Raw genomic sequence first — 72089 nt, 5'->3', positions numbered from 1 at the left:
TGTTATTTTCTCCATTTTAAGTATTGCTGGTTCTCTGGTAAGAATTGTAGGTAGGTAAGAAACACAAAACCTGCAATCCTCCCGCTTTGAGGAACTGTGCATAAGTTGATCATGGGATGTCCAAATTCTTTTTATTGTCATGAGCTATATGTAAAATTTTGAGATGTCCAAGTTTCCTTATCTTTGCAACTGGAACCGCATCTTTCTATATGTTAGATAGGTCAGGTTTTCTGGATCCAGGGCACTGCAATCCACGGCCTAATCCAAGCTCAGCTCCATCTGGGGTTGACTTCAGAATTTCAGGCAACAGCAGCATATTTCATATTTTGAAATCAAGACCCAAACCGAGCCGAGCATGATCCATTGGACTGTGTGGTTGGATTAATTCTTTACACTTTGCACTCGTATAATATAAGCAGTAACAAGAAGGGTTTAAGGTTCCAACTTTAACGTAGTTTCTGCGTTCACCTCAAACTACGTTTACCTCAGTAACCATCAAAAGTGGATGCAACGTACAGACAGAAGGAAGTATCTTTAAGAAGCAACATGATATGCAAATACCAGATTTAACCAACTGATAAAGCAATGAACATGGAAAGTGCACGCCCTTGGCGGCTTTGAATCCTTCTCAATGCAGTTGTAAAAGGGCTTATATTTCAGTTTTATTGTACTATTTGTAAAGTATATGATTTTTTCTTGGTTTTATAGTGATTTATCCTTGTGACTCATCTGTTTATTAGCCTTTCTAAGAAGTATGTGTTTAATGAGCATTGTAATTCTTCTTCCCCCCCTCCCCCCCCCCCCTTCCTGAAAGACTCTTCTGCTCGTTCTGAAAAAAAAATATCTTTTAAAGCAGTACATTGACATACAGCAAGACTCTTAAAACTTCTCAGTTCTGAAAGATAAGAATGATCTATTAGATCAAAGGAATATCAACTCTGACATGGAAACCAAACCCCCATAAATCTTCAGATGACAAACGTGTCGACGCATTGCATCAAAACTCTAGATTTAATATTCAAAACTGAAAGAAAGAAAAAAAGTGTTGCATTCCCTGTCTAGAGACTCCAGACAGTGGGTTGTGTTTTGGGTTGGAGAATTCGGGAGGACATGGATTTCAAATCCGCTGTTTGGATGTAATAATTTTCTAATCTTTTAAGAATTGTAATACCACTAAAACCGAACTTAGATTTCGACTCCTCCATTCAAATTCATTTGTCCCCTAATTTCAATCAATGAAGATCAATCTCTGTTGATCTTAAATCCTGTTTTGCGCTTCTGAGAAGGCAAATACTTGATGGTGAAAATCTCAATCCAGTTTTCTTCCTTTTTTAGGCTCTGCTGCAATTTCGCCAAAAACTGATTTTTGGCAATCATATCCGCTGATGTTATAACAGCATAACCGGCGCATCCAGCTAAGTTGGAAGAGGCAGTTCGGTGATTTTGATCTAGCAGAAATGTTGCTAGGATAGATGCATTACAACATGCTTCCTAAATTTCAACAAAAGCCTACGTAATTGATTAGCTAAACTCCTGTCCAATATAGAAACTCACCACCGTAAGCAGAATTCATCCAGAAATGAGTGCATATTCAATTCGTCTAGAATTTTCACGTTGCAGGGCTATTAGGGATTTAGGGCAGTATTTCATATCAGTGCAAAAGGCAAGTACTGATCATGAAAACCCAAAAGATTCTATTCCACTGGCTACGCAGCTACTCAAGTCTGTTCTGTCCACAATTTTCTTTTGTAAGATCTGGGCACCAGATTTGGCTAACCACGGCAAAGAGGAGCACCAGCAGCATCTCAATTATATCTCAGTTCTCAATTCTGATATTCAACTCGAACAAATTCATGAACAAAGTAACACTTAACAATTTGCAACATAAAATACATGATAAAGAAATGATACGAACTCTTAGTAAAAGAAGAACAAGAAAACTAGTTTAAGAAGGCATTTAACTCCGCAAACTAAAATAACCCGAACACTAGAAAATCCAACCACCCCGAAGTTTGATGGACATTAACTAAGCGGCTCATTGAATTCATACACTGGCAATAAGCAATATGACTATCTTGTTAAAATTTGATTCAAACAGCACAAAAGTAAAGATGAAACGGTTCATGGGCACAACAGCCAATACATCAGGGTGTTATGACATGAATGTGCTATATAAAACATGGTAGGGGCAAAAATCCCAGTGTAGCAAATGTCATAGACAAACCCCATACTTCGGTTTACACTTTTCATCATTTTTCAAATGCTCCTTTCCTGGGTTTCAACTTACAGAACCTGAATCACAACAACACATGGGCATACAAGATACTCTAAGCCTACATATAGTACCCTATTGCTCTATCTAGCCTAGAAAGGGTGATGACCTGAAATGATTTCAGAAGAACAACCAAAACAAATCTCACAAAATTAAACGCAGGTCAAGCAGATTTGAATATCCCTTGTGATATACCGAAACTGCACAAAAGACGGGCACAGCAGAAGAGTTCACGTACCACAGCAATAGATGCCTGTGTTTCTACAAGGGAAAAGTAACCTCTACAAAGTGGATGCTCAAAGAATCATGCTTCTTGAGATAGGAAAGCTCCTTCTATATTCCGGTTTGATAGCTGCTGAGTTATTCACTCGTTATTTCCCAAATCAGTTAATGTTGCTCGCCAATGATAGCTCATGAAGCTCACCGAGCATCCACTCCTCCCCAGTTTGACCCCCAAGGACTATGGCCCTAGTGCCTCCAACAACACAGGTACTATGTCCCCATGCAAATCTAGGTGGTCTACCAGGTACATTCAGAATCCTCCATGTAGGCTTTTCCTCTGTAGGGTCAAGAATATAGAGCTGGGAAGCTGAGTGAAGACCAGCAACTGAACCCCCAAAGACCAAGATTCTGCCCCCAGGGAGGCTCACTGCAACGTGATCAAGTCTTGGAGGCGGAGCAATTCCACCAGGATTTCCAGCACCAGGCATCCCACTGCCTGTTACACATCTCCAACATGGTTCGTCCTCACTCAAATCCATGGTGAACACATCACTTGATCTAAAACGCAAAGGACCACTTTTGGCAAGACCCCCAAACATCAAAATTTTCCTCCCACCATAAACAGAGAGAGTATGGCCCAAACGAGATGGTGGAGTCCATGTGACTGGTATCTCTCGCCAGATAGGCTTCTCCATTGAGAGATCAAGGAGAAAAGTGTCACTCAGGAGTACTCCAGAATCTGCACAACCACCAGACACTATCAACTTGGTCCCATCAAGAGTGCAGGAGCTATGCCAAGACCTTGGCAGGGGAGGAGCTAAACTGGATATCTCACGCCATGTCAGATGCTTGGCGTCCAAATCCAACACAAATACATCATTAAGCAAACCCTGAGTCCCACAGCCCCCAAAAAGAACTAGATGAGATCCATTCACACAAGAAAGCGTGTGACCCCAGCGTCCAGGAGGCGGAGAGCTTACTTTCACATGTTGCCACTCGGGGCTGCTTGAATTCAAATCCAAGACAAAAGTATCGTTCATAGGTTGCATGTTAACCCCTTCTCCACCAAAAAGAACCACACGGTTCCCAACTGCACATGCACTGAAGTTACAACGAGAAGGTTCAACTGCACCTTTAACAGTTAGTTTCCTCCAGGCTGCTGCTTCAAGAGTGGTAAGTTCCCTTGCCAATCTACCCCATCCAAGTCGCTTAGCCCCAGGTACTGCCTCCAACAATCGAGTTGTTTCACTGCCCCATGCATTTTGACAGACCCTTCGCCAAAGATCTTCATTCTTTGTCAACTCATAAAACCTCATACAGACGGAGCCAACGGATGCAATATCTCTTGGAGTTAACCGTGCAAGAATTTTGAGAGATATAACTTCATCGCTCAACTGAAAAATCCCACACAGGCCTCGATTTATATTGTATTTCCCATCTGAAACTGGTCCAAAAGTAGAAAGGCTAGAGCGGAATTTATCGCATGATCTTGCAGACTCCCTTACTGATCCAGGAAGTGGACCCAGATCAAGATTTACTTCTGTAAAGAACTGTATACCAATAATATGTGTTATTGCCTCATCATCTCCATATATTGGTGTCATACGCAATCTATTCATCAAGGGAGATCCATCTTTCCTAAAATTTAACAATTCCCCTTGAAACTCAACTCCTTCCTCAAGGCATCTTCTAATATCAGCAACAACACTAGAATCCACCAGCGGATGCCTTCGCTTAGCGAAAGGGCCTCTGCATTGCAAGAAACGACTGCAGGAAAGCCAATGACAGTAAGGGACGTGGTAACTATTGCATGTCACAGAATACAATAGAAACCCTTTGGATAAGCAAAAAGGTGAGAGATAACAATGTCAAATAGTAAACGAGCAATAAAATCCCAAAAGAGACTTCTGTGACAGTTGGAACTTTATCACTGGAAAAGATAGTAGTCAGAGCAAGCATGTTGTGAAAAAATCAGGCATAAAAGGAAAAACTTGTGAGGAGCTAAAAAGGGTGAACAACCCCCCCAGTTCCCCTTTAACACTCCATTCTCCCACCACCCTCCCCCCCCAAAAAAAAATTAAAGAGAGAGAGAGAGAGAGAGAGGGAGAGAGAGGAGTAGGAGAGAGAAGACTGGCAAAGAATGAAACATCAAATTTCTAGTGAATATAAAGAATAACATCGAGCGCACTCAAGTACTCTAATGCACAAGGAAGGGCATCAGACATTACTTTCTTCCTACTCAAATTGCCATTAACTGCAACACAGGGGAACATATTAAGGATTCAAGCAAAATAGCAGACTTCACACCCAACAGTAAGTCAAGACCTTCATATGCAATGAAAGTTATATTCTTCACATTTGAGTAGTTGTAAGATGATATTAAGATAACAAAAATACAATTTACATCCAAATGAAATGCAAATAGTAAATATCAATAACCACCGATGTTAATAGTTAAATGACAAAATATGAACAGATAGCATAAAGTAGCAGACGGATATTATCCTACATTGTGCAGACAATAAAAGATATGAAGTAGACCACAAATTAATTAACCCAACTCATCATATTTCACCATCAATTAGTAGCAGCGGAAGAAATCCAGTCTCCAGGCATCAAACAATCAATTATTCAACATTGCCTTTAAAAACAAATCAATTATTATTAGGCATCTATTCCTAATTTACAACCACAGTAATCAACCTTTACACAGTTCCTAAACCAGTTTCCTTGGTAACAATATGAAGACAAAAGTATAAAGAACTAAGTTGAATCTACATCGAAGTGACAATATCTGAATGCACATGAGCATAGAGATTAATCCTATATGACTGACAGTGTAAAAATTTTTTACACGAGGGTGCAGATGCATGCCCATAGTCCATATGAAGATTTGGAGAAATTCCTCATGTACACATGGCATGCATCTAACTATACTTGTGTAGAGAAAAAATGTTGTAATGTCAGTCCATATAAAACTGGTAGAAAAGTAAATTTAGAACTCCAAGCCACCTTGAAACAATTTACCATAATGTTTAAATTGCCGGAAACCAATCTTTTGTCCCTCAGCTCGCTTGGATGAGTACAGATTCCAAATAAACAAGTACACACCTTTTTTCGTCTGAATAGATTGAGTTTATAGCAATCCAGTACTTTGGTGTGTATGGACAATTTTACATTTAAATTACTTGGATATGACTCCGCAGAAAAGACAAATATAATGTACAAGACAACCAACTGTTATGACATACTTCTTGTCCAGGTCTAGGTTTTTTATCCCGTTCACTTTTTCCCTAGCCATTCGGAGAAGGTTATTTCATATTGCTTGAGAACATGCCGAAGTTTCTTATGTCCTCCTTCCCTGGCTTGTGCCCAAAACATTTCCAGAGTCAAAGTCAAAGTACTGAGGGTCTTGCTCATGCAAAACCTCAACCTTATAAACAGAACTCCATTACCCAAGTTTCATCACTTTTTGCTTCTAAAACCAACTCTAGCACATATCTTTAAATGGCTAAAAAAATCTTCATCAGATCTAGGATGAGTATGAGCTAATAGAACAACCAAGACAAACTGATTCCAATCCAGTTGACGGGTCGTAAAATCAAGGAGTAGTAGCAACATCTACTGACTATCCAGCAACAACAATACACTTCTACATAACCAAATAACATAACCATGATTTCTTTCCTCTTCTGACTAACTAAATGGTTCAATATCTTCCTTAACAGATAGTCAAGAAAAATCTGACACCAACAATTGAGGAGTCAAGCATATAGAAGATAAAAGTTGAAAAGAAAAAAATACAGGTCAACCAAGACCCCTTGATCACCATATAACTTGTAAAGTAGCATGCTAGTTGTTACTATATGGACATTTTACATCACAATATCAAAGCCCCATCAACCACAGTGAACCATACATGACCTACTGCAAAGGAGTGCTCTCTCTCCACTTCATTTCAGAGTTCTACCTGGCAAGACCTCTAAATCTAAATCTTTCCCGACTATACTTTGAACAGCAGAACAACATAGACAAAGGCCTCCAGCACAGCTTTTCATCCATCCCTCAAGCACAGAATCTAAAAATGCTACATGAAAGAAGTCAGAGCCCAAGGTTTTCAGGCCTCAGAGTGTGGAAGAAGCATTTTCCCTATTTTACAGCCCATCGCTAAAATCATTTCACTTACAAGGTAGAACAGCTCGGTAAAATCCACCTCGGTGAGATTTTCAAACACTCTCAGCCATTTTTAGCCTCTTGAAAGCTGTTTACACTAATTTATTATTTTCTTGCCCTTGGGATCTAGTCATTCCCCGAAAATTACATGCAGAACTCATTTTTCAAACATCTGAGAATGGAAAAGTATTGCTACAAAATTATACCTCTCTTGCAGGATGCACAAAGAATGAAGTAATGCGTAACAATAGAAACAGTGATAAGAACTATATATCATTCACAGATTAACATCTAGATTTTTTCCCGTCTAAAAGTTGAAGCCCCTATACAAATTCAGCCATAATAGTTCCAGTCTAACATTGCTAATAATAAGTTATGATGAAGACTAGAAACCATACTTCTCCTAACTAACTGTAGGATTTTTTCGATAATGCATCTCTGCAGTGATGGGCAAAATTCTAGTAACCCAATTTGGCTACAAATCACCAGATTCCTTCCTGCTGTCAACTCATGGACTGAGGAGATAACATATATTTGCTTTGACCTAATCATTCTGTGTAGTTTACAAAATGAAGAACACAAAATATCATCACTTTGCAGGAACTAGCTATATCTCTTTTAGGTAATGGAATATGTCAATCAAGACTTCCCTTCTTAACCATAAGCAGGGTTTCCCCTTTTAAACATTGTAACTGTTTCCTCAATACTAGCCATTTCATAAATCATGAAGAATAAGCTACGACTAAAAAAAAAAATCAACCACAAACCGATAGCTAAGCAAGCAAAATAATCAGAATTTGTTTTATTCGAAGTAAGGTACATTTGACCTTGTCCTATAGCAAATGACATCCCAAAAAGCAAGGAACTTGGCAATAATAAGTAACTCTAACTAGGTTAACAGCAAAAAAGCCCAAAACCGAAACAAAGAACATAATTACATTAGAACAGCAAAATTATGCAAAATTAACAAGTAAATGTCCCAATTAAAGCTAAAAATTTTGCAATCAAAGAAAGTAATATATATATAAGCTGACAATTCTCCTCGAACTCTAACCCCCAAATTTTTTCATGATTCGGTAAACAATAACAAAATTTCTTCCTTTTTACCATATTTTCCCTCCAAATTCTCCAAACCACGAGAAATCAACATGGAAAATCAGAAGACACAAGTTCCGAAAGCATTTCAAGAAAACCCAAATAAGAATAACCACAGCAAACCACAAAAAAGGTGGAAATTGCAAAGAATGAGGAGAAGAGGGAACTGACCAGTTGCGGCCGAGGACCTCTTCGGCCCGGTAACCGGTGACCATCTCGAACACAGAATTGACATAAATAATGGGGTGGTCGGGCTCTAAAGCATCAGTAACCACAAAGCCACAAGGGGCAGGCTGGAGCAATGAGTCCACAGGAAACGGCAAAGGGCCACTACCACCATTTCCACCACCACTGAACAAAAAACCATTCGACCCAAATCCAACCTCTACTTCATCTTCCTCCTCCTCCTCGTATTCCACAAATTCATCATCTCCACTTGCATCAGAATTACTGTCCCACTCCATCATCAACCCATAATACTGATGATATCAACAATTACCAGTAATGATTGCTTGACGGGTTCAAAAGGGGTGAGAAATAAGGGTGAATTGAGTTGGGAGAGTTCGAGTTATTTAGGGTTGGGTTTGTTTCTGGTGAGGGGGTTTGGGAGAGGGGCTTCTGTTATGTGGGTTGAGGAAAATGAATGAGTGGTAGGGAAGATGGGGCAAATATTAGCAAGGGTAGAAAACAAAAGAAAAGACCGATCCGGAGAGGAGTGGCAAAGTCGGAGCAGAAATTCGGTGTGAATTGGGCGCTGAGTCTACGGTTGGTTTAATTGCCGGTCTTAATTCACGTAGGTGGTGTGGGAACAACAAGCGTGCGTGCTGCCACCGCCTGCTGTCTTCTGGATAGGAAGTTTGGCTTTGGCCCCCAAAAAACAAAAAATCTGGCCTTCTTTTTCTTTTTTTTCTTTCCGTGTAAATGGATGAAAAACAATAACAATTAGCATAGGTATTACTTATATAATGATTGATAAAATGAAAATTAAATGTATTAAAGTTTCAAAAATACCATGCAAGTGATTTGTTCTACTTACACATGCATTTTTAGTCATAAGAAAAGATTTTTTAGTCAAAATTAAATTTTTTGGTTACAATATAAAGCAACTTTTGTATTTTTTTCTCATTTTGATTCAAACAAATAAGCCTCAATATTTCATCAATAATTTTTTATTCACAAATTATACGATAATATGTTTAAAATCTTAACACCATATGTAAAGAAAGTCCATTTTAAAAGAAGACATGGATATAAAAATAAGAAACAAGAGATAAAACTATTATAAATTAGTGAATTTAATGTATAAAAAAATTCTTAAAAAAATACTATGCAAATCGGATCGAATATTTGCTGGATCACAAAAAAGTGATATTTGAATCTGATCTGCATAACTTCTTGATCTGGATGTGATTGATTCGCATATGATCCGATGGATAGGATCACAAGTTTTCCAGATTAGCACACTCTTAACATAATGTAATGTGAGATAAAAAATTTTGATTGAAAAGATAAATAACTGATTGAAAAATGCGTTCATAATTCAATCACATAATTTTTTTAAACAAATGATGCAATGAAATAATACATTTCCATAAAAGTAATTTTTTAAAACAAGTATTACATTCCCATAAAAGTTTGTCTTTTGTAACACATTAAGCCTTAAGCCGTTGATGACTTCACTTTGTAAATAGCTTAGTTTATTAGGTTGCACATATCAGCCTGATCATCTTTTGTATTTTTTTTTTAAATTATCGATTGTATTTGACAATACGTAATTTTGAAATCCTTGGCATATATTTATGCATACATTCAGCTCGGAATTATATGATAAAATGATCAAACTTAGCTTGGCATTTTTGAAACATAAAGTTACCATATAAGCATCAACTTTGAGCTTGTCTTAGAAATAAATTTTGAGATAGAAAATCTCTTCTCCTAAATTTAGATAATGATGATTATAAAAAAAATTTAGATAATGATGATGCTTATTAAATATCTTAAAAGTGTGTTATCACAGCAAAACATATGGAATCCAAAACAAACATCACCTAGAATTGATGTTTATGGAGGTTAGGCAACTGATATTGTACAGCGTGGAAGGGATGTTGTACCCAGATTTGATATTTTCACGGGATGGCACTAGCACTGAAAATTGAAAGAAATATCTGGAGTTTTACATTATCCGTTTCCTTTTTCGATTTTTATTTTGGACTTGGAATTTAAGGAGGAGGAAAGATCTTTTGCACTTTTTCTTTGCCAAGTGGACAAACGGTCAGCGGACTTTTGGGCCACTCTGGGCTTCCGTGATTCTGGGTATGGGCAATTGCAAGTGGGTAATAAGCCAACTTTGGCATGCATCATTGAGATCTCAGATTGGGTATGGGTATTTCACATCAGGAGGAACACTACTTAGTGAAACTGAGAAAAGTTATACGAGTATGATTAATCGCCCGGGGGCTTTGGTCTGATTGTAGTAGCCTAGTTATGTAAGTACTACTACAAAAGATCGAATCCCTGACGAAACAATCCACATGGCTTGGGCAGGTTGGTGTGGAACATGTGTGGATTAGTCTGGTGATTCAGGATACCACACCTGATAACTGACAAAAAAAAATATATATATACTAGTATGATTAATCCTAGGATATCAGCATTTTAGTTGCAAAGATCTAAGTGTGCTATATGTGATTACTTACTAATTGCACATGAAAAACTTAGGTCCCGTTTTTGAATTGTTGTTTTTGGATTTTTTTTCTTATAGAACAATCTAATGTAATAATCTGATGTATGTGAGGTACAAAAAAAAAAAAATGTATGTGTTCACGTAACATGTAACAAATTTTTTAATAGAAAATTGGAATCCAATCTTGCACCAACTAGTATGTTTTGCATCTATCGACTGTACGGTATAATGACAAATGACAAATGAACTAAAAAGAATAAATGAGTAGAAAGAAATTATGAGCTAATTTCATATTCTCAATGCTTGAAATCGGTTTAAAATACTAAGGCTCCGTTTGGATTTAACATTTTTTTAAAAAACTATTTGTCATTCACATCAACAGTATTAAACTCCAAAAACAACTTCAAAAACAATTTAAAAAAATTACAACACATCTCAAATACTTGAAAAAAATTCTCTCTTTCTTCTTCCACACACTACCTATCACCAACACTATCATTACCACCGCCCATTACTCTCCACTGTCATCACCATCACCCTTACACCAACAACCCTCCCTCCTCTCTCTCTCTCTCTCTCTCTCTCTCTCTCTCCCCTTCCCCCTCTCTCCTCCCTTCCCTCTTGTTCTCTTCATCCGTACTTTTCTTCTCTCCCAATACCCCCTCCTCTTCACTGACCGCGACCAACAAGGTTGCGGCTAGAGTGGTGGCTGGAGTCGCGGCTAGAGTGGTGGCTGCAATCCACCTATGAATAGGAGAGGGGTTTGGGGAGCGGATGGAAAGAAGAGGAGACGGGAAAAGGAAGAAGAAAGAAGGAGGAAAGGGAGGAAAGAGTGGGAAGGAGGAGAGGGAGAGTGAGAGTGAGAGAGGAGAGAGGGGAGAGGGGAGAGGGGAGAAGAAGGGAGGGGTGGTGGTGTAAAATTTTTTTAAAAAATACCTCAAAAGTGATAAATTGTAAAAATATCCCAAAAAATATTTTAAAAACCCCTAAAAATACTTCTAAAAACACCCCAAAAATATTTGCAGAAAAAGTTTTTCACACATACAGTTATAGTAAAGTTTTTCAAAAACAACCTCTAAAAACAATTAATCCAAACAGAGCTTAAGGTATGCATAACAAAGAGTACTTGTTTGCGTACTACATTAATATTGCAACATCAATATTTTTATGGCTTTAAGCAAGAATAAGTATTTGTGTTGTGGAAGACGTCTAATATGATTTGTACCTAAAGTGCATAACTTTTGACGATCTCTTGTTTCATTGTTATTCTTTTTGCAAGCTCTAGATGGCCACAATTGTCACCTTACACAACAGCCAATAAATTGTCAAATACACATGAGAAAAGCCCCCCCAAAAAAAAATGGAACAGCTCAAGTGTTCCTCGTGTCCAATTTTGATTTTTGAGGCCTTGTTATGTTGGGAATGGTAACTGGTAAGTGCACCCTTAGACATGGATTAGGAGCATCTGCATTACCAGTCACAATTGCACCGTACAACATAAGCACCAGGGCAGTAAATATAAATATTAGAACAATGAAATTAGATATTAACATAACAATATGTAAGAACACAACAAATTTCAATGATAGAGAAATTTTATTGTACTTTTACTGTTATTGTGTACTAAGTTAATGTCCATTTTTGTTATTTTAGCTGAATTTGTTCTAATAGTGTTTGTAGGGCACCATGCAATTGCTATTGATAATGATAAAGACCCTTAATCCCTTAGACACACACACACACGCAGACACTGTTGACAGATTAAAAGTTGTAGAAAGTAAATAATTCAACATTACATCTAGATGAGTAAATAAGAAATGAATTGCATTGATTTCGATTTTATTTTTTTTCCCCAAAGGAATTCGTTGTTTCATATGTTTAAATATGCAGCCAACCGGGCCAACTTAAGAAATAATCTTATTCATGTACGTTTTATATGTTTCTCAAAATTAATTAACGATAATGCATAACATTCGACCCACCGGGAATCTAAAAGCCTTGCCAAATTTCCAGTCTGTCACCCTTTCGTCTTCGACAGTGCTTTTTTTTTATTTTTATTTTTTATTATCAATTGTTACTTTTTATGTATAGTATTATACACTATTCTAATCTAAGAAGAGATTCATCTGGATCTAGAGGGAGTTGATGGGAATTGAACCACCATCGAACCCGTTTGAATTTTTTAAGAAATTATTTAATGTGACAATTGGTGGGAGGCATCAAGTGCTAACGACTTAGTGGTGATCACCAACCCAAAAAGCTGATAGTTATCTTCTACAGTGCTTCTAGTAGGGATCTTTTATTTATTTAATTATTTTACTATCTAATTAATTAGCCTATGATTGTAGGCAGCCACTATAGAGGGATAGGTAATCAGAAAATGACAGAAAATGAAAATTGACAACGTGACAAAAATATGGGCATCTTGGAGAATGGTTCAAGTTAATTGGGTGCATTTTTTATCGTAGTCGTTATTTGTCTTCCACTGTCCAAATGGTCCTTTCAATTTGACCCTCGTACAACTTTTATCATAATTTATGAATAATATTCATCAGAATATTGTAACCTTTAACATGATAATGCCATTAAGTCATTTAGTGTATAGTCTGTCACATGCAGAAGCACTAGTGAAGTAGAGCGAGTGACATAAAGATTTTTGCTTCTCAAAAACAAATCACTGATTGAATCATTAGCCATGGAAGGAGGAGGAGGCTATTCTGTCCCTGATGGGCTTCAACTCTCTCCATTCTCTTCTGTCTCGCAATTGTCTGCTGCCGAGGCAGGGGCCAATCCTGCAAATGAAGATTCAAGATCCGAAGAGGAAAAGCGAATGGAGAGAGGAGAGAAGGTAATTCGACAAACATTGAAGGACATTTTTCAGCTTGCAAATTACTACTTGGTCTTCCAAGGTGTCATTTTCACATCCATCTTTGGTAATCCCTCACCCCTCAAATGCCAATACCGTTGGCTCCCCGTTACCCTCTCTTCAATTGCGGGCATACTTAATCTATCAATTTTGACAAAATTGGCTCGGAAGTATGATCGATTAACGCGCGAAAGAGAACTGGATCTTGCCGGAGTTGGTGGTCGACCAGTGCCACCTTTTCTGAAAGAGAAACACGAATGGGAACGAATTATTTCTATGATTTGCTTGTTTCTGTTTTTTGTGTTTCTAGTCATTTTGGTGTTTGGTTCGTGGGTGATTCTTTGCTACAAAAGTGACAATTGTCAGAGTTACGACTTCAGGAACTGCATTGAGCTGTGCAACAACGACAACGGAAGATGCACCTCAATCTTTCTTCGTACTTCATAGTAAGTGCAGAGGTTCGAGGGCTTTGCTGAATTTGATTGAAACTCAAAGATTTCTTTCATTAATCGAGGTACTCCGCCTTCATTCTGTGACTTAAGGTCTTTTGCCAAAATGTAGTACCCAATAAAACATAAGAGTACTTTTTTTTTTTTAACAAGGTTTTTAATTAGTAATTCGCACCTAGCTAATAATTGCATGCCAGTCCATGTGTTCCTTTTGTTTTATTTTTTAATTTCAAGTTTTTATAGGCAGAGGAGGAGAGGAAGGAAGAAGCAGGGAGGACAAGGAAGTTTGAGAATCAAATGGCTACAAAATTACATATTTTTAAAGCATAACAGTGGATACATGTTAAATATATCAAATTTAAAATTTAAATTCAAATTATGACTAGTAATTATCGTGCATTCAGATCATATATTAGAAAATATCAATCATATGTTTGACTTGTGTAGATTGGTGTTTGTATGCGGAGGGTGGGCGCAAGTGTTTATGCAGAAGATGTACATAGTTGGGCAAATGGGTCAATATGGATATAACTTAACTTATTGGTTCTTTTTTATTTTTTGTCTTTTCCTTTCATTTGTTTTCTGAAATTGACTGCTCCGTACCCAAGAAAAGATAAAAATAAGGTATGCTTCGCAAAGAGTAATTAACTCACCATAAACCAACTTCTGATATTCTAGTGGTAAGTTTAATGCACGGGAGGATTTAAGGTGGGGGCACTCGGGCCACGAGCCCCCAGTGTTCCCCTTAAATTCCTACAATATGTATAGAATTTTGATATTATCTTAAGTGCGTCCCCAAAATTTTTTTATGAAATAAGTGAAAGATTATGTGATCTTTTAAATTGATTTATGAACTAATATTTTAAAAGAATATGTAGGTCATAAAATTCCATTTGAAATAAGTTCAAAAAATCTTTTTCATTTTAACTTGTTGGTGAATATTTTTTTTACTTAAAAACTAACAAAAGAATAGGAAAAAAATTTTAGTATTACTTTTATCCCCACTGAAAATTTTTTCTGGCCCGCCACTGGTTTAATGCTACTTGACTCCACAGTCAAGGGAAAGCTTATACAGAAAGTGATGATATGCAAATGATTCTCCCTTCCGTTTTGGATAAATTTTGTTTAACACAATCATTGTAAAATTAGAATTTGTATTCTTATATGATTTGGTATATGCATCCAAGTTTGCTAATGTAAAAAATTTTCTGACAAAAAAGAGAACTCTACTTTCTTTTTTTTTGGTTACTGCCCATGCAAGTTTTATTTCTTTTCAAGTCGAGTTAGCAGATCAACCACAAGTTTCTGAAGAAAGAAGTTTAAAACAACTGCCACTCAAGTTTCCCAAGTAAATCAAGCATTCGTCACATAAGCCTCGTCGGATTTGATCTATCCGATGTCCCCGAAGGGACCGTCCGGTTTGGTTTAGTTTCCAACATAAACATAAAACTATGAAATGGAAAACTGCCTCTGCAACATAACGCATGCGCAATGCCATATTTGTCCTATATTAAGAATACTTTCGAAGAACAGCACAGTTCTGAAGAATCACGATTCTGGAACTTGGAACCACAATTTTCGAGTTCGAGAAGATTTTTGTAGCCTTAAAAAGAGGGGAAAATGAAAAATTTTCAGAATCTAATCAAAGAACTCATCGTTATTAAAAAAATAACAATAGCATGGTCTAATTTGTTTTATTTCCAAATTCTATTATCTAAATATTGGAGGTAGGGAGAATGGAGTATAAGATAGAGGTTTTAAGTTCAAATTCTCCCACTTATACTATTTTTTTTTTGTGAGTAACTGTAAAATTTGAACAATTTTGGAGGTAGCAGAAACGCTTCAAAATTCAAGGAGAGCCAGGGGAAGGGGGAAGCGCGGGGAGGGGGGCAATGGCCTGAGATCGCTTGTTAGTTTTTAGGAGCGTTGAAGCGTTCGAAGTTAGCAGTTGATCATACGAATTAATTTATTCAATTCTTATCTTGTTTCTGGGCAATTGGATCGTAAACTACATAATTTGTGTCAAAATTACAGTTGTCCACAATACCGAAATAGTCAACTTCTTGAGTTATTTAGGGTTGGGTTTGTTTCTGGTGAGGCAGTTTGGGAGAGGGGCTGCAGTTGTGTGGGTTGAGGAAAATGAATGAGTGGTAGGGAAGATAGGGGAAATATTAGCAAGGGTCAAAAACGAAAGAAAAGATTGATCCAGAGAGGAGTGGCAAAATCAGAGGAGAAATCTATATGTATATGTATATCTATATCTATATAAATTTGAGAAGATATTTTTAACAACAAGCCTTCACAACCCTTCCCACTCTCAACTCTATTTTTCTAGTATTTTACATTTAATTTATTTCGTAAAAAATATTATGGACACATTACACCCCCACGTTTCCCTCAATCAAGAAGTTAACTCCAACTAACACTCCCACATTTCCCTCAAACAAGAAGTTAACCCCCACTTACATTAAAACTCTTCCAATTCCATGATAAGAAGAGATATAAGACTGCTACAACAATTAAAACTGCCATAAGACCATAACAAGAGATAATAAATATGGCATCCTTTCATGTTTTCTTATTAATTTAAATAAGTAAGATTATTTACACTCCATTTTTGTTATTCACACTTCAATAATCATTTTGATCATATAATTTTCATTAATTAGACTATATGATTAAAAAAATGGTGGAATTGCAAATAATAAAAAAATGGAGTGCAAATAACATTTTTTTAAGTAAGAATTGGCTTCCATGCCTTTCTAATTTAAAAAAGTAGTAACTCCGCTTATATAGGAATTTGGTTCGAAATTTATTAGTGGAAGGGTAAATAAAAAGAAAGCATTGCCAAACTTAGTAAAAGTAGAAAAGTAAATGATAATATTTTATCTTTTAACTTAGTAATCATAAGTAAAAGGGCAAAATTAAATAGAAAACAAAAAGGAAATAATATCGTGGATTTAAAAAATCAAGAACGGTATTATTCATGAAATCCAAATTATGAAATCACAAAATCAAAAACAAAGTACTACTAGCCTTTTAACGTGATTTTTTTTGAAATATTCATTTTTGATAAAAAAATAATGATAATAACAACACCAATTCTATCAAAAAATTTTAAAAAAGTAACATTGTAATTTTAGAGAAAGATATAGAACATTCAACCCTAAAATACTACTTAATTTGTATATATCTGACCCAAATTTGACATTAGATTTGAATAAGAGTGCAAATCCCAAACACTAAGGATAAGTTTTGGTATCATTAATTATTTTATGTATGTTAAACTAATTAAGTAATTAACTAACTAACTAGGGGCCTGTCTAAACGTTAGCTTCAGTTGGAGTTTTGTGCTCAACTGTTGGAAGACTTGATATTCATTCAACATCCTAGTTCTGTTTGCAGTTTGGTGTAGCTGTTGTGATTACCAACAAGTTGTTGCCCAAGTGGATGGTTCTGCCATTTTTGCTGGGCCACAAATCAAACCTATTGGTGGCAACATCATGGCCCATGCTACAACAACAAGGTATGCATATGCTTCTAGTGATTTTTTTTTGCTGATACACCGCTGAAGAATTAAAAACGTTTCGGTATCCTACTGACAGGCTTGCTCTTAGAAAGGGAAGGGCTGAGGAGCGCATTTGTAAAGTAATTAGCTCTTCATGCTTAGCTGAAGCTGAAGCTAGGTTTCAAATTTCTCCTGAGGGCGTAACTGATGTCAAGGACTGATCCTCTTCATTGAACGTTGCCAAAGATCTTACCCCCCCCTTTTTTTTGCTTTTCAGTTTAGCTTTGTGCATTCTATTGTAAAAGGTATAGTTTCTGTCACTTTTTAAGATTTTTTTTTCTGGGTAAAGAGGATCTGTTTTTGTATCATTTCAGTTTGTGAATCAGTTTACAAGAAGGGATACAGGAAGAACAATTCAGCCCTTGAGAAGAGCATATCACATCTTGGTGCTGATTTTTACTTGTAACTACAAGAAGGCAAATTGAAAATCTTGCAGATTTGTCCTTGTAAATGCTATTTGCTGTTCTTCATTACTTGTCGGTCTTCTGTAACACAAGTTTCTTCTGCTACTAAATGCTCGAGATTCAGTAATAGTAGTATTGTATGTATCAAGATAAAAAGATCTGGTATTTTGCCTGAAAATAAGAAAGACAGAAACATAGTACAACAAGACTTTTAAGGAGGAGGGGATTCTGAAATTTTAGTCCATTATCGTTAGATCCACAGCCATTCAAGAGTCTCGATAAGACACCAATGGCCATTCAAGAAAAACAACTCTTGCACCCTATCCTCATAGCATAAATAAACTCCGTCAGCAATCAGTTTCCTTTCTCAATATCCATAACTATCATCCTGGAAAAAAGTGCTACAATTCTTAATCTCTAAGCATTTTAAATTATGTCCAACCAAAGCTTGCCTTCATATGGTGTCTCATTCATTAACAAACATGTGCAATTTTATTTTTGAATTAACTCTGTGGAATATAAGAGCAAACTCAACCCATATGCAGAAAACATAAGAGTCTAAGGTTTATTTGGACTGATTATTACGATTTGAAGAATATGTATATGAAAGATATCAAGACTAGCAATCTTTTAGAGTGAGTAATGCATAAAAAATTTCAGGTTCCACAGACGAGTATTCCTCGTCCATAAGCATTTGCAGTAATGGAAAGCAAAGTTGACCAAACCAACTTCATTGCCATCCACAATTGCCCAATAGATACTCAGTAACACATCAAGTAAAAATCAAGTAAGCAAGAGAGGTCAAAAAAAGGAAAAATAGATCATTACGAAGAGTCTGAAGTGTTTAACAGTGCATTCATTTACAGCCATAGCATTACCATTTCTCAGAGATAACATCAGCAAACAGATACCAACACGAATTTTAACACTGGACTTGCAACTTATGGATTAGTTCGCTCGCCTTAAAAAAACACATAATACCTGCATGAACACATTAAAAAACAGGAATCAGCCTTCCCAGCAGAATTTACAACAGAATTACAGTACCTTGTACTTTGTGTACCAGTGGCACCACCAGGGAAGCCATCCCAGCCACTGTCTCGGTGTCAGCAACCCTTTCCCCAGCAGAGGGTCCTGGACTCGACAGCGGCAACAACAGCAGGTTCCACGTATGGAATGATAGCGGAAGAAGGATCCACGAATACTATTTCAGATCCGCCCAACTCCCGGATTTGTTCACTAAGCACCGTGAGCAGCTAATGCCTACGGTTCAGCCTCTGCATCAAGTCCGCCAATTCAGAATCCAAAGATTCCGGAACAGCATCATTGCCATCCAGAAGAAGCGCCTTTTGGTTCAACTCTTCAATAACTTCATCGGTCTCCGACAGAAGTCGGACGACCTGATTCCTCGTATTCATGGTTGACTGCACTCTACCAGCGATTGCATCCATCTTCCATTTTCTTTCCATTCGATCATGAAATACAGTGAATTTTCTTATCAGAACGCAGGACCCTAAGCCCTTCCATCATTATCTCTCTGCTCTGCCGGACGTCTCCGGGCAATTCGTACGCCTGAAATCGGGGTATGAAAGTATCGATTTGTTCAATTAAAGAATCAATTGCAGAAAAAAACCCCAGCGATGATAGTCGGTCCTTTCTCGTGAATTGTGACTACTAGTGTCGACCCTATTAATGATTCCGACTATGATTAGAGACTGTTTGAAGTGGAGATCTGCACTTGGTTCTTTAATTGAACAAATCGATACTTTCATACCCCGATTTCAGGTGTACGAACTGCCCGGAGACGTCCGGCAGAGCAGAGAGATAATGATGGAAGGGCTTAGGATCCTGCGTTCTGATCCTGAGGATCTGTTAAGAAAATTCCCTGTACTTCATGATCGAATGGAAAGAAAACGGAAGATGAATGCAATCGCTGTTAGAGTGCAGTCAACCATGAATACGCGGAATCAGGTCGTCCGACTTCTGTCGGAGACCGATGAAGTTATTGAAGAGTTGAACCAAAAGGCGCTTCTTCTGGATGGCAATGATGCCGTTCCGGAATCTTTGGATTCTGAATTGGCGGACTTGATGCAGAGGCTGAACCCTAGGCATCAGCAGCTCACGGTGCTTAGTGAACAAATCCGGGAGTTGGACGGATCTGAAATAGTATTCGTGGATTCTTCTTCCGCTATCATTCCATACGTGGAACCTGCTGCTGATGTGGCCGCTGTCGAGTCCAGGACCCTCTGCTGGGGAGAGGGTTGCTGACACCGAGATTGCTGCTGGGATGGCTTCCCTGGTGGTGCCACTGGTACACAAAGTACAAAGTACTGTAATTCTGTTGTAAATTCTGCTGGGATGGCTGATTCCTGTTTTTTAATGTGTTCATGCAGGTATTATGTGTTTTTTTGAAGGCGAGCGAGCTAATCCATAAGTTGCAGGTCCAGTGTTAAAATTCGTGCTGGTATCTGTTTGCCGATGTTATCTCTGAGAAATGGTAATGCTATGGCTGTAAATGAATGCACTGTTAAACTCGTCAGACTCTTCGTAATGATATATTTTTCCTTTTTTTGACCTCTCTTGCTTACTTGATTTTTACTTGATGTGTTACTGAGTATCTATTGGGCAATTGTGGATGGCAATGAAGTTGGTTTGGTCAACTTTGCTTTCCATTACTGCAAATGCTTATGCACGAGGAATACTCGTCTGTGGAACCAGAAGTTCTTTATGCATTACTCACTCTAAAAGATTGCTAGTCTTGATATCTTTCATATACATATTTTTCAAATGGTAATAATCAGTCCAAATAAACCTTAGACTCTTGTGTTTTCTGCATATGGGTTGAGTTTGCTCTTATATTCCACAGAGTTAATTCAAAAATAAAATTGCACATGTTTGTTAATGAATGAGACACCATATGAAGGCAAGTTTTGGTTGGACATAATTTAAATTGCTTGGAGGTTAAGAATTATAGCACTTTTTTCAAGGATGATAGTTGCGGATATTGAGAAAGGAAACTGATTGCTGACGGAGTGAGGTCAAAAAAAGGAAAAATAAATCATTACGAAGAGTCTGACGAGTTTAACTGTGCATTCATTTACAGCAATAGCATTACCATTTCTCAGAGATAACATCAGCAAACAGATACCAACACGAATTTTAACACTGGACCTGCAACTTATGGATTAGCTCGCTCGCCTTCAAAAAAACACATAATACATGCATGAACATATTAAAAAACAGGAATCAGCCATCCCAGCAGAATTTACAACAGAATTACAGTACCTTGTACTTTGTGTTCTAGTGGCACCACCAGGGAAGCCATACCAGCAGCTGTCTCGGTGTCAGCAACCCTCTCCCCAGCAGAGGGTCCTGGACTCGACAGCGGCCACATCAGCAGCAGGTTCCGCGTATGGAATGATATCGGAAGAAGGATCCACGAATACTATTTCAGATCCGTCCAACTCCCGGATTTGTTTACTAAGCACCGTGAGCAGCTGATGCCTAGGGTTCAGCCTCTGCATCAAGTCCGCCAATTCAGAATCCAAAGATTCCGGAACGGCATCATTGCCATCCAGAAGAAGCGCCTTTTGGTTCAACTCTTTAATAACTTCATCGGTCTCCGACAGAAGTCGGACGACCTGATTCCTCGTATTCATGGTTGACTGCACTCTACCAGCGATTGCATCCATCTTCCATTTTCTTTCTATTCGATCATGAAGTACAGTGAATTTTCTTAACAGATCCTCAGCATCAGAACGCATGACCCTAAGCCCTTCCATCATTATCTCTCTGCTCTGCCGGACGTCTCCGGGCAGTTCGTACACCTGAAATCGGGGTACGAAAGTATCGATTTGTTCAAATTAAAGAACCAAGTGCAGAAAAAAACCCCAGCGATGATAGTCGGTCCTTTCTCGTGAATTGTGACTACTAGTGTCGACCCTATTAATGATTCCGACTATGATTAGAGACTGTTTGAAGTGGAGATCTGCACTTGGTTCTTTAATTGAACAAATCGATACTTTCATACCCCGATTTCAGGCGTACGAACTGCCCGGAGACGTCCGACAGAGCAGAGAGATAATGATGGAAGGGCTTAGGATCCTGCGTTCTGATGCTGAGGATCTGTTAAGAAAATTCACTGTACTTCATGATCGAATGGAAAGAAAACGGAAGATGGATGCAATCACTGGTAGAGTGCAGTCAACCATGAATACGAGGAATCAGGTCGTCCGACTTCTGTCGGAGACCGATGAAGTTATTGAAGAGTTGAACCAAAAGGCGCTTCTTCTGGATGGCAATGATGCCGTTCCGGAATCTTTGGATTCTGAATTGGCGGACTTGATGCAGAGGCTGAACCCTAGGCATCAGCAGCTCACGGTGCTTAGTGAACAAATCCGAGAGTTGGGCGGATCTGAAATAGTATTCGTGGATCCTTCTTCCGCTATCATTCCATACGTGGAACCTGCTGCTGATGTGGCCGCTGTCGAGTCCCGGGCCCTCTGCTGGGGAGAGGGTTGCTGACACCGAGACAGCTGCTGGGATGGTTTCCCTGGTGGTGCCACTGGTACACAAAGTACAAGGTACTGTAATTCTGTTGTAAATTCTGCTGGGATGGCTGATTCCTGTTTTTTAATGTGTTCATGCAGGTATTATGTGTTTTTTTGAAGGCGAACGAGCTAATCCATAAGTTGCAGGTTCAGTGTTAAAATTCGTGTTGGTATCTGTTTGCTGATGTTATCTCTGAGAAATGGTAATGCTATGGCTGTAAATGAATGCACTGTTAAACTCGTCAGACTCTTCGTAATGATCTATTTTTCCTTTTTTTGACCTCTCTTGCTTACTTGATTTTTACTTGATGTGTTACTGAGTATCTATTGGGCAATTGTGGATGGCAATGAAGTTGGTTTGGTCAACTTTACTTTCCATTACTGCAAATGCTTATGCACGAGGAATACTCGTCTGTGGAACCTGAAGTTCTTTATGCCTTACTCACTTTAAAAGATTGCTAGTCTTGATATCTTTCATATACATATTCTTCAAATGGTAATAATCAGTCCAAATAAACCTTAGACTCTTATGTTTTCAGCATATGGGTTGAGTTTGCTCTTATATTTCACAGAGTTAATTCAAAAATAAAATTGCACGTGTTTGTTAATGAATGAGACACCATATGAAGGCAAGCTTTGGTTGGACATAATTTAAAATGCTTGGAGATTAAGAATTGTAGCACTTTTTTTCAGGATGATAGTTGCGGATATTGAGCAAGAAAACTGATTGCTGACGGAGTGAGGTCAAAAAAAGGAAAAATAGATCATTAAGAAGAGTTTGACGAGTTTAACAGTGCATTCATTTACAGTCATAGCATTACCATTTCTCAGAGATAACATCAGCAAACAGATACCAACACGAATTTTAACACTGGACCTGCAACTTATGGATTAGCTCGCTCGCCTTCAAAAAAACCCATAATACCTGCATGAACACATTAAAAAACAGGAATCAGCCATCCCAGCAGAATTTACAATAGAATTACAGTACCTTGTACTTTGTGTACCAGTGGCACCACCAGGGAAGCCATCCCAGCAGCTAGAAGTGGCAAAATGGATTCATATCCACTAATCCATCCATATAAACCAACCTTAAATGGATTTGGATGATCCATATAAATTCAATGGTTTTAAATGGATAACCATTTAAATCCAATTATGTTAGTGGATTTAAATGGATTATCCATCTTATCCATATACATCCATTTAATTTAAAAAATAGAAAACACATTTATAAAAATGTGAGATAAAATCTTGTGGGACCATCTATTCTTTTCTTCATAACTTCCTCATATGTCAAATTAATTTTGTGGGACCACCTATTCTTTTCTTCATAACTTTCTCACATGCCAAGTTGCCAATAACATTAATTGCATTTTATTTGTTTCTAGTTCCTAGACTTCTTCCATCCTTTTCAAAATTATATTTTAGTCTCTACTCTTGTTTTTTTTAAATTATACTCACATGTAGTAATGATTGCAAACATTTATATTCTTAAGTAAAGAAAAAGCGAGAATGCATCATGCAGTGTCAAAATAATTTTTATTTTTTTAATTCTTTTATTTATAAAAAAAAATTTTCTAACGAGTGTCCCCGCAACATTGGTTAAAATATGTAAATGACACCTTTTTTTTTTTTTTTTCCAAATCCTCATACTTGCAATCCCTCTCCCCTTATCACCCAACTCAACTATCCAAAAAACAAAAGACACCTAATTTACTAAGTAATATAAGGTAGCTGGTATATCAATGGTATAATAAGGAGTTTCATACATTTTTAGGTACTACGTGCACATGTGATGCAAATATTTTACTTGTCAAATAACATAAGATTTCTTATTAGAACTCCACTTTTATTCAAGACATCACTCTTGAACAGGAGTGCAAAAAATTGGAAACGTAAACTTTTTTTCACTGTAAAGCCGTATTCAATTCATTCAAAAGTTATAAAAATATAGTCAAGTTCTTAATTGTTCATTACTTTACAAAATGATACTTAAAGTAATGACGAAAGGTTAAATTGACTACAACAGTTAAATTTTCTTGGAATTAAACTAATTTTATGAAGAACTGAAATAGAGTAGTAGTACAAGCATTTGTTATTACCAAAAGGTTTTAGGTGATTTAAGGATAGAACTTTGGGGATCTGTATTTTTTGAAAAAAAATATTTTGATCTTAAATTTAGGATTTGGGAGAGTAAATGGATAAATGGATGGATCATGGTTTACACTATCCATTTAAATGACATCCATTTATAACCATTTATTAAATGGTTTTAATTGGATTGGATCAATTTGATCCACAATCCATTTAACTAAAACCATTTATCAACCATATATCCATTTTGCCACTTCTACCAGCAGCTGTCTCGGTGTCAGCAACCCTTTCCGCAGCAGAGGGTCCTGGACTCGACAGCGGCCATAACAGCAGCAACAGCAGCAGGTTCCACGTATGGAATGATAGCGGAAGAAGGATCCACGAATACAATTTCAGATCCGCCCAACTCCCGGATTTGTTCACTAAGCACCGTGAGCAGCTGATGCCTAGGGTTCAGCCTCTGCATCAAGTCCGCCAATTCAGAATCCAAAGATTCCGGAACGCCATCATTGCCATCCGGAAGAAGCGCCTTTTGGTTCAACTCTTCAATAATTTCATCGGTCTCCGACAGAAGTCGGACGACCTGATTCCTCCTATTCATGGTTGACTGCACTCTACCAGCGATTGCATCCATCTTCCGTTTTCTTTCGATTCGATCATGAAGTACAGTGAATTTTCTTAACAGATCCTCAGCATCAGAACGCATGACCCTAAGCCCTTCCATCATTATCTCTTTGCTCTGCCGGACGTCTCCGGGCAGTTCGTACACCTGAAATCGGGGTACGAAAGTATCGATTTGTTCAAATTAAAGAACCAAGTGCAGAAAAAAACCCCAGCGATGATAGTCGGTCCTTTCTCGTGAATTGTGACTACTAGTGTCGACCCTATTAGGGGTGTGCATCGAATTCGAATTCGGTAATTCGGAAGTTTGAATTCGGAATTTTTCGAAAATTTGGCTTCAATTTTACCGACCGAATTCGAATTCGAAATGACGAATTCCGAATTCGAATTCGATACCGAATTGAATTCGGAATTCGGTAAATTCCGAATTCCGATTTTTTTTTTTTTTTTGCCCTCTCCTTTCTTGCAAGAAACATAATTTCGCTTCTATTTAATAGAAGATTTGAAAGCTGTTCCTCCTCCAAACCAAAACAGGTTGTTAACCAGAATAAAGTCATAGAACACCTTCAGCACATATTCCACGACTAATCAACTTAAAAATAGGCCAAACAATCAAAAAGCCAAATAAAGCTTAGGATATGCTTTGAACAAAGCAACTCAAAGCATTTGTAGATACTATAAACCACAAATCAAGGAAACAACAGACCATCTACCAAAAAAGTTCTTCAATCAAATTAAAGTTTCAATTTTGTGACTTGGAATGAAATGAAATTCGTTCAAGACCCACAATGAAACAATCATAAGGATAATAACAAATCAAAAACAGAAAATCTGTTCAAAGTAAATGCAGTCCCCTTGGATTCCACATTCCACAGGTCAGTTGTCTCAAATTCAAGAGGAAAGGATGAAGCTGAATAACAATTCCACATTCAACTCCACATTCCAGAGTGCCTATTCAATACCATAAATCACAAGAACTCTACCACTTCATACGAGAATACTTATACAACCATTCCAGTCCAAATTTCAAATACAAAACAATTCCAGTAAATAATACAAATAAACTATTATCAAACAATTCCAGTCTTTCATACGAGAATACTTATACTGTTATACAAATGTAACCAAAGTGCCTTTCAAACAAATAAGACAACATTTCAGTTTGACAACATTTCAAACTTGAATTTCTATGAGCACCAAATCAGAATCACCATTAGAAAATTCAAACATCAACAATTGTGGCTTCTGCACCTCCTTTGATCAAACCTATTATTCAAGAAAGAAAAAAATAATGAAGTAGCTTAATTGCATTTATGAATAGAAAAAATATTTCAAGTTTGTCAATAAAAAAGAAGATAATTTACCAGATTCAAATTCCTCAAGATCCTCCAATTTTTCTTCTACATTCAACTCATTTTCGGATGCCCGAAACCAGTCTTGAGCACAAATCAAGGCTTGCACAATCCTTGGAGTTAAAGAGCTTCTGAATGGGTCAAGAACACGTCCTCCGGTACTAAAGGCAGATTCGGAAGCAACCGTAGAGACCGGGACAGCCAACACATCACGAGCCATTTGCGAAAGTATTGGCAACCGAAGACTATTACCTTTCCACCAATTCAAGATATCGAACTCGGGATCCTCATCCTCACAATCCTCACTCAAATATTTGTCAAGTTCAGATTTAGCATTCTTTCCTCCAAGTTCAACTTTTCTTTTCTTGAACTCAATTCTGTATCTATCATTTATTTTTTTGGAGACTTCTCCATCAAAGGAAGAGATGCTATTTTCAGATCCACTAGAAAGTGAAGAAATAGAGGATTGAGAAGATCCAGCAGGAGTATTGAGTCTCTTGTAATCATTAAACAATTCATACATTGCATCCTTGGCTACATGAGCCACAACAGCACCTTCGGTATCACCATACATTTTACAAGCAATGAATTCAAAGTACTCAAACTTTGTCCTAGGATCAAGCATGTAAGCAATGAAAATCAACATGTTCATTTTCTCCAATCTTCCCCAATACTTGTCATACTTCTCTTTCATTATTTTTGCCATTCCACACAAGTCGGGATTAGCACTTTCTGCCATTTCCTTTAGGATGCCATTAATGTGACTAAGCTCATTGATAAGATTATTAGATGTCACATATTTGGAACCAGAAACCTTTACTGTGAGATCATAAAAGTTCTCCAAAAATAAAGTTAAGAATCTTGCCTTTTCCCAATCACTTTTTGTTGGCAAGTGCTCTAGCTCATGCAGCATATATGGATCTTGCTCCTCAAACCTCTCAAATGCCCTCTCAAACCTATGAGCACTGTCTAACATTAAGTAGGTTGAGTTCCACCTAGTTGCCACATCTAAACTTAGTAACCTTTTACTGTCAATTTTTTCAATTTCAGCACATTCCTTGAATTTTTTCAAACGAGAAGGTGATTGCGTAATGTATCTCACAGCTGTTCGGATAGAATCAACGGACCCCCCAAATTTTTTTAGGCCATCACTCACAATCAAATTGATTATGTGAGCTACACATCTTATATGAATCCACTTTCCTCCTAATAGAGATTTACCCCAATTTTGCAATTTTTCAACCAAATATTGCACAGCCGTGTCATTTGAAGCAGCATTGTCAACTGTTACTGTGAAAATATCATCAATCCCCCACTCTAATAAGCATTTCTCAATACTCTTCCCAATTTCAGTCCCTTTATGACTACTAATTGGACAAAAATTTAAAATTCTTTTGTTCAATTGCCAATCACAGTCAATAAAGTGAGCTGTCAAACACATATAATTTATTCGCTGGATAGATGTCCAACAATCAGTGGTAAGACAAACTCTAACAGCTCTACGCCTCAGCATATTCTTCAACTTAATTTTTTCATCTAAATAAAGTTGATAGCAATCTCTAGTAATTGTCCACCTTGAAGGAATTTGAAAAGAAGGACAAGCAGTTCTCATGACATGCTGAAATCCTTTACCTTCTACATGTTTGAATGGCAATTCATCAACAATCAACATATAAGCAATGCTTTTTCTAATTGCATCAGCGTCATACTTCCAACTAATAAGTGCACTCTTAACATCCCCCCCAAAACCACCAACCTCACCCAAGCATAATGTACCTTGCCCCTTAGACTTATTTGTAGGATTCATTTCACATGATTTAACATGGGATAAGAGAGGACTAGTACCATTAGACTTCGGATCAGCAGCTATCATTTTCGTACAGTAATTACATATGCCATGACGAACACCTTGGACATAGTGAGGCTGAAAATGATCCCAAGCTGGTGACCTTTTCTTGTACTCGCCTCTCTTTTTCTTAACACCAAGGCCAGATTCTTCACAGCTGCCGGAAATAGGAGCTGGACTTGAAGATGGTGTTGAATCACTTGAACCTTCTATCTCAAAAGTGGACATGTTTACTGATATGCAAAAGAAAATGGAAATAAAATGAAGATATGTTTCCCAATATATGCAATAGATTAGACAATAAAATGAAGAAATATTGAGAGTTTGAATCACATAATGCAGTTTCCTGGAGAACTTGTTTCCAATTTAGCATAGAAAGTAAGAAGATGGAGCCAAACATAGCAGCAAATATAAAGTTTTGCGATTTATAAATTCAGTATACAACTAAAATATCTTCAGCTGAACCTCATCAAAATAGTGAAATCAATGCAGTTAAATGATTTTCAAGAAAAAAAGTTATTTTATATAAAGGATTTATAGTCATAGAGGATGTTTTTACATTTTTTAACTAACACACTCTCTCCCGTTTCTTTTTGCCAAGCACCTCTTATAAGTGTATGGTACCATAACTACCAGATACAAGATGTGCCATGGTCAACAGGATAAACAAAACCCCCAAAAAAAAAGAAAAAAAAAAGGAATCCTTTGCACCCAGTCATGTTTGTACTTTTGCCTTTGCATTTATATTACAACAAGCATAAAAAACTTGGCAAATTAATCAACACCACACCGTGTGACAAATTGCTTCTTGGTGCAAAAAGTATGTTGATAAGATTTTCACAGCTGACAACTTAAAGAAACAGCAAGGTGTCGAAATGAAGCTTCAATCATATCTGGACCATACTTCTTGTATAATACAACTTTTACCAACACTACACTACAGGACACTTATACCTTCCAAGTCTCAATTCTCCTCGGACCTCCGCTACCTTAGTTAACCTCCCAACACTCCCAAATCATATGTGGGCACACTTTGCAGGTATCGTGTCCAGATTACCTACTTTCAAGAACTTATTTAAGTTTTTTTAAGAGCTAAATTTCTGCATATTCAAAAGAATAATTCGAACTAGTGAAAAAAAATCTTAGGTGTAAACCATTTCACTTAACATTAGTCAAACGGCCACCAAATTAATTTGTGGGCTCATCAATTTTCTACAGCATAAATTTGATTTACCACTTTCGTTTTTTTGGGTTTTACTTTTACCTAAAAATAATGAATAATGTTACAGTGAATTGGACTAGAATCAGAATGATTGAGCAAGTGAACTTACTTTGTTGGAATTGGATACTTTGGAAAGAGTTTGGCCAAGATTTCAACCACTTCACCACGATGAAGAACGCTCTCGGCAGTCGGTGCAGAGGTATCTTCCAGAATCCAGATGCCGAGGGAGTCTCGTAGAGAAGAACGTGTGCCAACACTTTATGTCTCTGTCGGGCTTGAAGAAGGGGAGAAATATGAAGGCGAAACCGAGAGAGTGAGAGAGTAAGCTGAGTCGGAGGAAGAGGCGATGAGGAAGAGGGCGGCGGAAGAGCTAAGGTGACTGGCGTGAGTAAGTGAAAACTGAAAAGAGTAGGGTTTTTGGGTTTCAATTTTAATTTCAGTTATTAACTTATTTTATGTTATATAATATATATGTATATATATAATTCGAATATAATATATTAATTATATTAATTCGAATTCGATATCGAATTTCCTATTTCGAATTCCTATTTCGAATTCGGTAATTCCGATTTCAAATTTCTTATTTTCGAATTCGATCCGATTTCGACATATTCGAAATCGGAATTACCGAATTCACTTCCGAATTACCGAACTTCCGAATTCGAACTTCCGAATTCAATTCGAAATCGATTTCGAAATCGAAATTTTTCGACTTTGCACACCCCTAGACCCTATTAATGATTCCGACTATGATTAGAGACTGTTTGAAGTGGAGATCTGCACTTGGTTCTTTAATTGAACAAATCGATACTTTCATACCCCGATTTCAGGCGTACGAACTGCCCGGAGACGTCCGGCAGAGCAGAGAGATAATGATGGAAGGGCTTAGGATCCTGCGTTCTGATGCTGAGGATCTGTTAAGAAAATTCCCTGTACTTCATGATCGAATGGAAAGAAAACGGAAGACGAATGCAATCGCTGGTAGAGTGAAGTCAACCATGAATACGAGGAATCAGGTCGTCCGACTTCTGTCGGAGACCGATGAAGTTATTGAAGAGTTGAACCAAAAGGCGCTTCTTCTGGATGGCAATGATGCCGTTCCGGAATCTTTGGATTCTGAATTGGCGGACTTGATGCAGAGGCTGAACCCTAGGCATCAGCAGCTCACGGTGCTTAGTGAACAAATCCGGAAGTTGGGCGGATCTGAAATAGTATTCGTGGATCCTTCTTCCGCTATCATTCCATACGTGGAACCTGCTGCTGATGTGGCCGCTGTCGAGTCCCGGGCCCTCTGCTGGGGAGAGGGTTGCTGACACCGAGACAGCTGCTGGGATGGCTTCCCTGGTGGTGCCACTGGTACAAAAAGTACAAGTTACTGTAATTCTGTTGTAAATTCTGCTGGGATGGCTGATTCCTGTTTTTTAATGTGTTCATGCAGGTATTATGTGTTTTTTTGAAGGCGAACGAGCTAATCCATAAGTTACAGGTTCAGTGTTAAAATTCGTGTTGGTATCTGTTTGCTGATGTTATCTCTGAGAAATGGTAATGCTATGGCTGTAAATGAATGCACTGTTAAACTCGTCAGACTCTTCGTAATGATCTATTTTTCCTTTTTTTGACCTCTCTTGCTTACTTGATTTTTATTTGATGTGTTACTGAGTATCTATTGGGCAATTGTGGATGGCAATGAAGTTGGTTTGGTCAACTTTACTTTCCATTACTGCAAATGCTTATGCACGGGGAATACTCGTCTGTGGAACCTGAAGTTCATTATGCATTACTCACTTTAAAAGATTGCTAGTCTTGATATCTTTCATATACATATTCTTCAAATGGTAAGAATCAGTCCAAATAAATCTTAGACTCTTATGTTTTCTGCATATGGGTTGAGTTTGCTCTTATATTTCACAGAGTTAATTCAAAAATAAAATTGCACGTGTTTGTTAATGAATGAGACACCATATGAAGGCAAGCTTTGGTTGGACATAATTTAAAATGCTTGGAGATTAAGAATTGTAGCACTTTTTTTCAGGATGATAGTTGCGGATATTGAGAAAGGAAACTGATTGCTGACGGAGTGATGTCAAAAAAAGGAAAAATAAATCATTACGAAGAGTCTGACGAGTTTAACAGTGCATTCATTTACAGCCATAGCATTACCATTTCTCAGAGATAACATCAGCAAACAGATACCAACACGAATTTTAACACTGGACCTGCAACTTATGGATTAGCTCGCTCGCCTTCAAAAAAACCCATAATACCTGCATGAACACATTAAAAAACAGGAATCAGCCATCCCAGCAGAATTTACAATAGAATTACAGTACCTTGTACTTTGTGTACCAGTGGCACCACCAGGGAAGCCATCCCAGCAGCTGTCTCGGTGTCAGCAACCCTTTCCGCAGCAGAGGGTCCTGGACTCGACAGCGGCCATAACAGCAGCAACAGCAGCAGGTTCCACGTATGGAATGATAGCGGAAGAAGGATCCACGAATACAATTTCAGATCCGCCCAACTCCCGGATTTGTTCACTAAGCACCGTGAGCAGCTGATGCCTAGGGTTCAGCCTCTGCATCAAGTCCGCCAATTCAGAATCCAAAGATTCCGGAACGGCATCATTGCCATCCGGAAGAAGCGCCTTTTGGTTCAACTCTTCAATAATTTCATCGGTCTCCGACAGAAGTCGGACGACCTGATTCCTCCTATTCATGGTTGACTGCACTCTACCAGCGATTGCATCCATCTTCCGTTTTCTTTCGATTCGATCATGAAGTACAGTGAATTTTCTTAACAGATCCTCAGCATCAGAACGCATGACCCTAAGCCCTTCCATCATTATCTCTCTGCTCTGACGGACGTCTCCGGGCAGTTCGTACGCCTGAAATCGGGGTACGAAAGTATCGATTTGTTCAATTAAAGAACCAAGTGCAGAAAAAAACCCCAACGATGATAGTCGGTCCTTTCTCGGGAGTTGTGACTGCTAGTGTCGACCCTATTATTGATTTCGACTATGATTATAGACTGTTTGAAGTGGAGATCTGCACTTGGTTCTTTAATTGAACAAATCGATACTTTCATACCCCGATTTCAGGCATACGAACTGCCCGGAGACGTCCGGCAGAGCAGAGAGATAATGATGGAAGGGCTTATGGTCCTGCGTTCTGATGCTGAGGATCTATTAAGAAAATTCACTGTATTTCATGATCGAATGGAAAGAAAACGGAAGATGGATGCAATCGCTGGTAGAGTGCAGTCAACCATGAATACGAGGAATCAGGTTGTCCGACTTTTGTCGGAGACCGATGAAGTTATTGAAGAGTTGAACCAAAAGGCGCTTCTTCTACAAGGCAATGACGCCGTTCCGGAATCTTTGGATTCTGAATTGGCGGACTTGATGCAGAGGCTGAACCCTAGGCATCAGCAGCTCACGATGTTTGGTGAACAAATCCGGGAGTTGGACGGATCTGAAATAGTATTCGTGGATTCTTCTTCCGCTATCATTCCATACGTGGAACCTGCTGCTGATGTGGCCGCTGTCGAGTCCAGGACCCTCTGCTGGGGAGAGGGTTGCTGACACCGAGACAGCTGCTGGGATGGCTTCCCTGGTGGTGCCACTGGTACACAAAGTACAAGGTACTGTAATTCTGTTGTAAATTCTGCTGGGATGGCTGATTCCTGTTTTTTAATGTGTTCATGCAGGTATTATGTGTTTTTTTGAAGGCGAGCGAGCTAATCCATAAGTTGCAGGTCCAGTGTTAAAATTCGTGCTGGTATCTGTTTGCCGATGTTATCTTTGAGAAATGGTAATGCTATGGCTGTAAATGAATGCACTGTTAAACTCGTCAGACTCTTCGTAATGATATATTTTTCCTTTTTTTGACCTCTCTTGCTTACTTGATTTTTACTTGATGTGTTACTGAGTATCTATTGGCCAATTGTGGATGGCAATGAAGTTGGTTTGGTCAACGTTGCTTTCCATTACTGCAAATGCTTATGCACGAGGAATACTCGTCGGTGGAACCTGAAGTTCTTTATGCATTACTCACTCTAAAAGATTGCTAGTCTAGATATCTTTCATATACATATTCTTCAAATGGTAATAATCAGTCCAAATAAACCTTAGACTCTTATGTTTTCTGCATATGGGTTGAGTTTGCTCTTATATTCCACAGAATTAATTCAAAAATAAAATTGCACATGTTTGTTAATGAATGAGACACCATATGAAGGCAAGCTTTGGTTGGACATAATTTAAAATGCTTGGAGATTAAGAATTGTAGCACTTTTTTTCAGGATGATAGTTGCGGATATTGAGAAAGAAAACTGATTGCTGACGGAGTGAGGTCAAAAAAAGGAAAAATAGATCATTACGAATAGTCTGACGAGTTTAACAGTGCATTCATTTACAGCCATAGCATTACCATTTCTCAGAGATAACATCAGCAAACAGATACAAACACGAATTTTAACACTGGACCTGCAACTTATGGATTAGCTCGCTCGCCTTAAAAAAAACACATAATACCTGCATGAACACATTAAAAAACAGGAATCAGCCATCCCAGCAGAATTTACAATAGAATTACAGTACCTTGTACTTTGTGTACCAGTGGCACCACCAGGGAAGCCATCCCAGCATCTGTCTCGGTGTCAGCAACCCTCTCCCCGGCAGAGGGTCCTGGACTCGACAGCGGCCACAACAGCCGCAACAGCAGCAGGTTCCACGTATGCAATGATAGCGGAAGAAGGATCCACGAATTCTATTTCAGATCCGCCCAACTCCCGGATTTGTTCACTAAGCACCGTGAGCAGCTAATGCCTACGGTTCAGCCTCTGCATCAAGTCCGCCAATTCATAATCCAAAGATTCCGGAACAGCATAATTGCCATCCAGAAGAAGCGCCTTTTGGTTCAACTCTTTAATAACTTCATCGGTCTCCGACAGAAGTCGGACGACCTGATTCCTCGTATTCATGGTTGACTGCACTCTACCAGCGATTGCATCCATCTTCCATTTTCTTTCCATTCGATTATGAAGTACAGTGAATTTTCTTGTCAGAACGCAGGACCCTAAGCCCTTCCATCATTATCTCTCTGCTCTGCCGGACGTCTCGGGGCAGTTCGTACGCCTGAAATCAGGGTATGAAAGTATCGATTTGTTCAATTAAAGAACCAATTGCAGAAAAAAACCCCAGCGATGATAGTCGGTCCTTTCTCGTGAATTGTGACTACTAGTGTCGACCCTATTAATGATTCCGACTATGATTAGAGACTGTTTGAAGTGGAGATCTGCACTTGGTTCTTTAATTGAACAAATCGATACTTTCCTACCCCGATTTCAGGCGTACGAATTGCCCGGAGACGTCCGACAGAGCAGAGAGATAATGATGGAAGGGCTTAGGGTCCTGCGTTCTGATGCTGAGGATCTGTTAAGAAAATTCACTGTACTTCATGATCGAATGGAAAGAAAACGGAAGATGGATGCAATCGCTGGTAGAGTGCAGTCAACCATGAATACGAGGAATCAGGTCGTCCGACTTCTATCGGAGACCGATGAAGTTATTGAAGAGTTGAACCAAAAGGCGCTTCTTCTGGATGGCAATGATGCCGTTCCGGAATCTTTGGATTCTGAATTGGCGGACTTGATGCAGAGGCTGAACCCTAGGCATCAGCAGCTCACGGTGCTTAGTGAACAAATTCGGGAGTTGGGCGGATCTGAAATAGTATTCGTGGATCCTTCTTCCGCTATCATTCCATACGTGGAACCTGCTGCTGATGTGGCCGCTGTCGAGTCCCGGGCCCTCTGCTGGGGAGAGGGTTGCTGACACCGAGACAGCTGCTGGGATGGCTTCCCTGGTGGTGCCACTGGTACACAAAGTACAAGGTACTGTAATTCTGTTGTAAATTCTGCTGGGATGGCTGATTCCTGTTTTTTAATGTGTTCATGCAGGTATTATGTGTTTTTTTGAAGGCGAGCGAGCTAATCCATAAGTTGCAGGTTCAGTGTTAAAATTCGTGTTGGTATCTGTTTGCTGATGTTATCTCTGAGAAATGGTAATGCTATGGCTGTAAATGAATGCACTGTTAAACTCGTCAGACTCTTCGTAATGATCTATTTTTTCTTTTTTTGACCTCTCTTGCTTACTTGATTTTTACTTGATGTGTTACTGAGTATCTATTGGGCAATTGTGGATGGCAATGAAGTTGGTTTGGTCAACTTTACTTTCCATTACTGCAAATGCTTATGCACGAGGAATACTCGTCTGTGGAACCTGAAGTTCTTTATGCATTACTCACTCTAAAAGATTGCTAGTCTTGATATCTTTCATGTACATATTCTTCAAATGGTAATAATCAGTCCAAATAAACCTTAGACTCTTATGTTTTCTGCATATGGGTTGAGTTTGCTCTTATATTTCACAGAGTTAATTCAAAAATAAAATTGCACGTGTTTGTTAATGAATGAGACACCATATGAAGGCAAGCTTTGGTTGGACATAATTTAAAATGCTTGGAGGTTAAGAATTGTAGCACTTTTTTCCAGGATGATAGTTGTGGATATTGAGAAAGGAAACTGATTGCTGACGGAGTGAGGTCAAAAAAAGGAAAAATAGATTATTACGAAGAAACTGACGAGTTTAACAGTGTATTCATTTACAGCCATAACATTACCATTTCTCAGAGATAACATCAGCAAACAGATACCAATACGAATTTTAACACTGGACCTGCATCTTATGGATTAGCTTGCTCGCCTTCAAAAAAACACATAATACCTGCATGAACACATTAAAAAACAGGAATCAGCCATCCCAGCAGAATTTACAACAGAATTAGAGTACCTTGTACTTTGTGTACCAGTGGCACCACCAGGGAAGCCATTCCAGCAGCTGTCTCGGTGTCAGCAACCCTCTCCACAGCAGAGGGTCCTGGACTCGACAGCGGCCACAACAGCAGCAATAGCAGCAGGTTCCACGTATGGAATGATAGCGGAAGAATGATCCACGAATACTATTTCAGATCTGCCCAACTCCCGGATTTGTTCACTAAGCACCGTAAGCAGCTGATGCCTAGGGTTCAACCTCTGCATCAAGTCCGCCAATTCAGAATCCAAAGATTCCGAAACTGCATCATTGCCATCCAGAAGAAGCGCCTTTTGGTTCAACTCTTCAATAATTTCATCGGTCTCCGACAGAAGTCGAACGACCTGATTCCTCGTATTCATGGTTGACTGCACTCTACCTGCGATTGCATCCATCTTCCGTTTTCTTTCCATTCAATCATGAAGTACAGTGAATTTTTTTAACAGATCCTCAGCATCAGAACGCAGGACCCTAAGCCCTTCCATTATTATCTCTCTGCTCTGTCGGACGTCTCCGGGCAGTTCGTACTCCTGAAATCGGGGTATGAAAGTATCGATTTGTTCAATTGAAGAATCAAGTGCAGATTTTCACTTCAAACAGTCTCTAATCATAGTCGGAATCATTAATAGGGTCGACACTAGTAGTCACAACTCATGAGAAAGGACCGACTATCATCGCTGTGATTTTTTTCTGCACTCGGTTCTTTAATTGAACAAATCGATACTTTCATACCCCGATTTCAGGCGTACGAACTACCCGGAGAAGTCCGGCAGAGCAGAGAGATAATGATGGAAGGGCTTAGGGTCCTGCGTTCTGATGCTGAGGATCTGTTAAGAAAATTCACTGTACTTCATGATCAAATGGAAAGAAAACGGAAGATGGATGCAATCGCTGGTAGAGTGCAGTCAACCATGAATACGAGGAATTAGGTCGTCCGACTTCTGTCGGAGACCGATGAAGTTATTGAAGAGTTGAACCAAAAGGCACTTCTTCTGGATGGCAATGATGCCGTTCCGGAATCTTTGGTTTCTGAATTGGCGGACTTGATGCAGAGGCTGAACCCTAGGCATCAGCAGCTCACGGTGCTTAGTGAACAAATCCGGGAGTTGGGCGGATCTAAAATTGTATTCATGGATCCTTCTTCCGCTATCATTCCATACGTGGAACCTGCTGCTGTTGCTGCTGTTATGGCCGCTGTCGAGTCCAGGACCCTCTGCTGCGGAAAGGGTTGCTGACACCGAGACAGCTGCTGGGATGGCTTCCCTGGTGGTGCCACTGGTACACAAAGTACAAGGTACTGTAATTCTGTTGTAAATTCTGCTGGGATGGCTGATTCCTGTTTTTTAATGTGTTCATGCAGGTATTATGTGTTTTTTTGAAGGCGAGCGAGCTAATCCATAAGTTGCAGGTCCAGTGTTAAAATTCGTGTTGGTATCTGTTTGCTGATGTTATCTCTGAGAAATGGTAATGCTATGGCTGTAAATGAATGCACTGTTAAACTCGTCAGACTCTTCGTAATGATATATTTTTCCTTTTTTTGACCTCTCTTGCTTACTTGATTTTTACTTGATGTGTTACTGAGTATCTATTGGGCAATTATGGATGGCAATGAAGTTGGTTTGGTCAATTTTGCTTTCCATTACTGCAAATGCTTATGCACGAGGAATACTCGTCTGTGGAACCTGAAGTTCTTTATGCATTACTCACTCTAAAAGATTGCTAGTCTAGATATCTTTCATATACATATTCTTCAAATGGTAATAATCAGTCCAAATAAACCTTAGACTCTTATATTTTCTGCATATGGGTTGAGTTTGCTCTTATATTCCACAGAGTTAATTCAAAAATAAAATTGCACATGTTTGTTAATGAATGAGACACCATATGAAGGCAAGCTTTGGTTGGACATAATTTAAAATGTTTGGAGGTTAAGAATTGTAGCACTTTTTTCCAAGATGATAGTTGTGGATATTGAGAAAGGAAACTGATTGCTGACGGAGTTTATTTATGCTTTGAGGATAGGGTGCAAGAGTTGTTTTTCTTGAATGGCCATTGGTGTCTTATCGAGACTCTTGAATGGCTGTGGATCTAACGATAATGGACTAAAATTTCAGAATCCCCTCCTCCTTAAAAGTCTTGTTGTACTCTGTTTCTGTCTTTCTTATTTTCAAGCAAAATACCAGATCTTTTTATCTTGATACATACAATACTACTATTACTGAATCTCGAGCATTTAGTAGTAGAAGAAACTTGTGTTACAGAAGACCGACAAGTAATGAAGAACAGCAAATAGCATTTACAAGGACAAATCTACAAGATTTTCAATTTGCCTTCTTGTAGTTACAAGTAAAAATCAGCACCAAGATGTAATATGCTCAATGATACAAAAACAGATCCTCTTTACCCAGAAAAAAAAATCTTAAAAAGTGACAGAAACTGTACCTTTTACAATAGAATGCACAAAGCTAAACTGATTTCAGGCGTACGAACTACCCGGAGAAGTCCGGCAGAGCAGAGAGATAATGATGGAAGGGCTTAGGGTCCTGCGTTCTGATGCTGAGGATCTGTTAAGAAAATTCACTGTACTTCATGATCAAATGGAAAGAAAACGGAAGATGGATGCAATCGCTGGTAGAGTGCAGTCAACCATGAATACGAGGAATTAGGTCGTCCGACTTCTGTCGGAGACCGATGAAGTTATTGAAGAGTTGAACCAAAAGGCACTTCTTCTGGATGGCAATGATGCCGTTCCGGAATCTTTGGTTTCTGAATTGGCGGACTTGATGCAGAGGCTGAACCCTAGGCATCAGCAGCTCACGGTGCTTAGTGAACAAATCCGGGAGTTGGGCGGATCTAAAATTGTATTCATGGATCCTTCTTCCGCTATCATTCCATACGTGGAACCTGCTGCTATTGCTGCTGTTGTGGCCGCTGTCGAGTCCAGGACCCTCTGCTGCGGAAAGGGTTGCTGACACCGAGACAGCTGCTGGGATGGCTTCCCTGGTGGTGCCACTGGTACACAAAGTACAAGGTACTGTAATTCTGTTGTAAATTCTGCTGGGATGGCTGATTCCTGTTTTTTAATGTGTTCATGCAGGTATTATGTGTTTTTTTGAAGGCGAGCGAGCTAATCCATAAGTTGCAGGTCCAGTGTTAAAATTCGTGTTGGTATCTGTTTGCTGATGTTATCTCTGAGAAATGGTAATGTTATGGCTGTAAATGAATGCACTGTTAAACTCGTCAGACTCTTCGTAATGATATATTTTTCCTTTTTTTGACCTCTCTTGCTTACTTGATTTTTACTTGATGTGTTACTGAGTATCTATTGGGCAATTATGGATGGCAATGAAGTTGGTTTGGTCAATTTTGCTTTCCATTACTGCAAATGCTTATGCACGAGGAATACTCGTCTGTGGAACCTGAAGTTCTTTATGCATTACTCACTCTAAAAGATTGCTAGTCTAGATATCTTTCATATACATATTCTTCAAATGGTAATAATCAGTCCAAATAAACCTTAGACTCTTATATTTTCTGCATATGGGTTGAGTTTGCTCTTATATTCCACAGAGTTAATTCAAAAATAAAATTGCACATGTTTGTTAATGAATGAGACACCATATGAAGGCAAGCTTTGGTTGGACATAATTTAAAATGTTTGGAGGTTAAGAATTGTAGCACTTTTTTCCAAGATGATAGTTGTGGATATTGAGAAAGGAAACTGATTGCTGACGGAGTTTATTTATGCTTTGAGGATAGGGTGCAAGAGTTGTTTTTCTTGAATGGCCATTGGTGTCTTATCGAGACTCTTGAATGGCTGTGGATCTAACGATAATGGACTAAAATTTCAGAATCCCCTCCTCCTTAAAAGTCTTGTTGTACTCTGTTTCTGTCTTTCTTATTTTCAAGCAAAATACCAGATCTTTTTATCTTGATACATACAATACTACTATTACTGAATCTCGAGCATTTAGTAGTAGAAGAAACTTGTGTTACAGAAGACCGACAAGTAATGAAGAACAGCAAATAGCATTTACAAGGACAAATCTACAAGATTTTCAATTTGCCTTCTTGTAGTTACAAGTAAAAATCAGCACCAAGATGTAATATGCTCAATGATACAAAAACAGATCCTCTTTACCCAGAAAAAAAAATCTTAAAAAGTGACAGAAACTGTACCTTTTACAATAGAATGCACAAAGCTAAACTGAAAAGCAAAAAAAAAGGGGGGGGGGGTAAGATCTTTGGCAACGTTCAATAAAGAGGATTAGTCCTTGACATCAGTTACGCCCTCAGGAGAAATTTGAAACCTAGCTTTAGCTTCAGCTAAGCATGGAGAGCTAATTACTTTACAAATGCGCTCCTCAGCCCTTCCCTTTCTAAGAGCAAGCCTGTCAGTAGGATACCGAAACGTTTTTAATTCTTCAGCGGTGTATCAGCAAAAAAAAATCACTAGAAGCATATGCATACCTTGTTGTTGTAGCATGGGCCATGATGTTGCCACCAATAGGTTTGATTTGTGGCCCAGCAAAAATGGCAGAACCATCCACTTGGGCAACAACTTGTTGGTAATCACAACAGCCACGCCAAACTGCAAACAGAACTAGGATGTTGAATGAATATCAAGTCTTCCAACAGTTGAGCACAAAACTCCAATTGAAGCTAACGTTTAGACAGGCCCCTAGTATGAATTCTAAAGTCAAAAGTGGATAAAGAACTGTACCTCATCTGCTAATTTCTGAAGGCTCCTCAAGAACTTTGCTAAATGCATTTGCCTGGCTGACAACTCTCCCCTCCCAGAAAAATCTGTCCTATAGAGAGCTGTAGCACTATCCACAATCGTAAGAGCAAATTTCTGATATTCTAGTGGTAAGTTTTATGCTGCTTGACTCCATAGTCAAGGGAAAGCTTATACAGAAAGCGATGGCATGAATATGATTCTCCCTTCCGTTTAGGATCAATTTTGTTTAACACAATCGTTGTAAAATTAGAATTTGTATTCTCATATGATTTGGCATATGCACCCAAGTTTGCTAATGTAAAAAATTTTCTAACAAAAAAGGAAACTCTTCTTTCTTCTTTTTGTTACTGCCCGTGCAAGTTTTATTTCTTTTCAAGTCGAGTTAGCAGACCAACCACAAGTTTCTGAAGAAAGAAGTTTAAAACAACTCCCACTCAAGTTTCCTAAGTAAATCAAGCATTCGTCACGGGGTCAATCAATTGAAGCTTCTAAGTCTCGTCGGATTTGGTCTATCCGATGTCCCCGAATGACCGTCCGGTTTGGTTTAGTTTCCAACATAAACATAAAACTATGAAACGGAAAACTGCCTTTGCAACATAATGCATGCGCAATGCCATATTTGTCCTACATTAAGAATACTTTCGAAGAGCAGCACAATGCTGAAGAATCACAATTCTGGAACATGGAACCACAATTTTCGTGTTTGTGAAGATTTTTTTCTTTCATTTTTATAGCCTTGAAAAGGGAAAAAAATGAAAAAAAATTCAGAATCTAATCAAAGAACTCATGATTATTGTCTTAACGTTTCCACTGACTAAAAGTCAGGTGCTAAAGACTGAATGTACACAAATTGAAGTGTAACCAACGCATTGTTTGCCTGATCACAATTTAGTTAATATAAAAGTAGCTAATAACCATGGTTCAAAGACTCGGCCGAGTCTGAGTCGTCACCATTTTGAGCCCTTTCGATACGATATCGGGACCATACGATTCCGAGATACTTGACTCACCGAAACATTACCGTAAAAGGTTGAAACGACCGTGTCACACCGAATGACTTCGAGTCATCCCAAGTCAACTTGAATTTTTATTATTTTTACTAATTTTTAAATTATCTTTGTTTATCATATTTTTTACAATTTTTAGAATATTAAATATTTTAAAAATTCGCGTCTCGCCGAGACCGCGACCGATATGGAACGGTTTGGCCCATGACCGCAACCGCGACCATGACTTTGAATCACGCTAATAACACATACGTTTTTCTCCATTCATGCATGCAACCGTTCAAAATCAACTACAAATTTTAAGTTGCAGTGCATCCTTTCCTCTGTGATGTCGTATTCGTGCTATCAGCACCTACGCTGTGCAAATTAACCAGGTCTATATGGCTGCAGACCTGGTCTCAAATAGCCCTTGAGTTTTTCCTTATTCTGTCAAAAAATATATAGAAAGAATTGAAAAAAAAATCCTTCGCTCATCTTCCAGAAAATCGTAATAGGAAACATTGGGATATATGGAATTGGAATGAATTGATAGTTAAATAGTTTGGTCATCCTCAAAATACATTTGCAGAAATCTTTCTGGCATTCGTTCTTTTCAGTGTTAATTAAGCTATGAGAGGAATGAAAAAAAAAATTAAGGAATTAGAGTATTAGGGTAAATAACACTGGTCTGGGCTTTGAAGCTGCCTTCCAAATATATACATATTAATCTTTCTATGGGTAACAAAATTTCTACGTGTATCCTTTTAGTTCACATATATTATATTTTCAGGTATCAACCTTGCATATATTTCCTGTCATCTTCCATACGTTCTGCATGCACATGATGCAAGTATGGTGAAGCTAATTGATGATGCTATGTATATGACCTTTCTCCATTAAAAAATCCAGCTGAATGTCAGTGTCATAATTCATTATGTATAGAAATTTTGTTTTGGTTATGACGAAAATCAGCTGCTCCTTGCAGTGCCCGTGCATAGCTTTTGCTCTTATACGTCCCCCACACAAACACACAAGCATGGTTACCTTTCTGACTTTCTCTGCTCTCCAAAGTTACCCGGTGAAAATACTAAGGCAACTGATATTGTACACCGTGGAAGGGGTGTTGTACCCAGATTTGATATTTTCACGGGATGGCACTCGCACATGAAAATTGAAAGAAATATCCGTTTCCTTTTTCGATTTTTATTTTGGACTTGGAATTTAAGGAGGAGGAAAGATCTTCTGCACTTTTTCTTTGCCAAGTGGACAAACGGTCAGCGGACTTTTGGGCCACTGTGGGCTTCCGTGATTCTGGGTATGGGCAATTGCAAGTGGGCAATAAGCCAACTTTGGCATGCATCAATGAGATCTCAGATTGGGCATGGGTATATCACATCCGAGGAACACTCCTTAGTAAAACTGAGAAAAGTTATACGAGTCTGATTAATCGCCCTGGGGCTTTGGTCTGGTGGTAGTAGCCTAGTTAGGTGAGTATTACTACAAAAAATCGAATCTGCGGTGAAACAACCCACACGACTTGGGCAGGTTGGTGTGAGACACGTGTGGATTAATCTGGTGATTCAGAATACCACACGTGATCACTGACAAAAAAAAAAAAAACACTAGTATGATTAATCCTAGGATATCAGCATTTTAGTTGCAAAGATCTAAGTGTGCTATATGTGATTACTTACTAATTGCACATGAAAAACTTAGGTCCCGTTTTTCAATTGTTGTTTTTGGATTTTTTTCTTATAGAAAAATCTAATGTAACAATTTGATGTATGTGAGGTAAAAAAAAAAGAAAAAGAAAATGTGTTCACGTAATATGTAACAAATTTTTTAATAGAAAATTGGAATCCAATCTTGCACCAACTAGTATGTTTTGCATCTATCGACTGTACGGTATAATGACAAATGGCAAATGAACTAAAAAGAATAAATGAGTAGAAAGAAATTATGAGCTAATTTCATATTCTCAATGCTTGAAATCGGTTTAAAATACTAAGGCTCCGTTTGGATTTAACATTTTTTTGAAGAACTATTTGTCTTTCACATCAACAGTATTAAACTCTAAAAACAACTTCAAAAACAATTTAAAAAAATTACACCACATCTCAAATACTTGAAAAAAATTCTCTCTTTCTTCTTCCACACACTACCTACCACCAGCACTATCATTACCACCGCCTATCACTCTCCACTGTCATCGCCATCACCCTTACACCAACAACCCTCCCTCCTCTCTCTCTCTCTCTCTCTCCCCTTCTCCCTCTCTCCTCCCTTCCCTCTCGTTCTCCTTCCTCCGTTCTCCCTTCATTTTCTTCTCTCCCAATACCCCCTCCTCTCCATTAACCGCGACCAATAAGGTCGCGGCTAGAGTGGTGGCTGCAATCCACCTATGAATAGGAGAGGGGTTTGGAAGCGGATGGAAAGAAGAGGAGATGGGAGAAGGAAGAGGAAAGAAGGAGGAAAGGGAGAGTGAGAGAGGAAAGAGGGGAGAGGAAGGAAGGGGTGGTGGTGTAAAATTTTTTTAAAAAATACCCCAAAAGTGATAAATTGTAAAATATCCCAAAAAATATTTTAAAAACCCCTAAAAATACTTCTAAAAACATCCTAAAAATATTTGCAGAAAAAGTTTTTCACATATACAGTTATAGTAAAGTTTTTCAAAAACAACCCCTAAAAACAACTAATCCAAACAGAACTTAAGGTATGCATAACAAAGAGTACTTGTTTGCGTGCTACATTAATATTGCAACATCAATATTTTTATGGCTTTAAGCAAGAATAAGTATTTGTGTTGTGGAAGACGTCTAATATTATTTGTACCTAAAGTGCATAACTTTTGACGATCTCTTGTTTCATTGTTATTCTTTTTGCAAGCTCTAGATGGCCACAATTCGCACCTTACACAACAGCCAATAAATTGTCAAATACACATGAGAAAAGCCCCTCCAAAAAAAATGGAACAGCTCAAGTGTTCCTCGTGTCCAATTTTGATTTTTGAGGCCTTGTTATGTTGGGAATGGTAACTGGTAAGTGCACCCTTAGACATGGATTAGGAGCATCTGCATTACCAGTGACAATTGCACCGTACAACATAAGCACCAGGGCAGTAAATATAAATATTAGAACAATGAAATTAGATATTAACATAACAATATGTAAGAACACAACAAATTTCAATGATAGAGAAATTTATTGTACTTTTACTGTTATTTTATGCCATGTCAATGTCCATTTTTGTTATTTTTATGCTAAATTTGTTCTAATAGTGTTTGTAGGGCACCATGCAATTGCTATTGATAATTGTAATGACCCTTAATCCCTTAGACACACACACGCAGACACTGTTGACAGATTAAAAGTTGTAGAAAGTAAATAATTCGACATTACATCTAGGTGAGTAAATAAGAAATGAATTGCATTGATTTCGATTTTATTTTTTTTCCCTGAAGGAATTCATTGTTTCATATGTTTAAATATGCAGCCAGGCCAACTAAGAAATGATCTTATTCATGTACGTTTTATATGTTTCTCAAAATTAATTAACGATAATGCATAACATTCGACCTACCGGGAATCCAAAAGCCCTGCCAAATTTCCAATCCGTCACCCCTTACGTCTTCGACAGTGTTTTTTTTTTTTTTTGGTTAATTGTCATTTTTTATTTATAGTATTCTACACTATCTTAATTTAAGGGAGAGATTCAATTGGATCTAAGGGGAGTTAGTGGGGCCTGAACCACTACCAGACCGGTCTGAATTTTTTAAGAAACCACTTAATGTGATAATTGTGAAACCTTGTCTCCCACTTCATCAAATCTTAAATGGCTTAGTGGTGACCATAGGATGGTGGTTATCTTCGATAGTGCTTCTAGTAGGGATCTTTTATTTATTTAATTATTTTACTGTCTAAATAATTAGCCTATGATTATAGGCAGCCACTATAGAGGGGCAGGTAATCAGAAAACGACAGAATATGAAAATTGACAACGTCACAAAAATATGGGCATCTTGGAGAATGGTTCAAGTTAATTGGGTGCATTTTTTTTATCGTAGTCGTTATTTGTCTTCCACTGTCCAAATGGTGCTTTCAATTTGACCCTCGTACAACTTTTATCATAATTTATGAACAATATTCATCAGAATATTGTAACCTTTAACATGATTATGCCATTAAGTCATTTAGTGTATAGTCTGTCACATGCAGAAGCACTAGTGAAGTAGAGTGAGTGACATAAAGATTTTTGGTTCTCAAAAACAAATCATTGATTGAATCATTAGCCATGGAAGAAGGAGGAGGAGGCTATTCTGTCCCTGATGGGCTACAACTCTCTCCGTTCTCTTCTGTCTCGCGATTGTCTGCTGCCGATGCAGGGACCAATCCTGCAAATGAAGATTCAAGAGTCGAAGAGAAAAAGAGAATGGAGAGAGGAGAGAAGGAAATTCGACAATTATTGAAGGACATTTTCCAGCATGCAAATTACTACTTAGTCTTCCAAGGTGTCATTTTCAAATCCATCTCTGGTAATCCCTCACCCCTCAAATGCCAATACCTTTGGCTCCCCATTTCCCTCTCTTTAATTGCGGGCTTACTTAATCTATCAATTTTGATAAAATTGACTCGGAAGTATGATCGATTAACGCGCGAAAGAGAACTGGATCTTGCCGGAGTTGGTGGTCGACCAGTGCCACCTTTTCTGAAAGAGAAACACGAAAGGGGACGAATTTTTTCTATGTTCATCTTGGTTGTGTTTGTTGTGTTTCTAGTCATTTTGGTGTCTGGTTCGTTGGTGATTCTTTGCGACAAATGTGACGATTGTCAGAGTTACGACTTCAGGAACTGCATTGAGCTGTGCAACAACGACAACGGAAGATGCACCTCGATCTGTCTTCGTACTTCATAGTAAGTGCAGAGGTTCGAGGGCTTTGCTGAATTTGATTGAAGCTCAAAGATTTCTTTCATTAGTAGAGGTACTCCGCCTTCATTCTGTGACTTGAGGTTTTTGCTAAAATGTAGCACCGAATAGAACATAAGAGTACTTTCTTTTTTAACAAGGTTTTTAATTAGTAATTCGCACCTAGCTAATAATTGCATGCCAGTCCATGTGTTCCTTTTGTTTTATTTTTTAATTTACAGTTTTTATAGGCAGAGGAGGAGAGGAAGGAAGAAGCAGGGAGGACAAGGAAGTTTGAGAATCAAATGGCTACAAAATTACATATTTTTAAAGCATAACAGTGGATACATGTTAAATATATCAAATTTAAAATTTAAATTCAAATTATGAAATTGACTGCTCCGTACCCAAGAAAAGATAAAAATAAGGTGTGCTTCGCAAAGAGTAATTAACTCACCATAAACCCAACTTCTGATATTCTAGTGGTAAGTTTTGTGCTACTTGACTCCACAGTCAAGGGAAAGCTTAATTATACAGAAAGTGATGACATGTATATGATTCTCCCTTCCGTTTTGGATAAATTTTGTTTAACACAATCATTGTAAAATTAGAATTTGTATTCTTGTATGATTTGACATATGCACCCAGGTTTGCCCATGTAAAAAATTTTCTGGCAAAAAAGGAAACTCTACTTTCTTTTTTTTGGTTACTGCCCATGCAAGTTTTATTTCTTTTCAAGTCGAGTTAGTAGACCAACCATAAGTTTCTGAAGAAAGAAGTTTAAAACAACTGCCACCCAAGTTTCCTTATAAGTAAATCAAGCATTCGTCACGGGGTCAATCAATTGAAGCTCCCAAGTCTCGTCGGATTTGGTCTATCCGATGTCCCCGAAGGGACCGTCCGGTTTGGTTTAGTTTCCAACATAAACATAAAACTATGAAACGGAAAGCTGCCTCTGCAACATAACGCATGCGCAATGCCTTATTTGTCCTACATTAAGAATACTTTCGAAGAGCAGCACAATTCTGGAACATGGAACCACAATTTTCGAGTTTGTGAAGATTTTTTTCTTTCATTTTTATAGCCTTAAAAAGGAAAAAAAAATGAAAAAAAATTTCAGAATCTAATCAAAGAACTCATGATTATTGTCTTAATGTTTCCACTGACTAAAAGTCAGTCAGGTGCTAGAGACTGAATGTACACAAATTGAAGTGTAACCAATGCATCGTTTGTCTGATCACAATTTGGTTAATATAAAAGTACCTAACACGTACGTTTTTCTCCGTTCATACATGCGACTGCTCAAAATCAACTACAAATTTTAAGTTGCAGTGCATCCTTTCCTCTGTGATGTCGCATTCGTGCTATCAGCATCTACGCGGTGCAAACCACGTCTATATGGCTGCAGACCAGGTCTCAAAGAACACTAACAGCCCTTGAGTTTTTCCTTATTCTGTCAAAAAATATATATAAAGAATTGAAAAGAAAATATCCTTCTCTCGTCTTCCAAAAAATCGTAAAAGTAGGAAACATTGGGTTTTAGGGAATTGGAATGAATTGATAGTTAAATAGTTTGGTCATCCTTAAAATACATTCACAGAAAATCTTTCTGGCGTTCGTTCTTTTCAGTGTTAATTAAGCCATGAGAGGAATGAAAAAAAAAAAATTAAGGAATTTAGAGTATTAGGGTAAATAACACTGGTCTGGGCTTTGAAGATGCCTTCCAAAATATATACATATTAATCTTTCTATGGGTAACAAAATTTCTACGTTTATCCTTTTAAGTTCACATATATTATATTTTCAGGCATCAACCTTGCATATATTTCCCGTCATCTTCCATACGTTCTGCATGCACATGATGCAAGTATGGTGACGCTAACTGATGATGCTATGTATATGACCTTTCTCCATTAAAAAATCCAGCTGAATGTCAGTGTCAAAATTCATTATGTATAGAAATTTTGTTTTGGTTATGACGAAAATCAGCTGCTCCTTGCAGTGCCCGTGCATAGCTTTTGCTCTTATACGTCCCCCACACAAACACACAAGCATGGTTACCTTTCTCTGCACTCCGAAGTTACCCGGTGAAAATTAAAGTCAAGTCAAGTCCAGTTAAGCCAAGTATATTGCTAATGGATTTCCGAGCATGTCCAAAATTCAAAGTCTAGCCAAAGTACTCACCCACACCCACACACACACCCACACATGCACACACACATTACTATCACTACGTACCGTCTAAATTTTTTTTTCTGATGGTCAATTTAGCTTCGACTAGTTGGTTAGCAATGGCAATGAAATTGCTGATGGTTTTCCAAGCAAGTTTAAAATTGAATATCTGGCTGAACACGGAACAGCGTGACTGGGGTTTTCTTTCAGGTTTGGATGACCTGACTCGAAGCTCTATAAAAGTTGACAGCACCCGAGAAAACCAGCTTCAATCAAATTAAGTCTAGCTCATCAGTCGTGAGGAAACCTGGCTCAAAATCTCGCCGGCCCTTGAATATTTGTCTCGATTTCCCACCTTAAAAATTGGAAAAATGAGCCCTCAAAAGACATTACTTGCTTGTATAACAGGCCAATGTGTCTCTCTAGAAGCACCCAAATCTGCCGCCGATCTGGAGGGAAGGATAGCTAGGGCTTCCCGAAATTACTCTCCGTATCCGGGAATCAATGTACTGAGGGTTGATCGAAACCGGCTTCTTGATCTTGCAGAGTATTTAAATTCTTCTCTAACATTCAAGATCAAGGTGGATGGCGAACCAACAGAATTAGAGGTCGAGGGATATAACCTTATCAGCTACCATCTCATTATTGTGAAAGTGGAGGGTCAAAAAATAATGCTGCATGGCATAAAGGAGGGTAGAGAACCGTGGTGAGTTCGTTTATGCTGGCTATATATGCTTTCGAAATACCACTAGTCCATAACTAGTACACAAAATCATTCTATTTCCGGGTTCATATAATACTTAAAAGTGGTACTTGACTGATTTCTTGAAGGGATGGCGATGACCTGGATTGGGAGAACATAATGGAAGCCAATGATTATGGATGGAATTTGGGCACGGGGACCATCTAGGTGAGATTTCTCCTTTTACTTATATTTCTGTTAGTAGAGTATTTGCTCAGAAGACACTGGACGCTGAAAAATTTTTGAACCACGATTACATATGACACCACAGACTACAGAACGAGTAAATTTATGAACATCCTATGCCAACAGGAATTAATGTTAAACATTATGGGCATATTTTGTTTTGATTATTCCATCTACTTTAAGATTTTGATTACCACATATCATTTTTTATATCCTTTTTTTAGCTTGTTAATTAAATTTTGAAACTTTTAATAGAAAAAAATCTAAAATTAAAAATTTACCCTAGAATATTCTTGTTGATTCTGGATAAACCTCTCTTGAGGTTTACAAACCTTTCACTTGGCTCCCCTAAAGTTTTGAATATTACACCTAGCTACCTCCCCTACTCTGAATTTCACTATAAAAAAGTTAGTCCATATGTCTAGAAACATCATATAAATGGTAAAAGCATTTTGTTTGCCAAAGTACCATTGAGTACTCGTATAATTTAGACTAAAAAAAAGAGATTAGGTAAATCCAATAAAAAGGATACAAGTTGATCTAAAAAAATTATTTATGACAAACAAATAAGGTAAATCTTAAGAAAGTCATTGAGTGAATTGAAAATCTAAAGTTTCATGTTTAGAAAGACTTAAGAGCAGTACCAGGTTAAAGCTTCAAATGAAGATATTCGTTTCTAGATGCCCCTAAAAGCGCACAAGAAATATTTGAAGCTTCAATCCTAATTGGTTCTGAAGCTTTAAATTGAGTAATTAATCTTATGTTGTATGCAGTTAACAACTCAAGTAAACAGTCCCAAAGCACAGTTTAAAATATACTTTGAAAGTTTTACTTCAGCAAAAAATAAACACACGTCATCATGAAAACTAACTATTGATTGCAGTCTAAAAAGAATTGAATAATTGCAAAAATTCAAAGTGAAAGAAATATGATTTGTTCAGCTTTCACCTTCTGCATTGATCTATCAGATACTGAATTGTTTTCTTTAATACATAAGGTTACTTATTATAAGTATGCATACTGTTGGAACTATTCTAGTAGTTTATTCCAGTACAGCTGAATTTGTGCTAATAAATTTTGAAGATGGCAATTTTTTTTTTCAGTATTTATGATTTTTGAATTTCACTTTTCTGGTCTTTTTTTTTTTTTTTTTTTTTTTGCAGACATGGTGAACGGCAAGATAAATTGGTCAGTGCTAAATATTAAAGCTTCAACAAGGGTTGTCCAAGTTTCCAAGCTTAGTAGATTGATGTTTTGTGGTTGCTTCCAGTTGTTTGTCGTCCGCCAAGTTATAAACTAAGTTATGAGAATTATAGTTATGTAATACATTTATTTGGTTTGGAACATTTTAAGTTCGCTGCTTCTCTGTTGTTTGAATCTTTGAAGATTGACTGCCAAAGTTTTTTGCGTTTGTTTATTTATGTACATGGTCCTTGAGAATGATTACATATGTTCTTTGACTCTACGAACATATTCAATGGATCGCCAGAAGAGGTCAATTTCCAATGATCGCGAAACATGTCCTCTCCACCAACAAATTCAATTGGTTAGCAAACTTAGTTTACAATCAACCAGCCAATGACATTGCATGCTAGGTTCGACTGGAAAAACGGAAGCATATATATATATATATTAGGTATGATAATCAGATTTCTCGTGTGGAGATGCAAATCTTATGGTTCTCCGACATCTGGAACAACTGTATTCTTGGACTCTACACATATTAACTTGCTATTAATCACTTGAACCGACCTTAATCTCACGTCAAGATTATGCATCATTGGTTACGCCATCTCTTCATTGATTTCTAAACTGAGTCCCATATTTGGGCATCTGGTGTACGTCGGGAAGCTTGCCGATATTGCTGCGCAGATGACAACTATGGTCCTTCCCAGACTTCCATTTAGCTCTATAATTTTCTCATGCTATAATGATTAATGATCTTGGAAAAACTGTCCAAAAGCTTGAAACGATACTACTGTCTTCGTTTTCAAAAGGGATAATTTCAGAAATCTCCTATGAGGATTCTAATAATTTCACTTGGCTCCCCTAAGGTTTCAAAAATTACATCTACCTCCCTTGCCCATTTAAAATGATAATACTAACATTAGTATTCTTAATAAAACTCTTTTGTTACCATGTTTATGCCAGTATTTTTTTTGACCTTTTTCCTTCTTATTCTTTTCTTTTATATTTCATCAGAAGTATAGAAGAAATATCAATGTTGTCCCTAATATCTATTCAAATTAAACGTTAAACAAATAATATTTTTTTGATAACTTTTAATATCCTCCAATATTTTTGTAGCTGTTTTATCTGGTATCAAAATCAAGGATAAGTCAACAATGATTAAAACCAAATGGTCCAAAATCACTAACATATTATGATAGTTCCACCACTAAATTAGTCCATAAATTTTTATTAAAAAATAGTCCATAAACTTTAAAGAAAATAAAATAGCACTTTCTTCTCTATCTTAAAAAGAATTTATATTTCCAAAAAAGCACTATGAAAAATACCATATTATAGCAAAAGATTTATTGTTATAATTGATTATCAAATAACAAATATTAGTATGAAAAACTTGACACTCTTTTTGTTTAGAAGAACAAATTGAACTTTGTAAGATAAAGGTATTTTAGGTTATTCATTAAATTTTTTACTCTATTTTAAAGTTTGGTTGCCAAAGTGTCAAATCAAAAGAGGTAAGTGTAATTTTTAAAACGTCAAACAAACTAAGTGAAATAGTAAGAAACCTCAAGGAAGGTTTCTAAAATTATCCCATCTCAAAATTTTAGAAAGCAAGATATTTTGAGCCAAGAATCAGGAATAATTAAACAAATTGTAACTTTAGGTTGGAATCTCAAATGTGGAGCTATACTTCCATAACTTTTTAAATATGCTTCCTTTGTAACGAACAATAAGAGTGTTAATACTAGTGATTTTCCCAGAGTTCCCCCATGTTGTCTTGCAAACTGGTGGTAGGAGAGATTCATTCCTCCATTTTGTGGACGAGGGGGGCCTTCTCTCTCCCCTTAGGTAATGGTTAGTCTAGCCCATTATTGTCGAGGGGTGGACCAATATTTTCCTATATTTTTTTTTTTTTAAAAAAAGGTTTTTCTCGTGGTTGCATTTTTTTAGCTTGGCAGTTAGGCGCAGAAACGTGATAACATAATTGAAAATTTGTCAAATATATATCACTAATTCAATTGGTTATATTTAATAAAAATGTAGAAGTTGGCTTTTCTCAAAATTCAGGGGCCATTCGGTCTCAACAGAAACATGAGATTGTAATAAATCTGTCGTCGGGAGAGCCTGCAGAACCAAGTTGTTCCACACATGAACCAATGAAAATGAACTAAACTAGTAAGTGATAACCTTATCGGCTTGAGCGATCAAAATATTTTGCATGGACACGCAATAAGCACACATTGCTTTTCAGTGTACGAGCCATTAATTTTAGTTCTTAATTCATGATACAAGCAGCTTGGCAATAATTAATGCATTCCTTGAGTTGATAATCAGTTTCGTACCGTCATGAGCGAGAATGAAAATCTTGTTTTGGCTGTCGAGGAGATTGGGTATCTTTCTTTTATCCTTTTTTTTTTAATTTTTTGTTATTTTTATACGATCAGACTTGAGATTGGTCTCTAATTAATTACTCACGTAGCCTTCCAATTTCTGACAAGTTTCTTCTGAAACTTGACATTATACGCAGTGGGGATTGGAAAGAAAAGAAATCGCAACTGGCAAGAAAGATAGAGCTTTCATGTTTTCATATTAGGGATTCTTCACAAAGAAGAAAGATCAAATATATATACACCAAGATAGCTAAGAGGGGATCGACAAAATTGTAGGCAACAAATCTTCTATTACACAAGTGCACGTTAATCTCCTTAAGTTAGTGTAATTCTTATAATATTCGATACATCTTGTCAATGAATTGGTGTAAAACAATATTTAGTACAATTACCAAATATTGTTTTACACCAATCGAATAGAACATTACACCAAATATTTGTAAAACTTACGTACACTCTAACAGGGATATAATACATAATTGTGTAACAGAAGATTCAAGGCCAAATTTGTATCACTCAAATACATAATATTGAATTACTCTAGAATCACTTATGAGTAACATTACTTCCCTCCTCCAAAGTCGTATAAATAGTACCAACCCATCCCTTGACCGCTCAACCAAAAACCACTGCTTCTCACGCTCATTTTTGGTGTCATTGAACTTGAAAGGCTTCTCTCTCGTCATTATCATTTCTATTAGCGTATTAAATCAAGCTCTGATTAACCCGTCTTTTTTTTTTTTCACAATTTGAGTTTTGTGTGTTGCATAGTATCCCTTTTCTAAAGAGGGGTAATAAACACAGTTCGACATCAATTGTTTGTCTATCCCGCCAATCTGTAGGTTTGAGGGCCACTGAAAGTGGCAAGGATGTAGAGCTACGTATGGCCAAGGCTAAGTTACGAGAGCACAATCCAAACCCTAAAATTAATGAACAAAGGTTCAGTAGAAAACAATTGCGGCGTGTTGCTAAGCATGTGCGTTGTGCTCCAGATTACTTCTTCACAGTAGATGGCAATCCAACTAACTTGAAGGTCTCGCAGGGCGATCTTATGGACTCTAAATTTGTTGCCGCCGTTGACAAAAACGAAGTAAAGGTGCATAAGTTGAAGGACGGTGATGTACCAAGGTTAGTCTTTAGTAACACTCTACATGGTTACTTATAATCTCGATCCCTCCGATGATGATAGCTCATATATATATATGACTACAGCTTAGTTCCCTTTCATTTTCAGTTGTTAATTTTGTATCTTTAGTGAAAAAGAAAAAAGCTGTCAAAATTCTTAACAATGGAGGCTTTGGTTTGGAAGTTGATCTCTTGAAGGAATCGTAATGGCCTGGATTTGGAAAAAATAAGAGACGATGCTGTTCGCAGTTGCTATGATTGGAATATGGGTTCAGGAACTATTTCGGTGAGCATTGATTAATTTTCTACTTTGGCTTTCTCCTTTGAAAAATAGATTGAAAGCATAATTATTTATCCTCCCACAGCCTCTAATTAAGAATTTGATAGTTGATACTTATTCCTACCGTACAATTTGCAAGAACGATAAAGCACAAGATAATATTTTCACAAATAACTTACATTTACAAAAATCCATTTTTTCCAAATAATTAATACAAAATATCAAATATTTAAAGGCAGTCAAATTTGATATCACGGGATATTTATACATTTTAATATCAGGAACCAACATGATAAGTGTGTAAAATATCATACATTTTACATTCATTTATTCTAATATAATAAGCATGAAATTTGGGTTCATATCTAACAGCCAATTTGGCAAAAATATAGAAATATCTAGTACCATCAGATTTTGTAACATATGTTTTCAGTGATACATTGACCGTAAATTTTGTGACGTCAACACAGTAAATATATAAACTTTTTGTACATTCAAGATCCGAACACATAAATGATTTTAATGTTCACGATGAAGTGGAAGTCTAACAAACGTGGACTAAAGAAGTCAAAATTCTTGTTTTGACAAATAATGGCTATATCTAATGCTACAAAACAAGTGATTTAACACTTGATCAAAGTCTTTTTTTTTTTTTTTTTGGTGCAAACAACATGCGTAATCTTTTGGACTTAAAAAAACCTTAGCTAAATCTAATGGTAAACGTATGTCATACCTCAAGTATCTGCTTCATTTGGATATTATCTCGAACAGCACTCCACGGCAGAAGCTTCCTCGAGTTCAAACCCGAAGAGGCATGGCAAATGAAGGACAAAAAAATCTACGTGAAGTTTCAGACTCCAACCTGCAGTAGTTTGCGGATGGGTAAAAGAATGCTAAAACTTTGGCAAAAGAATACTTCTAAATTGTATTTGTCATTTCATGTTTTTGAACCTAGGTTGCATCAAAGGACAGTAATCCTGTATTTTTATACTTTAGTTTTAAGGATGTCGGGTGTATGTCTATATTTCTAGTTTAAGTGATGTGGCATTGTATATTATCTATCTTGTATCTTTTTGAATCTATTGTTAGTAATAAAGTGGCTTGATGTTTTTCACTTGTGTATAAGCGTTGCTTCCTTTGGTCACAAAAAAAAAATTTTTTTTTTTTGCCTTTGGTCATATGTTTAAAAAGTAGAGCTCAAAATATTAGAAAAAAAAAAGTCAATTGACATCATCTTTATTTTTTAGAGGATAAGTCATGGATTTCCTTCTCTCCTTAAAATCCTAGAATTTGTGATTCTATACATATCTTTTACAGCAAAACCTTTTCCGTTTAAAATAAATTCATTATACTCCTTGGGCTTTAAAAACTATCAACATTTGAAGTCTAAGCTTTAAAGGAAAAAAATTTACATTGCCACGGAATTAATAAAATCAGTCGAAGAAGAATGATGTCCAAACGAAATCTTCACACACACGCGCGCACACACATATATATGTATATTTACAAACTTTGGTTAGTTTTCGTTTACGAGACTAAAACTTTTTTTGGTAAAAAGTATATGTTTCACTTCCTTCATAGCTCTCAAAGACATAAAAATATTGAAGTTGGCAAAGTTTTTGTTTGACATTTCTAATTTTCCGATTTCGCTTTTCAGGTGATTTTTTGCAGATATCGACGATCAAGTTCTCACTTCTCATGGGTTGTTCCAAGCTTAGTTAGTGGATTATGTGCTTTGTGGCTTCTCTAGTTGTACTTCGAGCAACAAGTTGAACCTTCTGGAAATATGTTTTGAGAATCGTAATTATGTAATGCATCTGGTTCGGGACATTTTATGTGGAGAGAAATCCATTTCTTATTTGTTTCGTCTGTGGTGTTTACATCTTTGAAGATTGGCTATGACAGTTTTTGTGATTTCGTTCGTTAATGTCTGTGGTTATCATGCTGATGATGACTATCTTCTATTGATTATCATGCTGATGATGATGACTCTACGAACAGAATTCATTGACCAGCAGAAGAAGTCAATTTGAATTGATCACCAACTTGAAAAGTTTCTTAAAAAGTTTCTTCTGTAAATTGACGTTGTACGTTGTGCCTGATCTCCTGATCCTACATAGTATATAAATTGAACCAATCATATGCATGCATGTTGGGATCATGACTTTAATCATGTTCTCGCCTTCAATTAATTCATTTGCTCTTATTATTTGCTTCGCATCGCTGTTGCTTGGTTGAGGATTTTCTAGGATATCTTTTTAATTTTGGGATTAAAAAATTACACTTGTTTGGGATGGATGTCGGGACTAGGACGAAAAGAAAACAATGGCGAGTGCTAAGAAAGAGAGAGCTTTTATTGTTTATTTGTTGATGATTTTTTTGGTATAAAAGAAGAAACTTTGGGAGATGGTTTAGCGGTTAATCCAGAGCCTACATATGCTTCTTGCCTTATAGAATAGTTATTTATTTCAATTGCCAAGACGGATCAATGAGATTGTAGTATTAAACAAATAACTAACCTTTACTCTATTATTGCTCTTAATTTCTTTTTTTTTTTTGTCCTAATAATTTCCTCATCATATCAATCCCAACCAACCGCTTTGACTGCCCTACTTTTTTTTTTTTTTTGGACAAATTACACTTTACCTCCATGTGGTATAGTTATTTTTCATATAACTCCCCTATAATTTTAAAAACTATATATAATTCTCTTATAGTTTGGATTAAAGTATCAAAATGATGGAAATAATCATTATTAACGAAACCTACGACAATGTTGAAATTTTCCTTATTTAAAAACTAAAATGGCTAAAGTAACTAAAATATATAAATATAATATGCATCACACTCTAATCCTATATGATTTTATATTTTGTCATATAACCCCTTTATGACTTTTAAAATATATACATAACTCTCCTATGGTTAATAAATAATTTTTAACTTTACATAATGGTATTTTTGATATTTTAGTTAAATCCATTACGAAGTGTAAATTCTGTCACTTTGGCACTTTAATCCAAATCAACAGGGGGTTATGTATAGTTTTGAAACCATAGAAAATTTATGTAAAAAAGGTACTAAACTACCGGGGAAAATTATAATTTGCCCTTTTTTTTTAGTGTAAACTCGAATTCCCGACCTGTTATTTATACCTAATCCATCCCTCCCCAAACGCTCTGCCATTTGATTGCAAACTTTGCTGCCAAGGCATTCTCATGCGAGGGACCCTAAATATAAGGCTTTCATAACCGTGGCATTCTCATACGAGGTAACCACTGCTTCTATCACGCTCATTTGTGGTGTCGTTCATTTTAGAGCCTTTTCTCTCTCAGTCATGTCAATCATCATGCATGTTAGCGTATTAAATCAAGCTCCAATAATTTGTCTTTCTTTTTTTTTTTTTGTGTGTATTATCACAATCATTCCCAAAGATCGATGAGTATTAATAATTAATCTCATCTCATATCCCACCCTAATGAGGGCATATAAAGGTGATGTCAATTGTACGTGTCTCCGGCCACCTCTGTGGGTCCGAAGGTCGCCGCAAGTGGCGAGGACCTAAAGGCTGAAACGACTTTTAGCCGAGGCTAAGTTACAAGCGTATAATCGAGCCCCTCAAATTAATGACCAAGCAATATGGATGGTGAGCGTGAGATGAATCAAGGTTTTGGCTTTAATATGTGCCTCGAGACAATCGCGTGAGGTTGCCCAAAAATTACTTGATACTTTGTGATGTTCGACACGTACTCCTCTATATCATGGAAACGATGAAAATCTAAACCTTTAGAAGTAACAAGTAAAAATGATGAATTTCAGATAACTGGAACCCAAACAGGTAGTACAAATGTCTTCTAACAATAATAATAGTGCAAACTTAATTACCTATTGACCACACTTTTACATTTAATACCTTAGTCTAAGAATGGATTCGAGAAGAATAGTAGATAAATACAACTTATTAATGTAATTACAAAATTATTTCCTATATTTCACATGAACTATAAAAAAAAAATTAATGAGATGAAAGTTTAGGGTTAGCTAGGTACAAATTGTGAGATGAGTGGTAAAAAGTTAAAAAGGGTCAATTTCACCAAAAATATACTTTATAGTACATAATATTCTTCTATGGAATCAAAACTATAACAACCCCTTTTGCTTTTCTAATATTTTGCTAAAATCCAATTGCAATTTAGCTGATAAAATCACTAAATATCAATCATTAAATCGCAAAACAAAAAATATCAAAATAAAACAAAAATCTAATGCAAGAATAGATATTCAATTAGAATCTAAAATCATTTCTACAAATGCAAATAGTTCAAACAGTGGGAAAGTTTTCCTCGCACGTTATAGAGCACCAAAGGAAGCTCAAAAGCAAATCGTATGCAAATTTTGCATTCCTTTTTTTAATCTTTCATTGACGGTTATATTGGTTGCAGTTCTCCTCTTTTGGTCTTTTCATCCTTTGACGCCTGCCTTTCCTGCTGTTTTTTTTTTCTTTTCATTCTTTTTTTATTTGGCACTTGAACACCTTTATCTTACAAAATGATAACTGATAAATAAAGGTGCCTTGCCTTAACCTGCAGGATGACATTCAAATTGTTTTTGGGTTGAAAAGATGAAAGTGCAAATCGTTTATACTTGCTTATTCCTTTTTCTTTTTTCCTTCTTGTTTTTTATCTTGTGTTTTTTTTTTAATTACAATGTACAATATATATATATATATATATATAGATAATTAAATGCTGAGACAATAATAGTTAGCTGGGAAAAAGCCAAAAAGGAGAGAAATCCTCAGAGACCCTACCGTGTTTAAACTTTAAAGTAGAGCACAAAGATGACATAGAGAAGAATGAAGGACCAAAAAGGTTCATATAACAAAACAAGAACAAAAGTAAAATAAAGCATAAAAATAAAATAACACACCAGCATTGATCATCATTACTAGGGATGACCATTAGGGCGGGTGCCTGCAGGGAGCTAATGGGATGGGTGGTGGGGCGGAGCCCTGAGGGGAGGGGAATTTTTTTCCCCTGTTTAGAAATAGGACAGGACATGGGGAGTATACCCTCACCCCATCCCCCGTCCCGCCACCCAGTAAAAAAGATTAATATATATAATATTTAATTTAATTAGTTACAAACTTATAATAATGTTATTATTAGTTATATGTATTATATAATGGATATTAGTATATGTAATATAATTGATATTATCAATTATACTAATAATTATATATGTTTGCTAATAGAAATTATTAATTAGTTATACTAAATTTACTAATACATTTATACTAAATTTCTAATTACACTTAATACAATAACACTTTTTTTCTAAAAAAAATACAATAATGACTTAGTAATTGTATTTGTGTCAAAAGTGAAAATTTGAATACTTTAATTATATTTGTTTTATCATGTTAGATTGTATTCAAATAACTTTTGTTTAATTATTTTTATAAGTTTCAATTATGAAATCATAATGAATAATAATTTGATAATATATTGATATTTTAATACTTAATTATTTATTAAAATTTAATTATAATTAAATTATATACTAAATTTTTATTAACCATGCGAAAATACCCGTGGAGGAAGCGGGGGCGGCGGTGTGGGCAACGAGAAAGTCTTGCCAAAGAGCAGAGATCCAACGAACATTACTAAAAAGGACCAAACAATCTTGATGCCTGATGTCAATATCAAATGGAGATGAGGCAGACCCAGCTGTAATAAGAGTCAAATAAAAAGGTTAATAAAAGACATGCACCTACCATGCAAAGCAGACGCGCCATGCAGCTGACAAATAATCTTGATGCCTCATGTCAAATATTAAATGGAGATGAGGCAGACCCAGCTGTAATAAGAGTCAAATAAAAAGGTTAATAAAAGACATGCACCTACCATGCAGCTGAGTTTTCCCTTTTCATTTATTATAATTACATAAAAATGTCTGTTTGGATTGTATTTTTTGAAATTTTTATACAATATATTGTAGTGATTTAATATTTATGAAATAAAAAAATAATTTAAAAATATATTTATAAAAATGTAAAAATTTTCTTCAAAAAAAAAACAATTCAAACATGATAATTTTTTTTTTTTTAAAAAAGGAGAGTGACTGCCCACACGAGAAAGGGCATTGTGGGTAAGTAGCTAAAAATGGCCGCGATAGACCAAGAGCAAAAAGAACTACTACCATGTAAGAAACGTGCGGCATGTGTGGGGACCAAAGGAGACAGAACCATGTGGCGCACCCCACCCTGAAGCACTAGACAGATCAAGTGTAGACAAATCGATGCACACAAATAATAACCGACCACTGGGCCAATGGCTCATTGGCAATCAGGGAGGACTTAAGTTCCTCTATGGGCTGTAGGTGAGAATTTAAATCACTTGCAGTGAAAAAAATTTAAGAATTATGTCATAGTATTTCTTTAGTCTAGTTGGATCTGTATATCCATTAGCTTCCTACCACAGCCTTCTTAGGCTCCCCTTTTCTCTAAATTAGGATAGACTAGGTTCTACAAATGTATCTGTGGAGGTCAATTGTGTATTTGTCACCTCGGCACCATCTTGGATTAGGGCCTCGTGGTGCCTTGGAGGGTCTTCCCAGAATTCGATCCCTGATCCCTTGTATAAGGAGTCTTGGGGATGCTTCCTGGTACCACTCAGGCCCTAGCCCAAGATGGTGCCGAGGTGACAAATACACAATTGGCCTCCACAAAAGGCAGGTCAGGATTCGATCCCTGGTCCTTTAGGATAAAGGGTCTTGGGAATGCTTCTTGGTACCATTTGAGCTACTACCACGGCCCTAGCCTAAGACGATGTCGAGGCGGACAAATACACAATTGGCCTCCACAATGTCGTTGGTGACAAAAAAAAAAAAAAAAATAGCATAACCAAGGCAAGAGGGTTACAGAGTCCAAAAAGGATTAAACAGGACAAAATAAATGGAGGAATTACAATTTAACCGCGACAAATCAACCGTAAGTGTAAGCCTTACCCCGCTTTGCGTGGTTTAGGTAGGATAGGATTCATGAACAGCATCCGTCAGAATATTGCACCTTTAACTTGATTGTGATTTATGTCATCAAGTCATTGTGTATACTTTGTCACATGCAGAAGTACTGGTGAAGTGGAGTGACATAAAGATTTTTGCTTCTCAATCAAAACCAAATCATTGATTCATTAGCCATGGAAGGAGGAAGAGGAAGAAGAGGAGGCTATTCTGTCTCAACCCAACTTGTATCGTAATTTATGAACAATATTCATCAGAATATTGTACCTCTAACATGATTATGCCATTAAGTCGTTGTGTTTAGTCTGTCCGTCACATGCAGAAGTATTAGTGAAGTAGAGTGAGTGACATAAAGATTTTTTGCTTCTTAAGAACAAATCATTGATTGAATCATTAGCCATGGAAGGGGGAAAAGGAGGAGGAGGAGGCTATTCTGTCCCTGATGGGCTACAGCTCTCTTCATTCTCTTCTGTCTCACAATTGTCTGCTGCCGATGGAAGGACCAATGCTGCAACTGAAGATTCAAGATCCGAAGAGAAAAAGAGAATGGAGAAAGGAGAGGCGGAAATTCGACAGTTATTGAGGGACATTTTCCCGCTTGCAAATTACTACTTAGTCTTCCAAGGTGTCATTTTCACATCCATCTTTGGTAATCCCTCACCCCTCAAATGCCAATACCGTTGGCTCCCCGTTTCCCTCTCTTTGATTGCGGGCATACTTAATCTATCAATTTTGATACATTTGACTCGAAAGTATGATCGATTAACCTACGAAAGAGAATTGGATCTTGCTGGAGTCGGCGGTCGACAAGTGCCATCTATTCTGACCGAGAGACGCGAAAGCCGACAAATGATGTTTATGATTTGCTTTGTTTTGTTCGTTCTGTTTCTAGTCATTTTGCTGTTTGGTTCGTGGAAGATTCTTTGCTACCACTCTGGCTTTCCTCAGAGTTGCAACATCAAGAATTGCTTTGAGCTGTGCAATGACGCTGGAAGATGCATCTTAATCTGTCTAAGTACTTCTTGAGTACGTGCCGAAGTTCGATCGAGTGCTTTGCTGAATCTGATTGAACCTGATCAAAGTTTGTTTCATTCAATAGAGGTACTCATCCTTGATTAATTATTTCGTTCTGGGACTTGGTCTTTCTCCAAAGTGTACCCATAAAACACAAATTAAGTACCTGCATCAAGGTTTTTTTAATTTGCACTACCTAATAACTGCATGCTAGTCCGTGTGTTCCTTTTATTTTATTTTATTTTATGTTTTAGTTTCAAGGTTTTTATAAGCAGAGGAGGAGCGGAAGGAAGAGGCAGGGAGGACGAGAAAATTAAAGACAATGAGAGTCAAATGGCCATGACATTTTCGTTAATTAGTTAACATTTAACAAGTTACATTGACAATATATACACTAATAGGAGTTCAGATATATTAAAATATAAAACATTAAATTTAAATTCAAATTGAGATTAGTTATCAAAACATTGGCACCGGTTGGTGTTTGTATGTGTACGGGTGTGGGTGCAATTGTGTATGCAGAAGATGTATATAGTTGGGCAAATATATGTACGCCTTCTCGGTAGTTCTTGTTCTTTTTTATTTTTTGGTTCTCTTCTTTTCATCTGCGTTTCAAAATGACTACTCCATACCCAAGAAAAGAAAAAAAAAAATAAGAAAAAGATCTTTGCCACAAACCAACTTTTGATATTCGATTGGTATGTTTTATGCCACTTGACAGCAATTTAAGATCTTTCTCACAAAATTATGGCAAAGGTGTGATAATATGTTTGTATTTGGCTCAATGTTCAAGCGAAAGCTTATGCAGAAAGTGATAACATGTATTTATTTCCGAGGATGTATCAAGTATATTATCCTCCCTTCCCTTTTTTTTTTTTTTTACCGGAAACGATAACTGTAGTATATTTTAATCTATTTTATACTAGAGGGAGAGAGTGGACCTAAGGAAGTCCAGAGATAACTCGAAAGGGATTGGATCAAACGAATGTACTATACACCCGCCTAGATTTTTGAAGGAAATCCACCTTTTAATATAATCCTCCCTTCCGTTTTGGATCAATTTTGTTTAACACAATCATTGTAAAATTCGAATTTGCATTCTTATATGATTTGACATAGACCCAAGTTCGCTGCAGTTCCAATCCTCGGCCCCATTTTCCACGCGTTTTTGTCATGTGTCCCAATCTTTCACCTATCCCTTCCTACTTTTTGTTGCATGTCTCTCATTTTCAGTTCCACTTGTATAATAGCATTGCTAATTTGCTATTGAGGGGAACCAAAAAAAAAAATGAAAAGAAACTTTTTAATAGGGACTAAATCGACAGCGTATGCTTTTTAATGGGGATTAAATCAACAAGAAAAAAAGATAAAGCAAACCCATTATATGTTGATGCTGGGAATGAGTAGCATGGAAAAAAAATTACTTTCATGAAAACTTATTCTCATCTTTCATCATTTTAAATGGGTGAAGTGTGTTGATATCAAAGGAAAATTAAAGAACTATTGTTTTTAGTTTTCCAGAATGCATGATCCCATGGAAAAGAGTATATATTTCAATACAGTACATTACAACTATTGTTTCAATGATTGTGAGATTTACCTGATAATTGGGACACATGGCAAAAAGACCAGGTCGCAAATAATAGCCTTGAGTTTCTCCTTATTTTTTATCAAAAAATAGAAGATCCGAAAAAAATTCTATGCTCGGGATCATTGTACCTCAAACTCTTTTACGGACTAGGTGAAGAGACTTGTGTTTGTTAGTGGCGTACCAATTGTGGAGGGCAAGAAACTGGCCTATTTTTCAGCAAGGTTCAGTATCTGCCGTTAGCATAATTTCTGCTGTCCTTGATTCTGTGAAGGATGCAGTTGCAAGTTGGAGACGCACGCCTTTAACAAGGCAAAACTAGGACTTGGCTGTGGAGCTGAGGCTACCTCATGTGTGTTTCAATGGATGAGCATTCTGGCTGACTGATGATTTAGGTATAAATATTGGGATAATTTCAGAAACCTCCCCTGAGGTTTTTTGACAATTTCACTGAGCTCCCATGAAATTTGAAAAATTGCGCATACCTCCCTTGTCATTTAAAATGATAATACTACCCTTCAATATTTTAATGAATTTCCCTTATTTGATATGCTTATGCTTAGAATGACTTTAAAATTATTTTTTCATTCTTATTCCTTTTTATTTTAATTTTTTGCCAATAAAATTGTAAAATTACCACTATTATCTCTAGTTTCTATTGTAACTAAACGGCGAACTAATGAATTTTTTGATGAGTTAGCTTTATACGTAATCCGATGTTTTTTGTTAATCTTTCTTTTCTTTTTTCGGTATTAAAATTAACAATAAATTAAAAGGAAATGCCCAAAATCACTACTAAATTATGATAATCTCACCACTCAAAAAATTCATAAACTCTGAATCAATTATTTCAACATTTTATTTTCTATCTTATAAATAAAATACCATAAAAGTATCCTATCATGGTTATAAAATTATTATTATAGTTATTTATCAAATAGTAGGTACGGACATGAAAAATTTGATACATTTTCCTTATAATTACAAAAGTACGCCATATTATTAGACACAAAAGTTAATCGTCATTATCTTTATCTGCGAATGATAGACGACGACAAGTGATGGATTTGTTTGAGGACTCCTACTTTCATTCTGTGCTTCAATCCTAGAATTGGTCATTCTATATAGTATTTCTTTTACAACACGACCATCTCGATTTATAGTAAATTCAGAAAAAGAAAAAGTGCTCATCTATAGAAAGATTAACTAAATTGACATCTGGGTAGTTTTACACGAAATTGTAGCTCACCGGAAGCTGAGTTTCAAACAAATTAACTCAAGCCCATAAGTAGTAAGTAATATTCAGGCCTCGAACTCTCATCGGCCCGACGACTTCAATTGTTCATGATTTCCCACCTTAAAAATTGAAAGAATGGGTCATGAGAAGACATATTATTGTTTGCTCGTATTATTTACAGGCCAATCAATATAAACGTCTCTCTAGAGGCAACAAAACCTGGCGCAGATCGAAACCGATGTTGCAAAGTATTCAGCTTCGTCCTCCAATATTCAGGACGAAGGTGGATGGCAAACTAACAAGACTAGGGGTACACCAATATAACCTTACCAACTGCGCTCTCATTATTTGTAAAAGGGTCAATAAATAATGATGCATGGGATGGATAGAGTACGGTAGAGAACCCACGATTGTAGTCTGTCTAGGCTAAAGAATAGTACACAATCTTTCAATTTCCGGGTTCACATAATTATTGATAGTGGCTTTGGTCTTGTACTCGATTAATTTCTTGAAGGGATGGCGATGACCAGGGTTGGAAGAATGTAAAAGAAGCCGAAGACTATATATGGACGCGGTGACCATTTAAATGAGACTTCTTCTTTTGTGGATTCTAATTAATTGGGTACTGAAATTAGGATTTAAGCAGATGACCCTTGAGAACAAACTATAGGATCATCCGATGAGAAAGGAACTTTTTGCTTCCTGAGACTACTTCTTTTAATCTTTTTGTTCAGAAGTCCTTTGAATTTGAAAAAACGTGTTGAACCACGACTACGATGCAATAGACTATATAACGAGTAAAATATCGACACAATATACCAACTAGGAGTAAGTTGGTATAACGAGTAAAACACGCTATACCAACGAGTAAAAATGCTTAGACTTTGTATGACTTCTGGTCTTGAAGCAAGTTCTGTAGAAAATTCTTTAACGAACAAGATATAGGATTCGGATATATACCATATCGTTTGGAGAGTTAGGATCAATGCATCACGCCGTTGATCTCTTCTTAATATCCGCAAACTCCAAAATTAATACTTTTAACGGTGCATGCTAGATATTTGAAACTTCAATCCTGTTTGGATTTGAAAGCTTTGAGTAATTAATCTTATGTTAATTTGGGTGTGCTCAAAGATTCAAGTACGTACACAGTCCTGAAGCACAATAAAAAAATTTTAATCGGAGTAAGATTTGGACATACATCGTAGCTAGTGAAAGCTACCTAGTGATTGGAGTCTCTGAAATCAAAAGGATTAGGAATAATTGGAAAATGTTAAAAGTAGAAGAAATATTGATTTGTTCAAATTCTACATTGAGTACCGAACATTTCTAAAATACTACTATTTCCTTAAAAAATTACCAATTGTTGAAAAATGTCTGTCACATTTAAAATCACATTTACTTTGTTATTTTTTTTTCCAATTTTTAATGTTAATCCACTTTATTATTTGACGTGTATATGTGCAATATCTCTCTGTTGTCAAGGCGCAGAAAATATTTATTTCCCTAAATTTTTTAAGGTGGCAAAGTTTCTACTGATTTCAGAAATATATGTTAATAACTACTGTATTCTGCTAAGTATCACACAGACTGGTGCAGAGTTGAACAAGTACATGTAATCAGTTGGTTGCAACAGAGACGAAGCAAAAAAACTGTCCGAAGCATGGTTTGATTAAAAAAAAAAAAAAAAAACTCAACATTTCTAAGAATCCTGGCCAAGAACTAATACTGCAAGAAGAAGAAAAACCAACGGTGATATATTAATTCATATCACGAAGGGGTTATATATAAGTTTTTAAACAATAGTGGGGGTTACGTGATAAAATATAAAATTACGGAAGGTAAAAGATAATTTATCCTAAAATGTGAATGGAAAAGACAAATTGTCACTATAATGACGCGACGATAAAGTTTCTTGAGCCGCAATATACCATGCATTTGTTGCCATCACAGTTTAGACTTGAGAGAATTCTTTGAAGAATATATTGTGTGCCCAGTAAATATATGATGGTAGTGGTCAACCCGCCAAAATGGAAAATTGGTGCTGTGCCCATCAAGTGCAATTTTTCCAACCCAACCTTGTGGCAGGAAATTAAGCAGTTGGGAGAGGGAAATTCCATTAGGGAACACGATGACAACCAATTCGCATTGGCAGGAGAGTAGCTCGATGTTTCTAATTTTGGGTTTCTCTTTTCAGGTAATCTTTGGCAGAATTTCACCGCTGACGTCAAAGGCCTTAAGGGTTGTCCAAGTTTATCCTTTCAATTCACATATTAATATTTTCGGGCAGTTGCATGTCGGTGTCAAAACGAAAATCAGTTGCACGTCCTTGTGCTTCAGAGTTAAGCCAAGTGAATTGCTAATGAATTTCCCAGCATGTCCACACACACACACACTAACTAGTACCATTGCATTAACCCATCCTTCTCTATAAATAGTACCAACCCATCCTTCGACACGAAAAACCACTGCTCATTTTGGTGTCATTGAACTTGGGGAGGCCTCTCTCTTGTCATTATCATTTCTATTAGCGTATTAAATCAAGCTCTGATTAACCCGTCTTTTTTTTCACAATTTTAGTTTTGTGTGTTGCATAGTATCCCTTTTCTAAAGATGGGCAATGATAAAACTGAGACATCAATTGTTTGTCTATCCGGCAAATATGTCGGTTTGAAGGCCATTAAAAGTGCCCCCGATGTAGATCGACGTATGGCCAATGCTAAGTTACTAGAGCACAATCCACTCCCCCAAATTAATGAAGTAAAGTTCTGCAGACATGAATTGCTGCGTGTTGCTGAACATTTGGGTTATGCTCCAGATTACTTCTTCACAGTAGATGGCAATCCAACTAACTTGAAGGTCTCGCAGGGCGATCTTATGGACTCTAAATTTGTTGCCGCCGTTGACAAAAACGAAGTAAAGGTGCATAAGTTGAAGGACGGTGATGTACCAAGGTTAGTCTTTAGTAATACTCTACATGGTTACTTATAATCTCGATCCCTCCGATGATAATAGCTCATATATATATATATATATATATATATATATATATATATATAGATATATAATATGACCATATATATAGCTTAGTTCCCTTTCATTTTCCGTTGTTAATTTTGTACTTTTAGTTTAAAAAAATGCTGACAAAATTCTTAGCAATGGCGGCTTTGGTTTGGTATTTGATTTCTTGAAGGAATCGTAACGGCCTGGATTTGGAAAAAATAAGAGACGATGCTAATGGCGGTTGCTATGATTGGAAGATGTCGGGGACAGTATCTCGGTGAGCATTGACTAAATTTCTTCTTTGGCTTTCTCCTTTGTAAAATAGGTTGAAAGTACACAAATAACTTAAATTTACAGAAATCCATTTTTTTCAAATAAATAATGCATAATATCAAATATATATTTAAAGACAATCAAATCCGAAATCACGGGATGTTTATACATTTTAGTATGAGGAACCAATATGATAAGTGCGTAAAATATCGTACATTTTACGTTCACTTCTAATGTAACAAAACACGAAATTTGGGTCCATATCTAATAGCCAACATGTGTCTTCAATTATACGTTGTTGATCAGTAAAATATTAAGATTTTGGATAATATTATGTGCGATGTCAACTATATGTGTGTGTGTGTGTATACAGACACACACACGCGTAAATGATTTTAGTGTTCCTGAATTGGAAGTCTAACAACGATTTTGAGGCCATGGACTGTTGAGAACCAAAAAATCCATTTTTGACAATCGATGGCCCATCATTGACCCATTCAACGGTACCCGATGAAGCAATTAGTCTGCGCTAATGCTTGATTTAGAGTTATACATGCTAAAGTTGTTGGAAAATAAGCAGGTTCTAATCAATTTATAAAATTTTTGAATGCAAATGATTAATGGACATTACCAGGTTCAGAATGGTGGTATTCATTTTCCTTTTTTCTTTCAAATAACTTTTCTCTTATTTTCTTAACGAATATTTTTCTTTTAGTTTACAAAAAAAAAAAAAAGAAGACTTTTTGGATTCTCGCTAATAAAAATATATGTTCTATTATTGTCGTAAGATAGAGAATGCTGTGTTGATCTAAACAAGGCTCTGTTAATATTGCTTTAACACCACATAACAGTGGAAGAGTGGCTGAGCTGGAGAGACAGATTAAAGTTTGTTGGATCAAGTTTAAAGCCAATTATTATCTGTCACGATTCACACGCAAGGATGTGAAAATGATTATTAATACTTAAAGGATGATTTTTACCTTTTAATACTGTAGACACCAAATTTAATACTACAAACTGAGTGAAACATTTGATCCATGCATAGTCTATCTTCTGCAGACAGCATGCGTAATCCTTTTGACTTAAAAGGCGGAAAATTAATTGGGCGAGACGCTTTTGACTTCAGCTATTATTTGTTATTGTGTCTCGGCAGGCGTTAGTTAACCCTAATGGTAAACGTACGCCATACTTTTTTGAAGTATCTGATTCACTTGTGTATTATCTCCAACAGTCCACCCTCGAAGCTTCCTCATTCCTCTAGTTCAGACCGGAAGAGGCGCGGGAAATGAAGGGCCAAAATCTCTGTGAAGTTCCCTGCAGTCGTTTCTGGATGGATAAAAGAATGGTGGCGCAGAATCTTTGGCAAAAGTGGGCTAGTAAATTGTAGCAGTCATTTTATACATGTTTTTTTTTTCATATTTCTAGTTGAACGATGTATTTCTAGTTTAAGGAGGTCGTATGTGTTATGAACCTCGCAAGTGATGTGGTGTTTTACGTTGTACCTGGTCTTATAATTCTTCATAAATTGGGCCGTTCAAACTTGTCAAGATGACATTACACCTTAATTTAATTGCTTCTTTTTTTTTTCTTTGATAACTAGAAAGTTTTAAACTCAAAACCTCCTACTTACAGTCCCTTCATCTTAACATCCAACTCAATCCGATTCATTTGCTCTTTGTTATTTGCTTCACATAATTTGTTTCTTCTGTAAATTGACTTTGTACGTTGTGCCTGATCTCATGATCCTACATAGTATATAAATTGAACCAATCATATGCATGCATGTTGGGATCATGACTTTAATCATGTTCTCGCCTTCAATTAATTCATTTGCTCTTATTATTTGCTTCGCATCGCTGTTGCTTGGTTGAGGTTTTTCTAGGATATCTTTTTAATTTTGGGATTAAAAAATTACACTTGTTTGGGATGGATGTCGGGACTAGGACGAAAGGAAAACAATGGCAAGTGCTAAGAAAGAGAGAGCTTTTATTGTTTATTTGTTGATGATTTTTTTTGGTATAAAAGAAGCAACTTTGGGAGATGGTTTAGCGGTTAATCCAGAGCCTACATATGCTTCTTGCCTTATAGAAGACCCCTTATGATTTTCATAATGTATATATAAGACCCCTGTAGTTAACAAATAATTTTCAACTTTATATAAGGATATTTTTTATATTTTAGTTGACTCCATTATGGATTACAAATCCCGTCACTTTAATATTTTAATTCAAATCATGAGAAAGTTAGGTTAAACTTTTGAAATCATAGAAAGGTTATGTAAAAGGTACTAAATCATAGGGGAGTAAAGTAACATTTGCCTTTTTTAAAACTTTTTTGTTAGTGTAAACTCGAATTCGAGACATGTTATTTACGCCTAATCCATCCCTTCCCAACCGCTCTACCATTTGATTGCAAACTTTGCTACCAAGGCATTCTCATACGAGGGAACCACTGCTTCTCACGGTCATTTGTGGTGTCATTCATTTTTGAGGCTTCTCTCTCTCAGTCATGTCAATCATCATGCATGTTAGCGTATTAAATCAAGCTCCAATAATTTGTCTTTCTTTCTTTTATTTTTTTTTTGTGTGTATTATCACAATCATTCCCAAAGATCGATGAGTATTAATAATTAATCTCATATCCCACCCTAATGAGGGCATATAGAGGTGATGTCAATTGTATGTATCTCCGGCCAACTCTGTGGGTTCGAAAGTCGCCGCAACTGGCGAGGACCTAAAGGCTGAAACGACTTTTAGCCGAGGCTAAGCTACAAACAATATGGATGATGAGCGTCAGATGAACCAAGGTTTTGGTTTTAATACCGCTAGTTATATTGTGCCTCAAGACAATCGCGTGAGGTTGATAAAAAATTACTTGATACTTTGTGCCTCTATATCATGTAAACGATGAAAATCTAAACCTTTTAGAAGTAACAAGTAAAAAATGA

General features: G+C 36.9%; 3 protein-coding genes and 3 long non-coding RNA genes across 10 annotated transcripts; 5 read left to right on the top strand and 1 right to left on the bottom strand.

Annotated features, from left to right (window-relative positions):
• Positions 1–2058: 2058 nt before the first annotated feature.
• LOC113692877 (adagio protein 1) lies at positions 2059–8633 on the bottom strand. Its single transcript, XM_027211481.2, has 2 exons — positions 7934–8633; positions 2059–4261 (listed from the first exon to the last, which is right to left on the bottom strand). The coding sequence occupies exons 1-2, from the start codon at positions 8227–8229 to the stop codon at positions 2656–2658; spliced, it is 1902 nt and encodes a 633-aa protein (XP_027067282.2). The 5' UTR covers positions 8230–8633; the 3' UTR covers positions 2059–2655.
• Positions 8634–13055: 4422 nt separating this feature from the next.
• LOC140007979 (uncharacterized) lies at positions 13056–14314 on the top strand. Its single transcript, XR_011815402.1, has 2 exons — positions 13056–13825; positions 14004–14314. It is a non-coding gene; the product is annotated as an uncharacterized lncRNA (long non-coding RNA).
• Positions 14315–46219: 31905 nt separating this feature from the next.
• LOC140007978 (uncharacterized) lies at positions 46220–47302 on the top strand. 4 transcript variants are annotated; one of them, XM_072051624.1, is made up of 3 exons: positions 46220–46547; positions 46861–46994; positions 47170–47302. In XM_072051624.1, exons 1-3 carry the CDS (start codon positions 46307–46309, stop codon positions 47254–47256), a joined length of 462 nt encoding a protein of 153 aa, XP_071907725.1. In that variant the 5' UTR covers positions 46220–46306; the 3' UTR covers positions 47257–47302. The 4 variants fall into 4 exon arrangements, 2 of the variants coding, with proteins under 2 accessions (XP_071907725.1, XP_071907726.1); XM_072051625.1 differs by having other exon boundaries at positions 47161–47302; XR_011815401.1 differs by lacking the exon at positions 47170–47302 and having other exon boundaries at positions 46791–47094.
• Positions 47303–49372: 2070 nt separating this feature from the next.
• On the top strand, positions 49373–51439 carry LOC113691967 (uncharacterized). Its single transcript, XR_003448832.2, has 3 exons — positions 49373–49796; positions 49922–50000; positions 51182–51439. It is a non-coding gene; the product is annotated as an uncharacterized lncRNA (long non-coding RNA).
• A 2699-nt stretch (positions 51440–54138) lies between these two features.
• Positions 54139–56827, top strand: LOC140008480 (uncharacterized). Of its 2 annotated transcripts, XR_011815846.1 has the most exons (4): positions 54139–54727; positions 54834–55010; positions 55776–55886; positions 56662–56827. It is a non-coding gene; the product is annotated as an uncharacterized lncRNA (long non-coding RNA). The 2 variants fall into 2 exon arrangements; XR_011815845.1 differs by lacking the exon at positions 56662–56827 and having other exon boundaries at positions 54140–54727; positions 55776–56094.
• Positions 56828–68342: 11515 nt separating this feature from the next.
• Positions 68343–70712, top strand: LOC113692928 (uncharacterized). Its single transcript, XM_072052925.1, has 3 exons — positions 68343–68820; positions 69060–69146; positions 70374–70712. The coding sequence occupies exons 1-3, from the start codon at positions 68480–68482 to the stop codon at positions 70429–70431; spliced, it is 486 nt and encodes a 161-aa protein (XP_071909026.1). The 5' UTR covers positions 68343–68479; the 3' UTR covers positions 70432–70712.
• Positions 70713–72089: the final 1377 nt, after the last annotated feature.

Source organism: Coffea arabica, chromosome 6c (genome assembly GCF_036785885.1).
Source record: "Coffea arabica cultivar ET-39 chromosome 6c, Coffea Arabica ET-39 HiFi, whole genome shotgun sequence".
Lineage (NCBI taxonomy): Eukaryota > Viridiplantae > Streptophyta > Magnoliopsida > Gentianales > Rubiaceae > Coffea > Coffea arabica.
Note: the sequence above shows the minus strand (reverse complement) of the source record. Positions and strands in the feature narration are given on the sequence as shown.

What these genes read in the sequence shown, in the direction of transcription:
- LOC113692877 (XM_027211481.2), bottom strand. Translation starts at nt 8,229, where the DNA reads ATGATGGAGTGGGACAGTAATTCTGATGCAAGTGGAGATGATGAATTT. An exon ending in GAGGTCCTCGGCCGCAACTG is followed by an intron (nt 4,262 to 7,933) that starts GTCAGTTCCCTC and finishes GCTTTCCTGCAG; the next exon opens with TCGTTTCTTGCAATGCAGAG.
- LOC140007978 (XM_072051624.1), top strand. Translation starts at nt 46,307, where the DNA reads ATGGAAGAAGGAGGAGGAGGCTATTCTGTCCCTGATGGGCTACAACTC. An exon ending in CATTTTCAAATCCATCTCTG is followed by an intron (nt 46,548 to 46,860) that starts GTAATCCCTCAC and finishes TTACGACTTCAG; the next exon opens with GAACTGCATTGAGCTGTGCA. An exon ending in GATTTCTTTCATTAGTAGAG is followed by an intron (nt 46,995 to 47,169) that starts GTACTCCGCCTT and finishes CAGTTTTTATAG; the next exon opens with GCAGAGGAGGAGAGGAAGGA.
- LOC113692928 (XM_072052925.1), top strand. Translation starts at nt 68,480, where the DNA reads ATGGGCAATGATAAAACTGAGACATCAATTGTTTGTCTATCCGGCAAA. An exon ending in AAGGACGGTGATGTACCAAG is followed by an intron (nt 68,821 to 69,059) that starts GTTAGTCTTTAG and finishes GATTTCTTGAAG; the next exon opens with GAATCGTAACGGCCTGGATT. An exon ending in ATGTCGGGGACAGTATCTCG is followed by an intron (nt 69,147 to 70,373) that starts GTGAGCATTGAC and finishes TATCTCCAACAG; the next exon opens with TCCACCCTCGAAGCTTCCTC.